Source organism: Gopherus evgoodei, chromosome 5 (assembly GCF_007399415.2).
Source record: "Gopherus evgoodei ecotype Sinaloan lineage chromosome 5, rGopEvg1_v1.p, whole genome shotgun sequence".
NCBI lineage: Eukaryota > Metazoa > Chordata > Testudines > Testudinidae > Gopherus > Gopherus evgoodei.
The window spans coordinates 133,420,854-133,490,651 of NC_044326.1; the positions used below are offsets into that span (position 1 = coordinate 133,420,854).

Sequence of the window (69,798 nt, forward strand, 5' to 3'; positions counted from 1 at the left end):
ACTGCTGCTCACTGCTTTAATAGGCACTGAACCACTCAGTCACTCTCATATTTCACCATCTCCTGGCTGTGTAACCACCTATATGCATACATTGAGGCCTCTACTTGTATAGTGGAAGAGTCTAACCATGAGCTAATCCCAGTTTTGGAATCTAGATGCTGTGCAGATAATTTTCTAGTGTCATGCAGCTCTCACCCTGGAAGGAGTTCGCTCTTTCAGGATGAGCACTCAGTTGTGGTTTCTATTTAATTTTGTGGACAGTGTCTAACCCAAGACGTGAACCTGTGTTATATGGAGATGAATGAGTCTCAAATGTTTTGAAGGTTCCTTATCTGAAAGCTATTATTAATTATTAATCATTAGGATTATTATCATTACAGTAGTACCTTGAAACCATAGTCAAGGGCCCCATTATGGTAGGTGCCATAGAAACATGGAGTGAAAAATAAAAAGACCACCTTTCTGGGACCACAGAGCCCTCATGGGTTGGAATCCAGGCCCTAGGTCAACGGGAGTTTTGCCATTTGCTTCAGTAGGGCAGGATTTCACCTCTGATATGTAACAGAAATGTACACAAATGCAGAGGTAACAAGAAGAGCCTGTCTGCGTTAAGTAGGGTGTCTTGCCATGTAGGAGCAGCACCACCCAGGGTATTTCATGAGGCTCCAGGAAGAGCTCCTCACCTTGCTCTGCTCTCAGGCAGCACAAAAAGCAGCACACAGTTAACAGGAAGGTGACGCACATGCAGAGCTCTTGTGTGATGCGGAAAGAGCACATAATTCTGGAGGGGGGGATGACAGGCCGGAGAAGAGAGCAGGTTAGTAGCACAAATGAAAAGGGTTGGCAGAACCATGGCAGAGTGGACTGGAGAAGAAAACAAGCCTGGCCTGGGAGAAGGAGACAGGGGACCCAGCTAGGGACGATTAGAGATGGGAAAATGGGAAGTAGATGGTGAGAAGCAGATATGGAGAGTGTGGAGACCAACAGGGATGGGAAAGGGACAGACAGGGCAGGGATGATGTGTGTGAGACAGAACAGCAAGCGCAAGGGAAGCAGAGGAGGAGAAAATGGAAGGATGAACAGAAAACACAGAAAAAGGAAGAGACAGACACAAACAAACTTCACAGTCAGGCAAGAGGTGAGTTCCCTCTAGAGGAACTTAAACAAGTTTCAGAGCTGGAGAAGCACCAGGGGGCTCAGCCACCTGAGCTAAGGCAAGAAAGCTGGATATGGGGTGGGAAGACAAAGGAGACACACATGAGGGAGAGGATGTGGAGAGATCTCCTTTGTCTCTGCACTTGGTTTGGCTTTCCTTCCCCACTCCCATTCCCTCACCCGTTGCATTTGGAAAAGCTGCCTCACCTCTGCCTGCCTTCAACTCCCTGGCAGGCTTCAGGTGCTCAGCCTCCTTTTGGCTGCTAGCCGTGCTGGGTAGTTGTGTAACATGATTATTGCTGGCTCTGGCTCCAGGGTAATGTGCTTACTTCATTTTCTGAGCTGTGGTTAAATAATTGGTGTTTTCTTGGTGGCTAACTGCTCTGGATTCTGTGGTTACACACCATGATCGGACTTACTTGGAGTGATCTAGTTACTATTATTAACTTATTTCTTTCCTCCTTTCCTTTTCTCATCCCTAGAATCATTTCGGTGTGTCTCCCACAAGTATGTAACATTTGCTGCTTTGGGTTGCTTCACCACCTAGCTGCAAAGCTGGGATGCCTACTCCTTGGTTCGGTATGTTTTGAGAGAGGACAAAAAGCACAGGGCCTGCTTGTGTTCTGCCCAAATGGTGGGCCACACGTCCTCCTCAAAAGGGATGTCTGTGTTAAGTAGGTTGTCTTGCCATGTAGGAGCAGCACCACCCAAGATATCTCATGAGGCTCTGGGGAAGAGCTCCTCACCTTGCTCTGTTATCAGGCAGCAAAATCACCCTATGCGCAATGCTGTTGGTATCTTGACTCCAGCCCATCTGGCTTAGTGTAGAGAACAGCTGAGGAGTCCTATCCCCAGACACTGCATCATTCCACTGTAAGATGAGTGATTTTGGGACCATGCTCTAGAATCCCGTCGTACTTTTCTATACAAGTGATGGCACAAGCCTGTCCTCACTAGCCAGGGAGAAAATATCAGGACCTTGCCAGCAATAATTCTTTTGAACGCCTCAAAAGTGCTAAGCATATTAATCTTTTGGCCAAAACTGGACAAAACGTAGTGAACAGATCTTACCAAAAAAAAAAAAAAAAGCGCCCCCAAACCTTTCCATCTTCAGTGTCAGCTCCTTCATAGCATAAGCCTCACTAAAGAACATTATGCGTAGGCCTCTGCTTCCACTAACAGCTCCTTTAAAGCCTGCAGTGTAATCTCAGGCCTTTTTCTAATACCATTTCAAAACACCAGTAGACAGTGCACGTTGGTTTTGGTTCATGGGGACAGAGAGGATGATGCTTATCATCAGACATTTCCTGTCTTGCTATTTCTAAATGGTTTCCATTGGGCCTGATTTTGACCCCATTCTGATGGGGGCCCGATGTGAAGGGCATTGAGCGCTGTTGCCCAAATCTTGACCCCAATGCCAGAGTTGAGAAGCTGGGTGGATGTGCAGCTATGAAGGAAGAATTCTTCTCCCAGGCCAGCTGTGCTACTCAAACCCAGTGCCTGGAATATTCTCCGCAGCTCCTTTGCACAGTCTTCTGCAAGGATTGAAGAAGGATCCATATAATAACGGATCCTTAGCCTCTGCCCATCACCCTGCCTGTCCACGCCTTCCCACCACCTGTGCTGCAACTCATGCTCAGGTGAGAATACTCTGGTTTGACCCCTCACACTCAGGCTCCCCCATCACATTACTTATTCTGCCTCGCAAGTCTCCACACCTGTGAAGGAATTGGGCTGGGATTCACCTTCAGAGCTTTTCTCAAAGTATTCCTGTTTCTAGTCCTGACTGCATCTTTCATGTGCCAGTGTTACCGTACGGTGAGTTTGTTATAGATCCCCACTGTGCCTGATCCACAGAGGATATGAGTCTGTTATTGCCTCCACCAGAGAACCTGACTCCGAGGTGACAACCACCATCTTGGCTGATAAAACCGGTGTTGGACCTGGGATCTTCAGAGCTAAAAGCCATGAGCTACTGAGGCTGAGCTAAAGCCCCCTAGCTAGGCCTGTAGCAGACTCCTATCCTATGTAGACGGGGCATGGCCGGGGGGGCCTGTAACACACACTCCCTAGTGGATTACACAAGTCCTACTGGTGTAAACATCCCCACATTGCAAATTCTTCTTTGCACATCAGCAAAATCTGCAATCTTATTGTCTAACAGTCATGGAAAGTGAACACAGAATGGACATAAGCCTGGATGAAGAGAATTCAGTTCAAGGAAATATTTATCCATCATTTTTGCACTCTAGGTACATCTCTAATTTCTCTGTCATTCAGTGTGTGGTAGGTATTCGTAAAAGGCCTCAAAACTAGTTCAGGGCAGATTTAACTTTCAGGCCAAGGTTCAGGTTAATTCTTGGGCAAGTTAAACACTTTGGTCACAGGGTTAAGACATTCTGACGCATCATAATTGTCCTTCTGCCTTGCATTACGACAAATGGGTTTAGTTAGTTACAACACAGGAAAGTGAACTGGAAGTGACTGAGGAAGAAGGTTCCTACTCCCTGAATAATATTGCTGAAGTTACATGTTTGCTGACAAGTCATGTTTGCTGATTAAGGAGGTCTTCCTTCTAGATGTAATTAAGCAATTCTCAAGGCTGTTTTTTAGCTCCTTCATGCAATGGGTTGCTGCTGCCTCTTTCGTGAGTTAAGATTACGTCATTCCTGGAGGATGCCTGAAACTCAACTTCACCTTTAAAAAATAAATGTATCTTAAACAGAAGCTCAGATGAACTAATGCTGTATCATATTGGAATTCACCAAAAGGCAAGTTAGTGATGCATTTTTTTCAGGGTGAACCTTCTAATAAGTAGGTGTCGGTTGACATAGTAGGAATGATTTTTCCTTTAAAAATGCACTCACATATTTTGTCCCATATGGTGTGGGAACTGTCCAGCAAGGACTGTAACACATGTCAAAAGAGGTCTTGCCAACTTTCCATTCAGCTGCATGAGACTTTACAAAGCTGTTGCTGGAAATACAGTTATTCCATTAAAAGACAAAGTCCCATACTGCAATCTGGCCTCACTAGGGAATATCCAATTGTCCAAGATTTGGAAGTAGCATGGGTATTTTCTTAAAAGTGACAGAATGTTTCATAATTCCTAGCAAAAATAGATTCCACTGCAGGTGGCTTCGTTATGGTTTTGTTTGAACTTAAAGATCATTTTTTCATATACTAGAGTTCTCAGCTACTCTTTTATCAAAAAAATATCACTTGCTAAATGCTAAAGCGGGCAACAAATAGTTTTGCTTGATGATTTCTGTGATTTCAGATTTTAACAAACTATTGCACACATTTGACAAGGTGGCAGAAAATTGATTGTACTTAAGAAAATACTGCTGAAGATTTCTGTGTGAAACCAGTGGAACTGGAGGTACCTAAAAGAGGTACTTATGCTCCCCAGGGAACTTGTTACTCCTGTGGTATGCTTTGCATGTCTATTATTTATTTCTGACATACTTTTGTCACTACACCTGCTATGGGGCATAAACTGCTGCTTACAGGACTTTACAGTTCTGTTCCCGCTACAGGGCATAAATCATTCTATATGCCAAAATTCCCTCTCTGTAAGAAACATATAAGAAAGTGGGCTACACTTTCTGCGATTACTGTTGCCAGAAAAGGCCCAACATGTATCATTCAAAAACTTTCAGAAAAGTCAAATTAAAATATAACCTGATCCATTTAAGCATCAATTGTTTACGCATTCTTTGTCCACCTAAAGCACCAACTAGAGTCAACCCTGACCCCATTGATGTCTATGAGAGTCTTGCCACTAATTTCAAGGAAGCCAGGATTTTGCCCACTGACCCATTCTGCTCCTACTGAAACCAAAGTGAGTTTTGCTGTTAATTTTAATTGGACCTGGATTGAGTCCCAGAACAGACCTGCTATTAATCTGTTATTTTGAAATGGGAGAAAAGATGTTCACACAGCCTATTTGCTGCATAAAGAAAATTAAACCGAAAATTTTACCAAAGGAACAAACTTGACACAAGTTTCCATATATAATAAACTGGGTTGGCAGAAAGACCCACACAATTCTCAGAATGCCTCTAGCTGTGGAAGATGCATCATTCCGGGGGGTTATTAGTGCACAGCTACTTGTGTGTAAAACTGTTCCCCGCAGTTTGGAATGTGTTGTCATTTTCAGGTGTTTCTGTAATTTGCCCATAAGGTGGCAGAGCAAGAAACATTTAGGGCTGCCATACCTGTCAGATTAGATAGACATCTCACTCACTGGTCAACTACATTTTAGGCATTGGTGTAATCTAAATAAATAATAAGGTTATGTCAATGATGTGGAATGAATGATTTCCCCCCTCCGACTATGTGCTTTCAGTCATTTGCAATAAACCAGATATGGAGTTTTAGTTTTGATAGAGAACAGTGAAATCTGAGCTCCTCATCAGATGAGGAGGAAGACCCCTGGATTAATCTAACAGCTAACTGTGCTTGCTGTGCCAATAAATATATGACCTCTCAAATGTCATTATACTGTTTACATTCTTAGCTTCCCCTTTCCTGTACAAATTTTGCAATTATGGAGAGCGTGAGCCTGCAGATGTAAAAAAACCCTGCAGAGTCATCTTAAAATACAGGGCCCATACTGCTTCCTATCAAATCATGCTGATGGTGCAGACTGATTGCGTGAATGCTGCCGTCGAGTGTTAGAATAAGTGAACTAGTTTCATAGAGGGAGCGTTAGAGGCCTAATAAAAAGCTATGCCTCTGAATGGAGCAGCAATAGGCACTAAGATCCCAGGAACTAGCCTGGGCAGGGAGTTGGATGGAGACAGTATATTACAGGGCCGCCAAGAGGATTCAGGGGGCCTGGGGTCTTTGGCGGCGTGAGGCCCTCGCAGCTGAATTGCCACCAAAGACCTAGCACTTTGGCGGACGGTCACGGGGCGGAAGGACCGCCCCCCCCCACCAAAGGGCAACCAAAGACCCGGAGCAGAAGAAGCTCCATGGGGCCCAGGCCCCACGAGAATTTTCCGGGACCCCAGAGTGAGTGAAGGACCCCGCTCTGGGGCCCCAAAAAACTCTTCATGGGGGCCCCTGTGGGGCCCGGGGCCTGGGGCAAATTGCCCCACTTGCCCCCCCTCTGGGCAGCTCTGATACATTAAACACAAGGGACAAATCTGCCCTCCGCTACACCTGTTCACCCAGTCCCTTCGCTGTAACCAAGGGCAGCATTTGATACATGGCGTCATCACCTTTAGCTGATGTGTACAGGCCAAACCCTATGTGCACTATGTGGATCTGCCCCTGCCTTCATTGCACAAGGGGCACAGGGGCTGCCCCTCTGCACTGCCCAGCGGCCTACTTTGTTGTCATTACATATTGATCCAGTAGTAAAGTGACTTGTGTATGAGGATACACTTCTCCAAACTGACCCCAGAGCTCTCCCCACCCTCATCAGATCACTGATACTCGGCTCAGGGTTGATACCGATTTTGGAATTGAAGGAGTTTGAAGGACACAAACGCCAGCAGGATTCTCTGGGCTCAACCATGTCGTCATTCCCCCCTCAAGCTTAGAAATCACAGGACTGTGCATATCTCAGACCCCCCAGGTTGGTGGCTGTGCCCAGTTCCCGTCCCCTTCCCCCCCTCCTCCAGGGTGATTCCCTGGCTAGGACAGGGGTGGACGAACTGTCTGAGCTTGTGACAATCTTCAGAAGTTCAAGATCCCGTCACACCTGCCGGGGCGCCAGTCACGGGTTGGGGCTTCAGCACTGGGGGTGGGGTGTCTTGGGGCCTGTCCAGCCCTGGTCAAGCCTCCAACCCCCCTCCCTGCTGGGCACAAGCCAGAGGTGATGGGGGCACATGAGGGTCACATGTCCCCCTAGACTTTTCCCAGGGTTTGCTGGCCCTGCTCGGTCACATGGTGCCACCAGGATCCCTCCCTACAGGGCAGCTGCTGGAACCAGCAAGCCGGGAGCTGTGGCCTGGGAAGAGGCAGCAGAACAGCTGGGAGCTGCAGGGAGCCGCTGCCTTTGCTGCTGCCTCTCCGCGTGGAGCTAAAGCAGCGCCCCTCCCCGCAGCTTCGCGCTGTTCGCCGCCAGGTCTCCACTGGCAGCTAACGCCTGGGAGCTGCAGGGAGGGGCCCCTGAGCCCGGGGAAGGCGGCAGCCGGCAGGGGAGCCCGGGGGGCAGGACTCCCGCTGCTGGGATGGGGACAAACCTCTCAGTTGTCCCGTCCCCCCAGCGGGCACCAGTTCTCGCTGCCAGAAGCCGCTGGTTCACCCCACGGCAGGGAACGGGGGGGGGAGATGACAGCCCTTTTGCTCCCCCCCACCCCAGGCCTACGAGACCAGGTGAAGCTGAAACCCACCAGCAGCCTCCTCCCCTGGCTGCCCCCTGCTGCTGCTCGGCCGGCCCGTGTGACCCCGGCGGGCTCCGCTCTCCTGCAGCGGGGCCCGGCCCGGCTGAGCTGCAGCGGGGAGCCGGGAGCTGCGGCCGCTCCGCTCGGGGCGCCCTGGTAGCGCTGGGCAGATCCCCGAGCCCGGCCCCTGGCGCGGGGCGGGGCAGGCGGGGCCCGGCTGAAGCGGGTTTCTCCGGCCGCTCCGCCCCTTCTGCCCCGGGAATTTCCCGGCCGGGTCCCGCGGGGATAAAAGCGGCCGCGGGGCGCTGCGGTGGCTCAGAGCTGAGCCGAGCCCAGATCCCAGCACCAGCCTCCGCCGCCAGCCCGAACTATGAGCCGCCCCCGGAGCTTCGTCCCCGGCAGCGCCCTGCTGCTGCTGCTGGCCGCCTGCGCCGCGCTGTGCCGGGGTAAGGGGCTCGCTGCGCCGGGGTGGCCCCGGGACCGGGCTGGGGGAGTCTCGCTTCCCTCTAGAGCTTGGAAGGACGGATCGGACCCAGGTGTCCGAGAGCCGGCCGGATGGGGGGAGTCCCCAGGGGGGATGGAAAGGAGCCAGATGTCCGAGAGCCGGCCGGATGCGGGGAGTCTCGAGAGGGGGTGGGGGGATGAATGGGACCCAGGAGTCCGAGAGCCGGCCGGATCCGGGGAGTCCCCAGGGGGAATGGAAGGGAGCCAGGTGTCCGAGAGCCGGCCGGATGCGGGGAGTCCCCAGGGGGGATGGAAGGGAGCCAGGTGTCAGAGAGCCGGCCGGATGGGGGGAGTCCTCAGGGGGGATGGAAGGGAGCCAGGTGTCCGAGAGCCGGCCGGATGCGGGGAGTCTCGAGAGGGGGTGGGGGGATGAATGGGACCCAGGAGTCCGAGAGCCGGCCGGATGCAGGGAATACCCGGGCCGGATGCATGGACCGGACCCAGGATGTGTCCCGGGCCGCCCCTTTGCAGAGTATCTAGCCGCCGGCAGGAGCTGAGTCTTTCTCCCCCTCCCCGGGCAGGTGCCCCCATGGCCGGCGAGCTGCGGTGCCAGTGCCTGCAGACCGAGGCCGCGGTGATCCACCCCAAGCGCATCGCCCACGTGGAGCTGATCCCCGAGGGGCCCCACTGCGGGGTGCCAGAAGTCATGTAAGTGTCGGGGCCCTGCTGCCCCCCCAGCCTGCGCCCCCCTCCCCGCCCCGCCAGCCCTGCGCTCACCCCGCTTTCCCCTCTGCCTCCCCGCAGAGCCACCACGAAGCACGGCAAGAAAGTCTGTCTGGATCCCACCGCGCCCTGGGTCAAGCTGATCGTCACCAAGATCATGAACAGGTACCTGCCCTGGGGGTGTCGCTCTCCCTCTTGTGCCAGTGGCCGGTGTCCCGCGGTTGCAGCTCCAATGCCCGTTGTGCAGTGTCAGGGGAGCGTGGGCAGCAGACTGGGTCCGAAGCAGGTGTCCGTGTTGCAGGGACAGGGGGTGAGATGGGCCACTGAGTCTTAACCAGTGGATACTGCTCATTACAAACCGCGGGCCCGAGCTGGCCGCATCAGTCTATCTCCATTGTAGGGGGGAGAAACCAAGCCCAGGTGTCATGTAGGAAAACGAGTTTAAAGAAGTGTCTATGCTCTTCGCCATCACACCAGGCTGCTACCTGGGGCTGGTGGGGTCCCTGCCACTAAACGCCATTGATTAGCTGTATCAGCACTGCCCTTAATCCGTGACACACACAACGGGGAATGCAAGCTTGGGGCCTGTAGAGGGGAAAGGCAGGGGCAGAAATGCGTCCAGGTGAGGTCTTTCCGGATGTCACTTCTAACCCCTGTTCTGTTGTCTGACTGTTGCAGTAAATCTAACAAGCTGTGAGGGGAGCAGAGGAAATGAACAAGGTGTTACAACAGAAACTACCTGTGTGTACAGGGGGAAACCAGTGTGAGAGACAATGGGAACCTGAGGCTGGACAACTAGCCATGCTGAACTCTCTTCTTTTGAGGGTCTGAGAGACCAGCCTGCTCCATTCAACTTCAACCTGTTCCACTAAGTTATTACAACCTGTGCTTATTTATGTATTTATTACTACATCTCTGTAGAGCTCTGCAACAGCTAGGTATTCTGTTAAGCCCTTTAGATCTTCCTGAGCACCTGAAGGGATAATGCTGCAGTAGTGGCTCAGGAGGTGGCTTGTTGTTAATCTAGTACACATTCCAAATAGCCCAGCCCCTCGGATCCTCTGAGCAGCTCAAGATGGACAGGACCGTGAAGCTGTGCCTTTCACGCTGTAGGTGTGCACGATGCCTGCTGGCTTGTGAATAACCAGAGCTTCAGATTCTGGAGCTGCCAAGCATTTAGCCTCTGAGCCCACAAATATGAAGGATTCCAAAGTGAAATCCAATTAGAACAAGCACAGTAACTTGCTACAGTCCTGAAATGTGGTGCCAAGGCACATGTCCCTGGGACACACAACCACTTGCTTGGTTGGGTGAAACAGCCTAGCAGCTGCTCTCCTTTCACAGAAAAGCAATCTTTATGAGAACGTGACTTCCAGTCACTAGCTGAAGTTTCTGCAAACTCTTTAGGGCTCTTTTGATGAGTGTTAAGCTATTTCTATGCAATTTAAATATTTGATATTTATGCTGAAGGTTTAAGAACAGTGACGTTCTGAACACCCTTGGACATTTTATGTCTGCATTGTATGACATACTGTCATGTTCTGTGTAGAAGAGGTATTACAAATTGTACTGCACTAAAATGCTGTAATTGTGAGACTGGCGGGAGTTACACATAAAATAAATATTTTCTGATAAAAGTGGTTGAGTCATCAACTCAGTTAAAGTGTTCATGTCCATGTGTCTGTCCCAGTGGGACCTTGGGAAAAGTGTGGTGTGGGTGGGAATTGGTCTAGGATACACACCTGCCTTCAAGCTTCATCCCTTTCCCTATTTTATTTAATGTTTGTCTGCATTTAACAGACTCTTGGGTCCAGAGTTGCAATATTTAAACTCCTTATCTGCGGACCTCATTGTGAAGGGAAATTCAGCCTCAGAAAATGGCTTGTGGCTCTGAAAACTGCAAGGACTTGCACATTGGGGGGTGAGGGATAGCTCAGTGGTTTGAGCATTGGCCTACTAAACCCAGGGTTGTGAGTTCAATCCTTGAGGGTGCCATTTAGGGATCTGGGGTAAAAAACTATCTGGAGATTAGCCCTGCTTTGAGCAGGGGGTTAGACCAGATGACCTCCTGAGGTCCCTTCCAACCCTGATATTCTCTGAACTTGCCATGCAACCACTCATGTGCTTAAAGCACTTTGCAAGATCAGGCACATAATGATTCTTTGCTGTTATAGGAAACAAGACAGCTCCAAGGAAAATGAGCATAGAAGACACTTGCTTTATATATAAAGTAATTTTCAGGACATATGCATGCTCTAGCTGTTTTTTTTTTTTTTTTTTTTTTTTAAAGGCAGGGTGCTTAACTGTAGAAGTTTGTAAAAGCGCTGTGTCCCTGTCATAAACAGATGGTTAATGCCTCTTTTACCTGTAAAGGGTTAAGAAATTCACCTAGCCTAGCTGACACCTGACCAGAGGAACCAATGGGGGCACAAGATGTTTCATAAGGAAGGAGGGAAGTTTTCCTTTGTTTAGAGTCAGTTTCAGTTTTGGTTGTTTGTTTATTTTCTTTTTGTGACTTTGTCTTTGTGCAATTAGAGGAATAATCAAATTGGGAATTCTTTTGTGTAGTAAGTTTTTTGCCCAGGGGAACATCCTCTGTGTTTTGAATCTGTTGTCTGTGAGAGTAGCTGGTATGCTAATCTCTCCCAGAGGTTTTTTTTTCCTTTTTCTTTTCTTTAATTAAAAGTCTTATTTTTAAGAACCTGATTGATTTTTCCTTGAGTTAAGATCCAAGGGGATTGGATCTGGACTCACCAGGAATTGGTGGGGGAAAGGGAAGGGTGGGATAGCTCAGTGGGTTGAGCATTAGCCTGTTAAACCCAGGATTGTCAACATTGGAGCATTGATCCAGATCGGCAGAAGCCCGGCTCCACCCCTCCCCTATCTAACTCATCTGGCCAGTGAAGTTAAAGGGAGCAACTAGTTGGTAACAACAACAAGATGGAGTGTGTTTGTGTGTGTGTATGTGAGTGCATGAGAGTAATATAGATCATATGCATATGATACAGTGTTGATTGATGCATGCATTACCAATGAATGTGGTGTTAGCCTTATTCCCCCTGAAAAGATCCTGTGCAGTACTTTAAGTACAACAACCCCACCTCCCCCTGCACCCAGACTCTCCCCCGCTCCGCCCCTACTGAGCTCCAACCACTTTCACTTGGTCCTCCCTGCAGACTCCCATTGCCCCTTCACCTGGCACCTCCCTGAGCATACAGACCCCCCACTGAGCTGCCTGCACCCAGACTGCCCCCCACAGAACCCTCTTACTCCCATCTGGATACCCCCATACTAAGTCCCTCTGCACCTGGATCCTGCTGCCAGGCTGAACCTCCCTGTCCACATCTGGTGTGCTTGGCACAAAAGGGGCAGGGCCTCAGGGTGTTTCTGGGGCAGGCCTGGCCCTTGTGCTGTATCAGGGTCAGCTTCAGCCTCACTGCCAAGTCCCTGTCCCAGGAGGGTGCGGGAGGCTGCAGGGTATTCTCTCATCTCCAGGCAGCCAGTGGCCTGTGCTCCCCACTACCATGGTGGAGCCTCCACATTTATTTATTATTAAAAAAAATCAGAATTTTAAAATATTATGCACAGAATTTGATGCAGAATTCCTTCAGGAATATGGGGCACTGTACAGCTGTGATGGTGGAACTGTGAAGGGGGTGCTGGACAGTAGGGGATCTGTGGGTGGGGGAGCTGGGCAGGGAGTATGGTGGGCAGGGTGCTGTGTTGTTGTGGTGGGATGTCAGCAGGAGAGGTCTCTAGGCAGTGGGTGCTGGGCACAGGGATCTGTGGGGGAAGTCTCTGGGTGAGGGGGCACTGGCATAAGGGCAGGGCACTGGGGAAGGGTCATGCTGGCAGGGCAGGGCTGGGCAGCCAGTGTGCGTCTAGCAGTTTGGGGTTTGTAAACAGTGCTTTTGTGCTGGGCTGAGTGGAGCCACTCCTGCTGCGCTGCGTCTCATTGCCCACAACCGGCCCCTCACTCTGCAGATCGCCCCCCATCACATGCCCTATTTCCCCAGTGGAGGCCCACAAAAAGTTAATCCAGCCCTGCATCATGGTATTTTACTGTTTTCTTAAAGCCAGAAGGAGTTAAAGCAAGCAGAATATAGCCACTCTGTCCAATAGAGATATGACCTTACATTCCTAGGCTCATCAAGGAAACCTGCACATCACCGTCAGCAGGCAAGTGTGGGAACTTAAATTCATAAGTGTTGCCGACACAGAGGGTGCCCAAGGCAAGCAACAGTGGTTCATTGCCCAGAGTGCATAGCGCCAATGAACACACACCAGGGTGGAGAAGCAAGCAAAGTTTATTTGAGATCTCAAAGCGGTGCAAGGAGACGAACGCCTCAAATCATGCACCCCTACACAAGCGGCTTTTCCCTTTTTATAAGTTATTTTTCTCTTTCTTCCCCCCCCTTCCTCCCCCTGTAGCAGTTACATAAGAGCAGGTGCATTAAGTAATCTTGGCCATGGCAGCTCGTTAGTAAGTTTTCCTTCTGCAAGTTATCTTGTCCTTCTGCTAAAGGTGCACAGGCCTTATCACTACTGCTTTAAACCAGTTTGGGCTGTGCTGCAACTGATAGCTTTCTGCTTACACCACAGTTTCGCAGCTGCTGGCATTTTAGGTCGATTAAAGTTCAACATGGAGGAACATTGGTTCATTGAGGCCTAGTGCAGGAGGGCTTCATCGACACTTGTGATCTTCCACCCACCCAAGTTACCTAGGGTTATGCCTAGTGACACCAACATAAGGGCTGGAAACTGAGGCCTGGTCTACACTACGCGTTTATACCGAATTTAGCAGCAGTAAACAGATTTAACCCTGCACTCATCCACACAACAAAGCCCTTTATATCGATATAAAGGGGTCTTAAAACCGATTTCTGTACTCTTCCCTGACGAGGGGAGTAGCGCTGAAATCGGTATTGCCATGTCAGATTAGGGTTAGTGTGGTCGCAATTTGACGGTATTGGCCTCCAGGCAGTATCGCACAGTGCACCATTGTGACTGCTCTAGAAAGCAATCTGAACTCTGATGCACTGGCCAGGTAAACAGGAAAAGCCCCATGAACTTTTGAATTTCATTTCCCGCTTGCCCAGCATGGAGCGCTGATCAGCACGGGTGGCCATTCAGTCCCAATCCAAAAAGAGCTTCAGCATGGACCGTACGGGAGATACTGGATCTGATCTCTGTATGGGGAGACAAATCTGTTCTATCAAAGCTCCATTCCAGAACAGGAAATGACAAAGCATTTGAAAAAATCTCCAGGGTATGATAGACAGAGGCCACAGCGGGGACTCAACACAGTGCTGTGTGACAACCATAACAGAAAGCCAAAGAATCAAATGGACGCTCATGGAGGGAGGGAGGGGGGACTGAGGACTTGAGCTATCCCACAGTTCCTGCAGTTTCCGAAAAGTATTTGCATTCTTGGTTGAGCTCCCAATGCCTGAAGGGTTAAAAACATTGTCGCCAGTGGTTCAGGGAATATGTCATCAATTTACCCCCCCTTACCCCCCCCCGTGAAAGAAAAGGGAAAAAATCGTTTCTTGCCTCTTTTCAATGTCACCGTATGTCTACTGGATGCTGCTGGTAGATGGGGTGCTGCAGCGCTAAACAGCAGCATCCTCTCCCCTCCCTGGTGGCAGATGGTACTGTACAAAATGACTGATAGCCCTCCTCCTCCTCCTTCTCCTCCTGCTGTGAGTGCTCCTGGCTGGCCTCGGTGAAATCGGCCGGGGGCGCCTGGGCAAAAATGGAAATGACTCCCAGTCGTTCCCTTCTTTAAGGTTTGTGTCCTGGAGATTTAGTCCTGGCAGATGGTGCAATAGGGTTGGTAACCATCCTCATCATAGCAGCTGGAGGCTGAACTCCTTTCCCGCCCTTTCATCTCTAATGGAGATACTGGACTATCATAGCAGCAGGAGGCTGTGCTCCTCTCCCCCTGCCCCTTTAATGAGTAATGGGGATGTCCTGCCTGGAATATCATAGCAGCTAGAGGCTGCCTCTCCCTCATTTTATGTCACTAAAAAGTTGGTTTCTTATTCCTGCATTCTTTATTACTTCATCACACAAACGGGGGGATAACTGCCATGGTAGCCCAGGAGGGGTGTGGGAAGAGGGAAGCAATGGGTGGGGTTGTTGCAGGGGCACCCCCTAGAATGGCATGCAGCTCATCATTTCTGCGGGATCTCTGGGGCTCTGACCCAGAGCGGCTGTGCTCTCTGGTTCTCTAGTAGACTTGCCCCATATTCTAGGCAAGACTGACTATTTTTAGACAAAATATAAAGAAGGGAATGACCTGGGAAGTCATTCCCATTTTTATCCATGCGCCTCTGGCCAACCTTAGCGAGGCCACCCAGGAGCACCCATGACAGCAGCAGATGGTACAATATGACTGGTAACCATTATCACCAATTTCCAAAGCAGCAGACGGTGCAATAGGGCTGGTAACTGTCTCTGCTACCTTGCAAAGGCAAATGAATGCTGCTGTGTAGCACTGCAGTACCGCATCTGTCAGCAGGATCCAGTACACATACGGTGACAGTGAAAAAAGGCTAAACGGGCTCCATGGTTACCGTGCTATGGCGTCTGCCAGGGCAATCCAGAAAAAAAAGGGTGCAAAATGATTGTCTACCGTTGCTTTCACGGAGGAAGGACTGAGCGATGACATTTACTCAGAATCACTCACAACATTGTTTTTGCTCCATCATGCACTGTGATCTAAACCCAGAATTCCAATGGGCAGGAGAGACTGCGGGAACTATGGGATAGCTACCCACAATGCAATACTGGAAATCTACACTAGCCTGGGTACATGGATGCACAGTGCCAAATTATTGTGCTTTGTGTGGCCACGTGCACTCGACTTTATACAATCTGTTTTACAAGACCGGTTTATGTAAAATAGGAATAATCCCATAGTGTAGACATACCCTACAAAACCATTACAATAGCTTAGAACAAACCTGCTGCCTAAAATAACTCTCCATAGTCCTAAAACAGCAGAAGTGTTAATGCCAACTTCATTTTAACTCATTTCTTACAACACGTGTTAACGCCTTACGCTTAACAATCTGCCCCACCTTGTATTTAGCTTGGACACGCTACTTTCTTCGCCAGACCCACAGAAAGAAGAGCTCGGAGATGCTCAAAAGCTTCTCCTTCCTCCAACAGAATTTGGTCCAACAAAAAGCCGTTGCCTCACCAAACTTCTCTCTTTCCTACCCTGGGACCCATACAGCTACAACAACCCTGCAACCAATGTCCCCGGGCCGCTAGCCTGTGTGTTCTCCCTTGATTTTGAACAGGGTGTGTTACCCGTTGTAAAGGGGGAAGCTGGGGCTAACTCACAAAACAAAGATTCCCATCCCTTAGGCAGCTGCAGGGAAGGCACTTTCCTACCAGTCGTTCACACGGCGCTCAGAGCCCTAGTTCAAAGTCCCCAGGCTGAGTCAGCAAAGCAAAGGTGCCCCGCAGCCTGAGCGTGATCAGGCCACCCTGGCTTCCTTTTCCACCTCAACCAGCCCGGCCGGGCGGCGCAGGGGGACGCTTCCTTGAGCCCAGGCTTGCTCGAGCTGCAAGCGGCGGTGTACCTGAAAGGGGTAGGACACCCCCCACACTGCCCCGTCCTACCCAACCCAGTGGTTCTAACTGGTGTGGTGCCTTTACATTGACGCCAGCAGACACTTATGTGGGTGGCTAGCAGCCTGCTCCCCGGGCCACCCGTCTGCTGCCAGCACACTGGCTTGCGCACCACTGGCAGGGTTACCTGGTGGAGCTGGGAATCACCTGCCCGCTCCAGGGTGCGCACACACACTCGCATAGTTCAAGCTCTTCCCCTCACAGAAGTGACAGAGCAAAGTCCTTCAGCCGGGCTCTCCTGGAGCTCATGGGAGCTACCTGCTTTCAGGGAATATATGAGCCGCAGAGCATTTCTCGTGGTGCACAGGAGCAGGGCCGTCCTTAGGCATAGGCAGCTGGTAGGGCACCTGAAAATTTGGGGCACCACTGGGTCTTAGTGTCCACCCTCTTGTTTTCCTATCCCTGTTTTGACCGTTCCTGCAGGCTCCCACAGATGGCTGCTCTAGCCTGGTGAGTCTTCCTTGGGAGGGAATCTAGTAGTTAAAAGTGAAAAAACCTCCAGCCTGCCAGACCTATTAGCACAACATTGAAACTGTTAAAGAGACATTCAAGGGGTAATAAAGCCATTTAACAGGCATTAGCCAACCCCAAGGTATATACTAACAGGTTTCAGCGTGGTAGTCCTGTTAGTCTGTATCAGCAAAAACCAGGACGAGTCCTTGTGTCACGTCAAAGACTAACAAATTATTTGGGCATAAGCTTTTGTGGACTAGAACCAATTTCATCAGATGTCCACGAAAGCTTATGCCCAAATACATTTTTATACTGTCAGTTTCTGACTTTACTGACAAAAACAGTTGTGCATTAATGTAATATTTACACAGAACATGTCAGTCTACAGGACCTTAGTTTAAAATTTGCTTTAAAAATATTTCATTAGTGAGCTGGTGAAGATTATAAAATCACATTTCTAAAAAATGCTTGCATAGAGTTTTAGATGCACAATCATCTTTAGCCTTAAATGTGTGGATCTTCACACATAGTTTTTTAAATAAATCCTTCAAAAGACCTCCCTTATCTAAAATACACATTTTAATTACTATAGTTTAAAAAAAAAAGTGCTTCCAAGTCTTCCTGTCCTTTCTCTCCATCCCTTCACCACCTCTTCCCCCACTCCTCACTGAAGAGAGCCCTTAAAGGGACAACAGTCCTTCCCTTCCAGATAGCTGGACAAAGAGTTCCCTTTCTTTACTTCTGACTATCCGACAAACTAATTTTAAAAGAACACTCCAGCAAAATCAGTACCTTAGTAAGACAGAATCCTTGTTATACCTAAAATCTTTGGAAACATATTTTTTTAAAGTTGGTGAAATTTCATAACCATGTCTCTTGTTATGGAGATCACACAAAGTAAATTACTGTTCTCTTTTTCTAAAAGCAATGAACATTGTTATGAACACACTAAATCTCTCTGATTAATTTAAAAGAATGTCTTTGTTTCAGTGGGCTAAATATGTAGTAATCTGGAATGCTGGTTTAAGATTTGAGTACATTTAAAATATAAATTCAACTTAGAAATACTGATGAAGAAAATGTAAAACAGAGAAGAGCTGCATCATGTATTCCATTATATGTAATGTTGTATTCAGCAGGACAGCTGACTCACCCTTACTATGAAATTTTTGCAAATAAATCTCTGACAAACTTCAGGGCATATCAAAAAACCTGTGACTGACATTTTTTATTCCCAAATTTTAGTGCTTTTAATTAGGTACTTTCTTCATGTCCATTCTGCATGAGGGAGAGTGCATGGAAGTCTCTGCGGGGAACTATGACTCTCCGCCACCATGAGGTAGGCTGGGCATCTCATTATCCTTTGCTGTCAAGTCTCTCCTCTCCCTCCCCCACCAGGCTGTGAGCTTGGGCTGCCATCCAGAATAGGGGCACCAGTTTAATAATACTGCTTAGGGCCCCATAAATCCTAAGGACGGCCCTGCACAGGAGCACCAGGGGAAGGGCACAGCCAGTGCACGTTATAGCTCACACCGCTGGGATGCTAAGTAACAGTTCACAGTTGGCCAAACAGATAAAGTGAGGCCATTTCGTGAAACCAGCTGTGATTTCAACAAGCAGCTTTGACACCCGGGCCGGGCTATGACCCCACCGGTATCCTCCAGAGCCTTTCATTAAGAGCGGGATATCCAGGCTATGCGGGCTACGTGCTGGGGGTACATTGTAGCAGCAGCTGTTTCCATGTTCCCAGCCGCGTAGCTAGCGGGGGGAGGGGGCAGCGGCCGCTCCCCCACTGAGCACAAGCGGCACCGTTTACATTCCTTGGTTGCTGTCCGCCCGATCCAATAAACCAGAAGTCGATTTTTGGCGCTATTAGTCAACAGTGAAATACGAGTTCATGCTCAGACCCAAGGGGGTCATTTAACAGCGAACTGCCAAGTTGCTGCCTTAGCTCCCCCGTGATTGGGGAAGTTTGTCCGTGTTTCCAAGCCTGCAGATTGCTGAGCACTAATGATAACCCCGAGAAAGCCGGGTCCCTGCTGCTTAACATCAGCCAATGCTGCTGGGGCGGGTCGCTGGTGCTCAGGCTGGGCGGGGTTGTCCGAGAAGTGAAGCAGTCTCCTAACGGGAGCGATAGCAGCGTGGGGCAGAGCTGTGCCGCTGCACCCCAGGGAGAGCCCACGTGGGAACTAGCCCGAGCTGCGAGGGAGACGGGGGCACGGGTGGGACCCATCCCGCTCCCTGCTCCAGGCCTTCCCCCCGCTTCGCTGTAAGAACTGGGGCCACGGCTCCTTCATCGTTAGCCTGAAATAGCTCCTCCAAATCCCATGTGCAATGTGTGGTCCGAGCCCGCCTTCCTCGCCCAGGGGCACACGGGCTGCCCTCCCCCGCGCTGCCACACCCGGTTCTAGGTGTAAATAAACATGAATAGCGAACCACGGGGCTTTCGGGCTTAGGAAACTGGGTTATCAAAACTCCAAAACCGCTCCCTGCAGGGCAGGGGATCCCGGGCTCGGTGTGTGCACCGCTACTCCGGGAGTGCAGGTGTCTGGATTTGGGGTTCCGGGCGGGGATCCCGGGTACGGTGTGGGGATCGCTACTCCGCCAGCCACAGGTTGCAGCCTTGTTTGATGGGTGAGAGAACAAACATTATATGTGAACTGCTATGCTGGGTGACTCCCGGGTTCTCTCACCCCATAATATAGCCTGGGCCACTGAGTCCTAACCAATGGATAGTTCTGATCAAATTTGGCCCATTGTCACTGGGACACCCACACCTGCTCTCTTGCCCCTGGGCAGCACGCGGGACTGGTTGATTGAACAGATGTTGGACACCAGGTAGAGTCAAGCACCAGGGTTTATTATGCACAGCGCTGGCGAAGTGTTACTTTGCTTACTAGGCAGTGAGACACTGCGAAACAATTGACAACAACAGATTATATATGGTGCCAGTGGGCTGAGAGATGCACCGGGGCGGGAGTTCCCAAGCCCCTGGATAGGTTCTAGCAGCAAGACAAAATTAGCACAATAGGCCAGTAGTCTAAAAGATGACATCATGGCTCGGCCCATAGCCCAGGTTAACATGCTTGCTAATACACAGGTGCTATCCCTCAAAATTCTTCTCTTGCAACTTGTAAGTTAAATCCTTATTTTCGGTTCATAGGAATGATGGGGTCAGTCGGGGCAGGTTGGTCCAGGGGTGCATTCCTTGAGAGTTTTAAAGCAAAAAGAACAGTGCACAGCAAATACAATTGTGTATGGGTTACCAATGCGACCCTGTGAACTAGGACTGGCCTCTGGGAGAGAGGATGCCACAACTCATGCTATCATGTTAGGCCTCTTCCTTAACTCTGGCCGGCCTCTGGGGACTATGCACCATATTCTCTTCCCGAACCAGGGAGTAGCCTGTAAGGTTCCTCTCAGTGAGCTCTGTGCCTATAACTCCTGATAAGTCTCCCAATTACTGTTCCTCACCTGGAGTTAGGCTGGCTCAGCTTTATGTATCATTGAAACATACAAAGTTGGTCCCTGCTCATCCCAGCTTTTCTTCAGCCATATATTGTCCACTGTTAACCAGGCCCCATGCCTCAGAGCAGGCCCTGGAATTTGGGGCTATGTGAAAGGTTCTTACCAGAGACTGTGGTCAAGATCTTATATACATGTTATTGGGATTTTGACCCTTCACCAATGGAGCCCTGGCCGCTGGCACAACAGGAAGAGCGACACCCCCAGGGCAGGTACCTGTTCATGATCTTGGTGACGATCAGCTTGACCCAGGGCGCGGTGGGATCCAGACAGACTTTCTTGCCATTTTTCATGGTGGCTCTGAGGGGGAGGCAGAGGGGAGAGATGGGTGAGGGCTCTGCGGGAAGGAGGGGGGTAGCTGTCTGGGGGGGGGCAGCAGGGCCACGACACTTACATGACTTCTTGCACCTCACAGTGGTGCCCCTTGGGGATCAGCTCCACGTGAGCGATGTGCTTGGGGTGGATCAGTGCAGCCTCGGTCTGCAGGCACTGGCACCGCAGCTCACCGGCCACGGGGGCATCTGCCGGGGAGGGGGAGGATGACTCAGCTCCTACTGGTGGCCCAGGGACACCTCATACCTGGGTCCCATCCATCCCCCCAGAATCCCCACATACGTCTGGCTCCCAGACACCTGGGTCCCATCCATCCTTCTAAGTGTAAGGGGACTGTTGTTCCCTTACTAAAACTCAGTGAGGTATTTTTTGGGGGGTTGGTTAACTCCCAGTGCCAAAAGAAAGGGGAAGGGTTGATGGGAAATAAGGACCCTGAGACTGACAGTCCCCAGGAACAATGGGGAGAGGCCAATGCTCCAGATTGACAGGGCAAGCAGGTTAATCAGGGAATCAGGAGACCAGGGTCCTGTTCTCCATATGAGCTGGAATTGCCTGGGTCAGACAGAGTGGGGCCAAGCTAAGGAGAGAGCAGGGGCCCAAGCCGAGCTGGGGAGCAGAGCTGTGCCAGATCCAGAGGGGCCAGAAAAGCAGCCCAGGAAGCAGGTGAGAGCTGGGAGCAGAGTCGCAGAAGCAGCCCACAGAACAGACCTGTCCTGGGGGAAGAGCTGCAGCAGCCAAAGGGGCCAGAGAAGCAGCCCAGGGGGCTGGAGGCAGAGCAGCCACCCTGTTGAGGCTGAGTGGAGCCGGAGCTAGAACAGTGGAGCTGGGGCTGGATCAGTCTGGAGCCGGATGTGGTGAGCAACTGGGGCCAGCCAAGGGGGGGATTCTGGGCAAAGGGCCTAGCGCAGAAAGACACCCCCAGCCAAGGGTCCTTGCAGGCCAGACTGGGAGGGGGATCTGAACCCGACAGGGGGCTGGTGCTGGGAAGAAGGGTCCCGCCACCCAATGCCCGGAGGTATGTGGCCACCACCAGAGCAAGTGTCCAACCCACAGCATCCTTGCAGCACAGCCAGGGCCTGAGGAGGAGGCCTGGGACCTACAAGGAACAGACTGTGAAGTGCCCTGATGTCCAGAGACACTGTTTGTGATGGTCCCTGCCACAGAGCAGGGTGATGTATTTTCCTTGAACTTTTCCCATTGTTCCTTATTCTTTTTTAAATTAATTGCTGATTAAATAAATTGTATTTGCTTTAAATTGTATGAAATGATCAGTGGGTCAGGGAGGTGCCCAGTGCAGAGAGAACACCTTGGAGTGGGGACACCCTAGCCCCTGTCCTGAGTGACCACAGCAGGGTTGGGGGTCAAGCCTCCCAGGAATCCTGGGCCCAGCCTTGTTGGGGTTATGAGGACTCTGCCAGACAGGAGAGTGGAAAGGGAGTCCTCCAGGGCAGGGAAGCCTCTGGGTAAAGGGAGTGGGTGCAGGACTCAGATCCTTCCACTAGCCCATTTCACCAGATCAGGGTAGTGCAGAAGCCAGGAAAGCTTCCCACAGTAGTGGACTGTTCCCTCTTACATAATCCCCAGTGGGAAGCGAGACTCCCCCAGCCCGGGTCCCGGGGCCACCCCTGCACAGCGAGCCCCTTACCCCGGCACAGCGCCGCGCAGGCGGCCAGCAGCAGCAGCAGGAGGAGGGCGGCGCTCCGGGGGCGGCTCATGGTCCCGGCTGGCGGCGGAGGCTGGTGCTGGGATCTGGGTTCGGCTCAGCTCTGAGCCACCGCAGCGCCCCGCGGCCGCTTTTATCCCCGCGGGGCCCGGCCGGGAAATTCCGGGGGCAGAGGGGGCGGAGCGGCCGGGGAAACCCGCTTCAGCTGGGCCCCGCCTGCCCCGGGCCCGCGCCAAGGGCTGGGCTGGGGATGGGCCCGGGATCCCCGCCCGGAACCCCAAATCCAGACACCTGCACTCCCGGAGTAGCGGTGCACACACCGAGCCCGGGATCCCCTGCCATGCAGGGAGCGGTTTTGGAGTTTTGATAACCCAGTTTCCTAAGCCCGAAAGCCCCGTGGTTCGCTATTCATGTTTATTTACACCTAGGATCGGGTGTGGCAACGCGGGGGAGGGGGGCAGCCCGTGTGCCCCTGGGCGAGGAAGGCGGGCTCGGACCACACATTGCACATGGGATTTGGAGGAGCTATTTCAGGCTAACGATGAAGGCGCCGTGGCCCCAGTTCGTACAGCGAAGCCGGGGTGGGGGAAGGGCTGGAGCAGGGAGCGGGATGGGTCCCGCCCATGCCCCAGTCTCCCTCGCAGCTCGGACTAGTTCCCATGGGGGGGTCTCCCTGGGGTGCCGCGGCACAGCTCTGCCCCACGCTGCTATCGCTCCCGTTAGGAGACCGGTTCACTTCTCGGACAACCCCACCCAGCCTGAGCACCAGCGACCCGCCCCAGCAGCACTGGCTGATGTTAAGCAGCAGGGACCCGGCTTTCTCGGGGTTATCATTAGTGCTCAGCAATCTGCAGGCTTGGAAACGCGGACAAACTTCCCCATCACGGGGGAGCTAAGGCAGCAACTTGGCAGTTCGCTGTTAAATGACCCCCCTTGGGTCTGAGCATGAACTCCTATTTCACTGTTGACTAATAGCGCCAAAAATCTACTTCTGGTTTATTGGATCTGGCGGACAGCAACCAAGGAATGTAAACGGTGCCGCTTGTGCTCCGTGGGGGAGCGGCCGCTGCCCCCTCCCCCCGCTAGCTACGCTGCTGTACAAGCCCAGGGACAAATCTCTCAGTGCAGCCGGGTGATCTGAAAGTCTCATGACTTTTTATTTACATACACTAACTCAGGGCTAGGCAACCTATGGCAGGGGTGCCAAAGGCAGCAGGCCAGCTGATTTTCAGTGGCACTCACCCTGCCCGGGGCCTGGTCACCGGTCTGGGGGACTCTGCATTTTAATTTAATTTTAAATGAAGCTTCTTAAACATTTTAAAAAGCTTATTTACTTTACATACAACAATAGTTTAGTTCTATATTATAGACTTATAGAAGGAGACCTTCTAAAAAAACATTAAAATGTATTACTGGCACGTGAAACCTTAAAATAGAGTGAATAATGAAGGCTCCGCACAGCACTTCTGAAAGGTTGCTGACCCCTGCACTAAGTGAGCAAGACTTTCTGTCTCTCCAGGCTGACAATGAGAGTACGTCGGAACAACTCCTGCTCTGGCAGCCAGATGGGCCAAAGAGAGAAGCCATAAAAATGACCAGACGTTCAAAACAGTAAAACCGGTGTGATCTGTGGGAACTGCAACACACACGCAAACCAAGAAGCAGCCGTGCAGAACACCCAGGGCATATGTCATATAAGGAAGCGATTGCAAGGCTGTTTTTTTTTTCTGTTCAAAGCACAGACGCCTCTGAACCAACTTAGTCCACAAAAGAAATGGAGCCCAATTCTGCAGTTTGTAGGCAAAATTTCCCTCTGCAGTTAGGGGGAGCTTCCCCTAAGAGCTGCACGATCTAGCCCCGTATCACCCAAGCTTCAGAAATCAAAATTCGCCCCACGGGGCATTCTCCGCCCAGGACTCCAAAGCTGAGGAAGGGCGCTACATGAGGGTGAGGACTGGCTTTAAAGTTTGCTGTGTCCCGGAGAAGGCGATGCTCTCATAGTGACAGTCCCGTTCCTCCTACCCAAGCAGCCAGAGCTGGAAAGCCACTGATGGGCGAGGTCTGTCACCGGCACACAGAGCCACAAGAATACTTTCCATTTCCAAAACATGGTCTTGTGTTCGGCGTTTTCCACTAGCCCCGGTGTTCCCTGGTTTGCCATTATTTGGCAGGAGGAGAAAAAGTGACAGAATTAAAGGAATGTTTTCGGCCCCCTGATTTTCAGTTTCTGTTTCCTTGTGCAGTAAGTAGGCTGTGAAAATACATTTTCTCCCTTTAAAAATGACAAACCAGTAGCAGCTTTGTTCTAAACCCCCATCCTTCTGCAGTTGTAATGAAGGGCAAAACTCCCTTTCGCTTCTGAGGGGCCAGGGTTTCTGCGGTGACTTCACTTGGTGTTTTAGGTGGACAAGGATCACGGAAACAGCTGCTGCTTCAATGTATCCCCAGCATGTAGCCCGCATAGCCTGGATATCCCGCTCTTAATGAAAGGCTCTGGAGGATACCAGTGGGGTCATAGCCCGGCCCGGGTGTCAAAGCTGCTTGTTGAAATCACAGCTGGTTTCACGAAATGGCCTCACTTTGTTATCTGTTTGGCCAGCTGTGAACTGTTACTTAGCATCCCAGCGGAGTGAGTTATAACATGCACTGGCTGTGCCCTTCCGCTGGTGCTCCTGTGCACCGCGAGAAACGCCCTGCTGCTCCTATATTCCCTGAAAGCAGGTAGCTCCCATGAGCTCCAGGAGAGCCCGGCTGAAGGACTTTGCTCCGTCACTTCTGTGAGGGGAAGAGCTTGAACTTATGCGAGTGTGTGTGCGCACCCTGGAGCGGGCAGGTGATTCCCAGCTCCACCAGGTAACCCTGCCAGTGGTGCGCAAGCCAGTGTGCTGGCAGCAGACGGGTGGCCCGGGGAGCAGGCTGCTAGCCACCCACATAAGTGTCTGCTGGCGTCAGTGTAAAGGCACCACACCAGTTAGAACCACTGGGTTGGGTAGGACGGGGCAGTGTGCGGGGTGTCCTACCCCTTTCAGGTACACCGCCGCTTGCAGCTCGAGCAAGCCTGGGCTCAAGGAAGGGTCCCCCTGTCCCGCCCAGGCCGGGCTGGTTGAAGAGGAAAAGGAAGTCAGGGTGGACTGACTGGAAGCCCTGGAGGCTGATCGCACGCTCAGGCTGTGGGAGACCTTTGCTTTGCTGACTCAGCCTGGGGACTCTGAACATCCTGTGAACGTAGGTAGGAAGGTGCCTTCCTTGCAGCTGCCTAAGGGATCTTACAATATCAGGGTTGGAAGGGACCTTAGGAAGTCATCTAATCCAACCCCCTGCTCAAAGCAGGACCAATTCCCAGACAGATTTTTATCCCAGTTCCCTAAATGGTCCCCTCAAGGATTGAGCTCACAACCGTGAGTTTACCAATGCTCAAACCACTGAACTATCCCTGGGAATCTTTGTTTTGTGAGTTAGCCCCAGCTTCCCCCTTTACAACGGGTAACACCCAGCTACCTGCAATCAGAGTAACCTGTTCAAAATCAAGGGAGAACACACAGGCTAGCGGCCTGGGGACATTGGTTACAGGGTTGTTGTAGCTGGACTGGTCCCAGGGTAGGAAAGAGAGAAGTTTGGTGAGGCAACGGCTTTTTGTTGGACCAAATTCTGTTGGAGGAAGGAGAAGCTTTTGAGCATCTCCAAGCTCTTCTTTCTGTGGGTCTGGCGAAGAAAGTAGCGTGTCCAAGCTAAATACAAGGTGGGGCCGATTGTTAAGCGTAAGGCATTAACACGTGTTGTAAGAGATGAGTTAAAATGAAGTGGGCAATAACACACCGTGTTCACTGATGTGGTTCAGGAGTAAGTCTAGCAGAATCAGTGGAATTACCCTGATGTAAAACTAGTGTAAGGGAGAAGAGAATCAGTCTCCATGATTGGTGGAATAGATGCCAGGGGAATACATGCGCAGTGTCTTGTAGCCGTGTTGGTCCCAGGATATTAGAAAGCCAAGGTGGATGAGGTAACATCTTTTATTGGACCAACTTCTGTTGGTGAGGGACAAGCTTTTGAGCTACACACAGCTCTGCTGGTTGGGGAAAGGGAACTAGAGGGATATAAGGTGGAAGGATTGTTTAGCAGAAGTAGTTTGCACATATTGTAAAGGACCATGGGGCATAAAAAAGGCAAATTATTGTACTGAAACAGTGTCTTTATCAAGACTGTGATTTTTAGTGTCTAGTGAACTGATGAATGTAGCCGCTCAGGCTCATCTTTTGAAAGTGTTGTGCAGGTTTCCTTTGAGGCTGAGGACTGAGAGGTCAGCTATGGAGTGATTGCTTTGTGAAAAGTGTTTGCCCACCAGTGATGTGGTGTTTTTGTCTCCTTTTTTCTGTGTGTGTTCAACAGCATTCCAATGGGGCTTTGCTCACATAGTTATTGTGGAATAAATAGCACATAGAATCATTACCCAAGACCCGAGCTTTCTGACAAATATAGGGCTATGTCAAAGCAGTGAAATAGAGGGTTTTAAAGCCCTTAATTTACTGTTCTCTTCTGCATCCAATTACCTATTTTGCTTTACAGTGGTGCAGTAAGAAGCAAAGCTCACCTAAATAAGACATACATAAGTTGTGGGAAATTTAAATGAAAAACTTAATTCAATGGCATGGTTCAGTCTCCAGATTACTAGATCAAGACTGTAATTCTTCAAAGCCTTAATCTTCTGCACTGGACTCAGTGGACTCAATGGAACTACCCAGTGGGTCAAGTTAAACCTGGACAAGTCTTTGTATGGTCATGACATCTTCATAGTAACAGGAGGATTAGTATTAATACTCCCTATCTCTTGTTTTGGGCTTTTCAGCAACTTTGTCAAAGGAGATACAGACTTTCTCACACTCACCTATCAGGCCAGAGCCAGGGTTAGAACCCAGAGCTTGTTCAGGTTCGAAGTACAACAAGCATTTTACCCTTCAGTACTAGGGATAGAACCCCTATGCCATTAGGAATGGGGATATCCCTCTTCTCTCAGGGGGGCAGCATTTCCTTCTAACCTTTGAAAGCTCCTACATTTTCAGAAAGCCTTTGACAAGGTCCCTCACCAAAAGCTCTTAAGCCAAGTAAGCTGCCATGGGATAAGAGGGAAGATTCTCTTATGGATCGATAACTGGTTAAAAGATAGGAAACAAAGGGTAGGAATAAATTATCCGTTTTCAGAATGGAGAGAGGTAAATAGTGGTGTCCCCCAGGGGTCTGTACTGAGACCAGTCCTATTGAAAATATTCATACATGATCTGGAAAAAGGAATAAACAGTGAGGTGACAAAATTTGCAGATGATACAAAATTACTCAAAATAGTGAAGTCCCAGGCAGACTGCGAAGAACTACAAAAGGATTTCTCAAACCTAATGATTGGGCAACAAAATGGCTGGCGAATTTCAATGTTGATAAATGCAAAGTAATATATATTGGAAAACATAAAATGATGGGGCTTAAATTAGCTGTTACCGCTCAAGACAGAGATCTTGGAGTCCTAGTGGATAGTTCTCTGAAAACATCCATTCGTGCAATGGCAGGCAAAAAAGCGAACAAAATGTTGGGAGTCATTAAGAAAGGGATAGATAATAAGACAGAAAATATCATGTTGCCTCTATATAAATCCATGGTATGCCAAGATCTTGAATATTGCTTGCAGATGTGTTCACCCCATCTCAAAAAGGGTATATTAGACTTGGAAAAGGTTCAGAAAAGGGCAACAAAAATGATTAGGAGTATGAAATAGCTTCCAATTGAGGAGAGATTAATGAGACTGGGCCTTTTCATCTTAAAAAAGAGATGACTAGGGAGGGCTATGATACAGGTCTATGAAATCATAACTGGTGTGGAGATAGTAAATAAGCAAGTGTTTACTCCTTCTCATAGCACAAGAACTAGGGGTCATCAAATGAAATTAATAGGCAGCAGGTTTAAAACAAACAAAAGGAAGTATTTTTTCACACAATGCACAGTCAACCTGTGGAACTCCTTGCCAGAGGATATTGTGAAGGCCAAGACTATAACATTGTTCAAGAAAAAACTAGATAAGTTCATGGAGGATAGGTCCATCAGTGGCTATTAACCAGGATGGGCAGGGATGGTGTCCCTAGCCTCTGTTTGCCAGAAGCTGGGAATGGGCAACAGAGGATGGATCACTTGATGATTTACCTGTTCTGTTTATTCCCTCTGGGTCACTGTTAGAAGACAGGATACTGGGCTAGATGGAACTTTGGTCTGACTCAGTATGGCCGTTCTTATCTTACAGTAGTGGATCCTAAAAATATGTCACATACAGAAAAGCTAGTGGAGGTCATTGGAATGAAGCCTTCACCAGCAATTAGAATTTTTCCTCTCTGAGTCTGAGAAGTTGGGTGATCATGCTGAGGTAGAGTCGCTCTCCAAGGTTGGGACACAGAGGATTAATGACAAAGGAGCTCTAGGAGGGTAACTGGCCTATAGGTTGTAGCCTAGATTATGTGACTGTGGAGTGTGGCTTTAAGGGTTCACTGGTGCTGATTTGCAAGGCAGGGAGACCAGCCCAAACTGTGGGCCCCACTCTTGCTGGCAGTCCCCGCACTGCGCTGGTGGGGCTCAGGAGCAGCGCCAAGGTTTTTGGCGCCCTAGGCACAGGGTCGGTTCGCCAGTCCCGCGGCTCTGGTGGAGCATCTGCAGGCACACCTGCGGCAGGTCCATCAGAGCCACAGGACCAGCGGACCGTCCGCAAGCACACCTGCAATAGGTCCACCGGAGCAGTCTGCCGCCCTCCCAAATCCTGGTGCCCTAGGCGACCGCCTAGGTCACCTAAATGGAAGCGCCAGCCCTAGTGGGGCTGCAAAGTGAGAGGCACTCACAGTTGAGTGCCCAGTGCAGCAAGGCGGTGGCAGTGCTTAATTTGTAAGGAAAAAGATACCTGGGGTCCAGCCATATTTTTTTACTTTAATAACTGACACAGCAAACCCAGAGGTGCTGGGGCTACGAACTGTCAAACCTAGAGGTGCTGGGACTTAGCACTGGCCAAAATTCAGCATTGGTAGGTGGCCAGCAGGTCCTGAGCCTGAAAATCTCAGGTTGGCATGTTCAGACCAATCCAAACCTCGGACTTGTATTCAGGTCCTGTGTGGCTCTGGTTGTAAGGCATCGCACAGGCTGTCTAATATAATGATGCAGCAAGCCTCCCGAATTCCATAGGGAAGCAGTAGTTGATCTTTCACCCACTAAATTATATGTCCATGGACGATGTCATGAGTCTGTGCCTATGGGTCTAACACTTCCCTCTGGGAATATCCTCCATGAAACACAGTTAGGATGGAACCAGATAAAGGGACACTGCACTTTTACAAATGTCTACAGTTAAAAAAGAAAAAGGCAGGGGGTGGGGGTGCTTATCAGCTAGAGCATGCACATGCCCTGAAAATTACTTATATATAAAGCAAGTGTCCTCTATGCTCATTTTGCTTGGAGCTGTCTTGTTTCCTATAACAGCAAAGAATCATTATCTACCTGATCTTGCAGAGTGCTTTAAGCACATGAGTAGTTGCATGGCAAGATAAGCAAACGTGCAAGTCCTTGCAGCTTTCAGAGCCACAAACCACTTTCTGAGGCTGAATTTCCCTTCACAATGAGGTTTGCAGATGAGGAGTTTAAATATTGCAACTCTGGACTCAAAAGTCTGTTAAATGCAGACAAACAATCAATAAAATAGGCAAAGGGATGAAGCTTGAAGGCAGGTGTGTATCCTAGACCAATTCCCACCCACACCATACTTTTCCCAAGGTCCCACTGGGACAGACACATGGACATGAATACTTAACTGAGTTGACGACTCAACCAGTTTTAATCAGAAAATATTTATTTTATGTGTAACTCCCGCCAGTCTCACAATTACAGCATTTTAGTGCAGTACAATTTGTAATACCTCTTCTACACAGAACATGACAGTATGTCATACAATGCAGACATAAAATGTCCAAGGGTGTTCAGAACGTTACTGTTCTTAAACTTTCAGCATAAATACCAAATATTTAAATTGCATAGAAATAGCTTAACACTCATCAAAAGAGCCCTAAAGAGTTTGCAGAAACTTCAGCTAGTGACTGGAAGCCACATTCTCATAAAGATTGCTTTTCTGTGAAAGGAGAGCAGCTGCTAGGCTGTTTCACCCAACCAAGCAAGTGGTTGTGTGTCCCAGGGACATGTGCCTTGGCAGCACATTTCAGGACTGTAGCAAGTTACTGTGCTTGTTCTAATTGGATTTCACTTTGGAATCCTTCATATTTGTGGGCTCAGAGGCTAAATGCTTGGCAGCTCCAGAATCTGAAGCTCTGATTATTCACAAGCCAGCAGGCATCGTGCACATCCACAGCGTGGAAGGCACAGCTTCACGGTCCTGTCCATCTTGAGCTGCTCAGAAGATCCGAGGGGCTGGGCTATTTGGAATGTGTACTAGATTAACAACAAGCCACCTCCTGAGCCACTACTGCAGCATTATCCCTTCAGGTGCTCAGGAAGATCTAAAGGGCTTAACAGAATACCTAGCTGTTGCAGAGCTCTACAGAGATGTAGTAATAAATACATAAATAAGCACAGGTTGTAATAACTTAGTGGAACGGGCTGAAGTTGAATGGAGCAGGCTGGTCTCTCAGACCCTCAAAAGAAGAGAGTTCAGCATGGCTAGTTGTCCAGCCTCAGGTTCCCATTGTCTCTCACACTGGTTTCCCCCTGTACACACAGGTAGTTTCTGTTGTAACGCCTTGTTCATTTCCTCTGCTCCCCTCACAGCTTGTTAGATTTACTGCAACAGTCAGACAACAGAACAGGGGTTAGAAGTGACATCCGGAAAGACCCCACCTGGACGCATTTCTGCTCCTGCTTTTCCCCTCTACAGGCCCCCAGCTTGCATTCCCCGTGCACTCGCCTCCGGCTGCCCTCCTTTCAGCTGTGTGTGTCACGGGGAATAGGGGCAGTGCTGATACAGCTAATCAATGGCGTTTAGTGGCAGGGACCCCACCAGCCCAGGTAGCAACCTGGTGTGATGGCGAAGAGCATAGACACTTCTTTAAACTCGTTTTCCTACATGACACCTGGTCTTGGTTTCTCCCCCTACAATGGAGCTGGACGGATGGGCCAGCTCGAGCCCGCGGTTTGTAATGAGCAGTATCCCCTGGTTAAGACTCAGTGGCCCATCTCACCCCCTGTCCCTGCAACACGGACACCTGCTTCGGACCCAGTCTGCTGCCCACGCTCCCCTGACACGGCACAACGGGCATTGGAGCTGCACCCGCGGGACAGCGGCCACTGGCACAACAGGGAGAGCGACACCCCCAGGGCAGGTACCTGTTCATGATCTTGGTGACGATCAGCTTGACCCAGGGCGCGGTGGGATCCAGACAGACTTTCTTGCCGTGCTTCGTGGTGGCTCTGCGGGGAGGCAGAGAGGAAAGCGGGGTGAGCGCAGGGCTGGCGGGGCGGGGAGGGGGGCGCAGGCTGGGGGGGCAGCAGGGCCCTGACACTTACATGACTTCTGGCACCCCGCAGTGGGGCCCCTCGGGGATCAGCTCCACGTGGGCGATGCGCTTGGGGTGGATCACCGCGGCCTCGGTCTGCAGGCACTGGCACCGCAGCTCGCCGGCCATGGGGGCACCTGCCCGAGGAGGGGGAGAAAGACTCAGCTCCTGCCGGCGGCTAGATACTCTGCAAAGGGGCGGCCCGGGACACACCCTGGGTCCGGTCCATTCCTCCGGCCCGGGTATTCCCTGCATCTGGCCGGCTCTCGGACTCCTGGGTCCCATTCATCCCCCCACCCCCTCCCGGGACTCCCCGCATCCGGCCGGCGCTCGGACACCTGGGTCCCATTCATCCCCCCACCCGCTCCCGGGACTCCCCGCATCCGGCCGGCTCTCGGACACCTGGCTCCCTTCCACCCCTCTGGGGACTCCCCCCATCCGGCCGGCTCTCGGACACCTGGCTCCCTTCCATTCCCCCTGGGGACTCCCCCCATCCGGCCGGCTCTCGGACACCTGGGTCCGATCCGTCCTTCCAAGCCCTAGAGGGAAGCGAGACTCCCCCAGCCCGGTCCCACCCCGGCGCAGCGAGCCCCTTACCCCGGCACAGCGCGGTGCAGGCGGCCAGCAGCAGCAGCAGCAGCAGGGCGCTGCCGGGGGCGAAGCTCTGGGGGCGGCTCATGGTCCCGGCTGGCGGCGGAGGCTGGTGCTGGGATCTGGGCTCGGCTCAGCTCTGAGCCACCGCAGCGCCCCGCGGCCGCTTTTATCCCCGCGGGACCCGGCCGGGAAATTCCCGGGGCAGAAGGGGCGGAGCGGCTGGAGAAACCCGCTTCAGCCGGGCCCCGCCTGCCCCGCCAGGGGCTGGGCTCGGGGATCTGCCCAGCGCTACCAGGGCGCCCCGAGCAGAGCAGCCGTAGCTCCCGGCTCCCGGCTGCAGGAGAGCGGAGCCCGCCGGGGTCACACGGGCCGGCCGAGCAGCAGCAGGGGGCAGCCAGGGGAGGAGGCTGCTGGTGGGTTTCAGCTTCACCTGGTCTCGTAGCCCGAGGGAGGGGTCAAAAGGGCTGGCATCTCCCCCCCCGTTCCCTGCTGTGGGGTGAACCAGCGGCTTCTGGCAGCGAGAACTGGTGCCCGCTGGGGGGACGGGACAACTGAAAGGTTTGTCCCCATCCCAGCAGCGGGAGTCCTGCCCCCCGGGCTCCCCTGCCGGCTGCCGCCTTACCCGGGCTCAGGGGCCCCTCCCTGCAGCTCCCAGGCGTTAGCTGCCAGTGGAGACCTGGCGGCGAACAGCGCGAAGCTGCGGGGAGGGGGCGCTGCTTTAGCTCCACGCGGAGAGGCAGCAGCAAAGGCAGCGGCTCCCTGCAGCTCCCAGCTGTTCTGCTGCCTCTTCCCAGGCCACAGCTCCCGGCTTGCTGGTTCCAGCAGCTGCCCTGTAGAGAGGGATCCTGGTGGCACCATGTGACCGAGCAGGGCCAGCAAACCCTGGGAAAACTCTAGGGGGACATGTGACCCTCATGTGTCTCCATCACCTCTGGCTTGTGCCCAGCATGAAGGCGGTTTGGGGGCTTCACCAGGGCAGAACGGGCCCCAAGACACCCCACCCCCAGGGCTGAAGTCCCAAGCCCTGACAGGCGCCTCCTGTAGGGCTGAAGTGCTGAGCCCCGGCAGGTGCGACCGGATCTTGAACTTCTGAAGATTATCACCTGCGGCTCCAAGGCTCAGACAGTTCGGCCACCCCTGTCCTAGCCAGAGAATCACCCTGGGGCGGGGGAGGGAAGGGGACGGGAACTGGGCACAGCCACCAACCTGGGGGGTCTGAGATATGCACAGTCCTGTGATTTCTAAGCTTGAGGGGGGAATGATGACATAGTTCAGCCCAGAGAATCCTGCTGGAGTTTGTGTCCTTCAAACTCCTTCAATTCCAAAATCGGTATCAACCCTGAGCCAAGTATCAGTGATCTGGTGAGGGTGGGGAGAGTTCTGGGGTCAGTTTGGAGAAGTATTTCCTCATACACAAATCATTTTCCTATTGATCAATATGTAATGACAACAAAGTAGGCTGCCTGGCAGGGGCGGCTCTAGGGTTGCGGGAGGTCCGCCGAAGCCGCGGGACCAGCGGACCCTCCGCAGGCAAGCCGCCCTTGCGGTGACCGGCAGAGCAACCCAGTGACTTGCCGTCCCAAGCACGCGCTTGGCATCCTGGTGCCTGGAGCTGCCCCTGCTACCGGGCAGTGCAGAGGGGCAGACCCTGTGCCCCTTGTGCAATGAAGGCAGGGGCAGATCCACATAGTGCACATAGGGTTTGACCGGTACACATCAGCTAAAGGTGATGACGCGATGTATCAAATTCTGCCCTTGGTTACAGCAAAAGGACTGGGTGAACAGGTGTCGCGGAGGGCAGATTTGTCCTTGGTGTTTAATGTACCGTCTCCATTCAACTCCCTGCCCAGGCTAGTTCCTGGGATCTTAGTGCCTATTGCTGCTCCATTTAGTCGCATAGTTTTTTATTAGGCCTCTAACGCTCCCTCTATGAAACTAGTTCACTTATTCTAACACTCGACGGCAGCATTCACACAATCAGTCTGCACCAGCAGCATGATTTGATAGGAAGTAGTATGGGCCCTGTATTTTAAGATGACTCTGCAGGGTCTTTTTACATCTGCAGGCTCACGCTCTCCATAATTGCAAAATTTGTACAGGAAAGGGGAAGCTAAGAATGTAAACAGTATAACGACATTTGAGAGGTCATATATTTATTGGCACAGCAAGCACAGTTAGCTGTTAGATTAATCCAGGGGTCTTCCTCCTCATCTGATGAGGAGCTCAGATTTCACTGTTCTCTATCAAAGCTAAAACTCCATATCTGGTTTATTGCAAATGACTGAAAGCACATAGTCCGAGGGGGGGAATCATTCATTCCAGGTCATTGACATAACCTTATTATTTATTTAGATTACACTAATGCCTAAAATGTAGTTGACCAGTGAATGAGATGTCTATCTAATTTGAGAGCTATGGCAGCCCTAAACGTTTCTTGCTCTGGAACCTTATGGGCAAATTACAGAAACACCTGAAAATGACAACATTTTCTAAACTGCGGGGAACAGTTTTACACACAAGTAGCTGTGTACTGAACCCCCCCTCCCCCGGAATGATGCTATTAAGCATCTTCCAGAGCTAGAGGAATTCTGAGAATTGTGTGGGTCTTTCTGCCAATCCTGTTTATAATATATGGCAACGTGTGTCAAGTTTGTTCCTTTGGTAAAATTTTCAATTTAATTTTCTCCATGCAGCAAATAGGCTGTGTGACATCTTTTCTCCCATTTCAAAATAACAAATCAATAGCAGGTCTGCTCTGGGACTCAGTCCAGGTCCAATTAAAATTAACAGCAAAACTCACTTTGGTTTCAGTAGGAGCAGAAAGGGCCAGTGGGCAGTATCCTGGCTTCATTGAAATCAGTGGCAAGCCTCTCATAGACATCAAAGGGGTCAGGGTTTCACCATTGACTTTAGTTGGTGCTTTAGGTGGACAAAGAATGCAGAAACAATTGATGTTTTAATGGATCAGGTTTTATTTTTATTTGACTTTTCTGAAAGTTTTTGAATGATACATGTTGGGCCATTTCTGGCAACTGTTATCACAGCTGGTAGAGCAGTGTAGCCCACCTTCTTATATGTTTCTTACAGGGGGGAATTTTGGCATATAGAATGATTTATGCCCTGTAGCGGGAACAGAACTGTAAAGTCCTGTAAGCAGCAGTTTATGCTCCATAGCAGGTATGACGACAAAGGTATGTCAGAAATTAATAATGGTTACTGCCTTAGCTAACTTAACTAATACATTAGATGTGCAAATCATACATAGCTGAAATCACAGAAAGCATCAAGCAAAACTATTTATTTTCCTGTTTTTGCATTTAGCAAGCGATATATTTTGTGATAAAAGAGTAGCTGAGAATTCTAGTATGTGACAAAATGCTCTTTAAGTTTAAAGAAAACCATAACCAAGCCACCTGCCGTGGAATCTATTTTTGCTAGGAATTATGAAACATTCTGTCACTTTTAAGAAAATACCCATGTTACTTCCAAATCTTGGACAATTGGATATCCCTAGTGAGGCCAGATTGCAGTACAGGACTTTGTCTTTTAATGGAATAACTGTATTTCCAGCAACAGCTTTGTAAAGTCTCATGCAGCTGAATGGAAAGTTGGCAAGACCTCTTTTGACATGTGTTACAGTCCTTGCTGGACAGTTCCCACCCCATGTGGGACAAAATATGTGAGTGCATTTTTAAAGGAAAAATCATTCCTACTATGTCAATCGACACTTACTTACTAGAAGGTTCACCATGAAAAAAAATGCGTCACTAACTTGCCTTTTGGTAAATTCCAATATGATACAGCATTAGTTCATCTGAGCTTCTGTTTAAGATACATTTATTTTTTAAAGGTGAAGTTGAGTTTCAGGCATCTTCCAGGAATGACGTAATCTTAACTCATGAAAGAGGCAGCAGCAACTCATTGCATGAAGGAGCTAAAAGACACCCAGGGGAATTGCTTAATTACATCTAGAAGGAAGACATCCTTGATCAGCAAACATGACTTGTCAGCAAACATGTAACCTCAGCAATATTATTCAGGGAGTAGGAGCCTATTTCCTCAGACACTTCCAGTTCACTTTCCTGTGTTGTAACTAACTAAACCCATTTGCCGTAATGTAAGGCAGAAGGACAAATATGATGCGTCAGAATGTCTTAACCCTGTGACCAAAGTGTTTAACTTGCCCAAGAATTGACCTGGACCTTGGCCTGAAAGTTAAATCTGCCCTGAACTAGTTTTGAGGCCTTGTATGAACACCTACCACACACTGAATTGCAGAGAAATTAGAGATGTACTTAGAGTGCAAAAATAGTGAATCAATATTTGCTTGAACTGAATTCTCTTTGTTCAGGCTAATGTCCATTCTGCATTCACTTTCCATGACTGTTGGAGCAATAAGATTGCAGATTTTATTGATGTACAAGTAAGAAGAATTTGAGATGCCGGGATGTTTACACTAATAGGACTTGTCCAATCCACTAGGGAGTGTGTCTTAGAGGTCCTCCCCGGCCATGCCCCGTCTACATAGGATAGGAGTCTGCTACAGGCCTAGCTAGGGGGCTTTAGCTCAGCTTCAGTAGCTCATGGCTTTTAGCTCTGAAGATCCCAGGTCCAACACCGGTTTTATCAGCCAAGATGGTGGTTGTCACCTCGGAGCCAGGTTCTCTGGTGGAGGCAATAACAGACTCATATCCTCTGCGGATCAGGCACAGTGGGGATCTATAACAAACTCACCGTACGGTAACACTGGCACATGAAAGATGCAGTCAGGACTAGAAACAGGAATGCTTTGAGAAAAGCTCTGAAGGTGAATCCCAGCCCGATTCCTTCACAGGTGTGGAGACTTGCCAAGCAGAATTAGTGATGTGGTTTTGCCATGTGATGGGGGAGCCTGAGTGTGAGGGGTCAAACCAGAGTATTCTCACCTGAGCATGAGTTGCAGCACAGGTGGTGGGAAGGCGTGGACAGGCAGGGTGATGGGCAGAGGCTAAGGATCCGTTATTATATGGATCCTTCTTCAATCCCTGCAGAAGACTGTGCAAAGGAGCTGAGGAGGATATTCCAGGCACTGGGTTTGAATAGCACAGCTGGCCTGGGAGAAGAATACTTCCTTCATAGCTGCACATCCACCCAGCTTCTCAACTCTGGCATTGGGGTCAAGATTTGGGCAACAGCGCTCAATGCCCTTCACATCGGGCCCCCATCAGAATGGGGTCAAAATCAGGCCCAATGGAAACCATTTAGAAATAGCAAGACAGGAAATGTCTGATGATAAGCATCATCCTCTCTGTCCCCATGAACCAAAACCAACGTGCACTGTCTACTGGTGTTTTGAAATAGTATTAGAAAAAGGCCTGAGATTACACTGCAGGCTTTAAAGGAGCTGTCAGTGGAAGCAGAGGTCTGTGCATAATGTTCTGTAGTGAGGCTTGTGCTATGAATGAGTTGATGCTGGAGATGGAAAGGTTTGGGGGCACTTTTATGTATTTTTTTTAAATTTTATTTTAAAGATCTGTTCACCACATTTTGTCCAGTTTTGGCCAAAAGATGAATATGCTTAGCACTTTTCAGGTGTTCAAAAGAATTGTTGCTGGCAAGGTCCTGATATCTTCTCCCTGGCTTGTGAGGACAGGCATATGCCATCCCTTGTATAGAAGAGTACGACGGGATTCTAGAGCACAGTTCCAATATCACCCATCTTAGAGTCTAGACAATGTAGTGAGATAGAGTCTAAACAGTGTCTGGAGATAGAGCTCCACAGCTCTGTTCTCTACACTAAGCCAGATGGGCTGGAGTCAAGATACCAACAGCATCGTGCATAAGGTGATTTTGCTGCCTGACAGCAGAGCAAGGCTCTTCCCCAGAGCCTCATGAGATACCCTGTGCGGTGCTGTTCCTACATGGCAAGACAACCTACTTAACACAGACATTCCTTTTGAGGAGGACTTGTGGCCCACAAATTGGGCAGAACACGAGCAGGCCCTGTGCTTTTTGTCCTCTCCCAAAACATACTGAACCAAGGTGAAGGCATCCCAATTTCGCAGCTAGGTGGTGAACCAACCCAAAGCAGCAAATGTTACATACTTGTGGGAGACACACTGAAATGATTCCAGTGATGAGAAAAGGAAAGGAGGGAAGGAGCAAGCTAATAACAGTAACTAGATCACTCCAAGTAAGTCCGATCATGGTGTGTAACCACAGAATCCAGAGCAGTTAGCCACCAAGAAAACACCAATTATTTAACCACAGCTCAGAAAATGAAGTAAGCACGTTACCCTGGAGCCAGAGCCAGCAATAGTCATGTTACACAACTACCCAGCATGGCTAGCAGCCAGGAGGCTGAGCACCTGAAGCCTGCCAGGGAGTTGAAGGCAGGCAAAGGTGAGGCAGGTTCTCCAAATGGAACGGGTGAGGGAATGGGGGTGGGGAAGGAAAGCCAAGCCAAGTGCAGAGACAAAGGAGTTCTCTCCATATCCTCTCCCTCATGTGTGTCTCTTTGTCTTCCCACCCCATGTCCAGCTTTCTTGCCTTAGCTCAGGTGGCTGAGCCCCCCGTGCTTCTCCAGCTCGGAAACTTGTTTAAGTTCCGCTAGAGGGAACTCACCTCTTGCCTGACTGTGAAGCTTATTTGCTTCTGTCTCCTCCTGTTTCCATGTTTTCTCTTCATTCTTCCTTTTCTCCTTCTCTGCCCTTGCCCTTTCCCTTGCCCTTGCTGTTCTGTCTCACACACATCATCCCTGCCCTGCCTGTCTCTCTCCCATCCCCGTTGGTCTCCACACTCTCCATATCTGCTTCTCACCACCTTCTTCCCATCCCCCCATCTCTGATCATCCCCAGCTGGGTCCCCCATCTCCTTCTCCCAGGCCCAGGGTTGTTCTCTTCTCCGTTCCACTCTGCCTTGGTTCTGCCAACCCTTTTCATTTGTGCTACTAACCTGCTGTCTTCTCCACCTTGTAATCCCCCCCTCCAGAATTATGTGCTCTTTCCCCATCACCCAAGAGCTCTGCACATGCATCACCTTCCTTAACTGTGTGCTGCTTTTTGTGCTGCCTGAGAGCAGAGCAAGGTGAGGAGCTCTTCCTGGAGCCTCATGAAATACCCTGGGTGGTGCTGCTCCTACATGGCAAGACACCCTACTTAACGCAGACAGGCTCTTCTTGTTACCTCTGCATTTGTGTACCTTTCCGTTACACATCAGAGGTGAAATCCTGCCCTACTGAAGCAAATGGCAAAACTCCCGTTGACCTAGGGCCTGGATTCCAACCCATGAGGGCTCTGTGGTCCCAGAAAGGAGGTCTTTTTATTTTTTACTCCATGTTTCTATGGCACCTACCATAATGGGGCCCTTGACTATGGTTTCAAGGTGCTACTGTAATGATAATAATCCTAATGATTAATAATTAATAATAGCTTTCAGATAAGGAACCTTCAAAACATTTGAGACTCATTCATCTCAATGTAACCCAGGTTCACGTCTTGGGTTAGACACTGTCCACAAAATTAAATAGAAACCACAACTGAGTGCTCATCCTGAAAGAGCGAACTCCTTCCAGGGTGAGAGCTGCATGACACTAGAAAATTATCTGCACAGCATCTAGATTCCAAAACTGGGATTAGCTCATGGCTAGACTCTTCCACTATACAAGTAGAGGCCTCAATGTATGTTTATGGGTGGTTACACAGCCAGGAGATGGTGAAATATGAGAGTGACTGAGTGGTTCAGTGCCTATTAAAGCAGTGAGCAGCAGTGAATACATTAATCTCTTGTATCGGTACAATTGGCACAGCAAAGGTCAATGGATCAGATTTCATGCTCAGACATGTTGAAGTGTCTGAAACAGGGAAGACCACAGGAACTGTAGTAACTGCACAAGTGTGCATCTTCGTAGGGGAGAGCGTGTCAACTGCTTGAAATGATGACATAGAGAGGACAAAATAAATGTTGTAATCAAAGGATAAATGTGCAAGCCACATTTTCCACTTCCCAGCAATTTGTTTCATGTTGCTGTCACACTCTGGATGGGGAATGAAGACGTTCTTCTTGGTTTTTGTTAGGGCATCAGAAAGTGGCTGTGCTAACTTTGTTCGTTTTTGACACAGGACAAGGTAGGGCCTGTCCCGGCTCCCAGTAAGTGAATGCCGTTGTAGTGGACACTTCGGGTATCCTTAGAAGAATACATCCAAAAGCAGCGTTGGGCTGGATTTTCAAAACCGCTCAGCTCCCACTTAGATGGTCAGATTTCCAAAACAGTTCTGCCCTCCATGGATCCACCAGAGTTACTGGATAACGGGCACTTTAACGCAAGGGGAGAGCCCAGACTTTCCAAATAGGAGCTGTCATGTGATGAACTCCGTTGAAAAGGTGGTCCCTAGCTCTTTGAATACAGGCCATGGATTTTTTTAGCAGTGCCTAAAATTATGATCCTAAATACATATTTAGTTGCCTGTATTAAGTAGCTTGGTTTTCAAAATGGCTGAGTGATCCCCCAGACCCAGCACTGACTTCAGTTGGCAGCAGAGTTTGCCCAAAGTGCTCTATTTTTTTCATATGTGGCGCTGAATGGCAACAGCAACAGCATAGTGGATAGGCATCTACTCCAGTCTTCTATTCCTAGAGTTCTCCTCAGCCACTGCACTTCAGCCTGGGTTGGAAGCTTTCATCCTGGCCTATCCACCCATTAACAGAACTGCCATCCCAGGCTCTGGAAACAGAGCAAAAAGCCACAATTTGTCATAACCGTCTATTCCCAAATTTACTCAAACATTTAAAAACCAATGTTCATAATGAAAAACTGGATGGATAGCCCAGTAGTCCAAACCCCTTTCTTTATCCAGTGATCACATGAGCTTCTGCACACTTCTCCTTTTGCTGATCTCAAAAGACCATCTCTAGGGATGAGAGGACAGTCTCCATGACTAGTCCAGCCTCAGTTTTATTGCAGATACAGTCAATATTGCTGGCGGTCTTTGTGATCTGGGCAGCAAGAGGCTATCAGGTGCCCCTTTTAATTTCTGCAATTTCATTGGCTAAGTGTGTGTGTGTATTGATGCCATCTGTATGTCAGACCTGCTCAAGTGGGTGTAACTATGTCTCTCGCTTGTGACTGCAACCCAGAAGGCCTAATCCGTAGTATGAAGACCACAGGTGACCAACACTCTTCTTTAGCTACCAGAGGCAGGGGCTTTGTGGTGCTGAAGTCAAGGTACTGGCTTCAGTCTGGGATATGGCATGTGCGTCATTTAGCTGATGCTGGCAAGGTCTGTTGTTTGCAGCCACACAGCTTATTGTAGCCCCCTCTATCATGTTCTCTCCTTTGCTGGTGGTTAGACCACTGCTTTCACTGAGGGGCTTAGCCCTGGTCTACACTGTGGGGTTAGGGCGAATTTAGCCATGTTAAGTCGATTTAAAAATGACTGCGTCCACACAACCAACCCCGTTCCGTCGACATAAAGGGCTCTTAAAATCAACTTCTGTACTCCTCCCCGACAAGGGGAGTAGCAATAAAATTGACCTTGTTGGGTCGAATTTGGGGTAATGTGGATGCAAATCAATGGTTTTGGCCTCCGGGAGCTTTCCCAGAGTGCTCCATTGTGACCGCTCTGGACAGCACTTTGAACTCTGAAGCACTAGTCAGGTACACAGGAAAAGCCCCGGGAACTTTTGAATTTCATTTCCTGTTTGAGCAGCATGGCAAACTCAGCAGCACAGGTGACCATTGTGGCAAACCCAGGACAAATAGCTACCAAGGAAGGGGTAGTAATTATTCCCAGAGGGGTTAAGAGGCCTCTCCCTATCTATAGAGGAGAGAGAGCCATGGAGAAATAAGGTTCAGCTGGAAAAGACGGTTACTCACCTTTGTAACTGTTGTTCTTTGAGATGTGTTGCTAATATCCATTCGAATAGGTGTGCGCGTGCCGCGTGCACGTTCGTCAGAGACTTTTACCCTAGCAACACTCAGTGGGCCGGCAGGGCGCCCCCTGGAGTGGCGCCGCCATGGCGCTGGTTATATACCCCTGCCGGCCTGCCGCTCCTCAGTTCCTTCTTGCCGGCTACTCCGACAGTGGGGAAGGAGGGCGGGTGTGGAATGGATATGAGCAACACATCTCGAAGAACAACAGTTACAAAGGTGAGTAACCGTCTTTTCTTCTTCGAGTGCTTGCTCATATCCATTCCAGTAGGCGATTCCCAAACCTTACCTAGGCGGTGGGGTCGGAGTGAGAGGTTGCAGAGTGTAAGATCGCTGAGCCAAAGGCGGCATCGTCTCTTGATTGCGCAACGAGCGCATAGTGAGAAGTGAACATATGCACTGACGACCAGGTAGCTGCGCGGCATATCTCCTGGATGGGAATGTGCGCCAGGAAGGCGGTCGAGGAGGCTTGAGCCCGGGTAGAGTGGGCGGTGAGATGGCCAATCAGGACGTGGGCCAAGTCATAGCACGTCCGGATACAGGATGTTACCCATGATGAGAGCCTCTGAGAAGATATAGGCATACCTTTCATATGCTCCGCCACCGCTATAAATAACTGGGGCGAGCGTCTGAAGGGTTTTGTCCTCTGGATGTAAAAGGCGAGGGCTCGGCGGACATCCAGGGTGTGAAGCTGTTGGTCCCTGCGTGATGTGTGCGGCTTCGGGAAGAAGACCGGTAGAAAAATATCTTGATTAATATGGAAGGCAGAGACCACCTTGGGAAGAAAAGCCGAGTGCGGGCATAGCTGTACCTTATCTTTGTGGAAGATCGTATATGGGGTGTCTGCCATTAAAGCACGGAGCTCCGAAACCCGTCTGGCCGATGTGATAGCTACCAGACAGGCCATCTTCCAGGGCAGGTACAGCAGCGAGCAAGTGGCTAACGGCTCAAAGGGTGGGGCCGTGAGCCGAGTCAGGACAAGGTTGAGATCCCAGGTAGGGGAAGAAGGCTTAACCAGCAGGTAGAGGTGCTCCAAGCCCTTAAGGAACCTCAAAACTATTGGGTGAGAAAAGGTGGAGCTGTTTGACTCCCCCGGATGGAAGGTGGAGATTGCGGCTAAATGCACCCTTATTGAAGAGAGTGCCAAGCCTTGTTCCTTGAGGTACCACAAGTAGTCCAGGACAATAGGGACCGAAACGGCCTCAGGAACTAGGGAATGCTGTGTACACCAAAGAGAAAACCACTTCCACTTGGCGAGGTATGTCGCCCTCGTAGAGGGTTTTCTGCTTCCCAAAAGGACCCGTTGAACCTGGGCAGAGCAGCGGAGATCAGATTGGTTCAACCAGACAGCAGCCATGCTGTCAGGTGCAGGGACTGCAGGTCTGGGTGGTGAAGCCTGCTGAAGTCCTGCATTATAAGATCCGGCAGAGTGGCAGTGGTATCGGAGTCGTTAGGGATAGGTCGAGCAGCATGGAATACCAGTGCTGCCTCAGCCATGCCGGAGCGATTAGGATCAGTGTGGCCCTGTCCCTGTGGAGCTTGAGCAGGACTCTGTGGACTAGGGGAAAGGGTGGAAAGGCATAGAGAAGATGTCCTTTCCAGGAAATCAGGAACACGTCTGACAGAGAGCCTTGGGAGCGGCCCTGAAGGGAGCAGAACACTTGGCATTTCCTGTTCTCCCTGGAGGCAAATAGGTCTATCTGGGGAAAGCCCCACTTCCGGAATACAGAAAGAAGGATGTCCGGACGGATGGACCATTCGTGGGACAGGACGGACCTGCTCAGGTGATCCACAAGAGAGTTCTGGACTCCCGGAAGGAAGGAGGCTACGAGGTCTGTCGAATGGGCTATATAGAAGTCCCACAGTCGCATCGCCTCTTGGCAAAGGGGGGAAGACCGTGTGCCTCCTTGTTTGTTTATGTAATACATGGCCATTGTGTTGTTCATGAAAATCGCAACACAACGGCCCCATAGATGGTGTTGGAAGGTCTGGCACGCCAATCGGACCGCTCTCAGTTCACGGACATTGATATGCAGACTCAGTTCTTGCAAGGACCAAAGGCCCTGGGTGTGAAGGTGCCCTAGGTGTGCACCCCAGCCCAGGGATGAAGCATCCGTCATTAGAGACACCGAAGGCTGCGGTGGGTGGAACGGTCAACCGGCACACACCAGGGAGGGTGTCAGCCACCAGTTGAGGGAGTCCAGCACTTTTTGTGGGATCGCGACTATCATGTCCAGGGCATCCCTGCGCAGACGATAAACTGAGGCAAACCAAGTCTGGAGAGGCTGCATGCGGAGTCTTGCATGCTTCGTCATGAAAGTGCACGCAGCCATGTGGCCGAGTAGAGCGAGGGTGGTATGGACAGAGGTTGTTGGAAAGGCTTGTAGCCCCTGGATGAGGGAGACTATAGCCTGGAACCTCCGTGGAGGTAGACTGGCCATTGCAAGATTCAAGTCCAGCATGGCCCAGATGAATTCTATTCTCTGCATAGGAAGCAGAATGGATTTGTCTAGGTTGAGGATCAGACCTAGATGGGAGAATAGGTCCTTGATGACGTTTACGTGTGCGGTAACCTGAGCCTTGGAGGTCCCTCGAATAAGCCAGTCGTCGAGATATGGGAAAACATGGATTCAACGGCGACGGAGGTAGGCGGCGACTACCGCCATACACTTTGTGAACGCTCCAGGGGCCGAGGAGAGGCCGAAGGGAAGGACTGCAAATTGGTAGTGTTGACGATTTATCACGAAGCGAAGGAACCTTCTGTGTGGGGGGTAAATCGCGACATGAAAATATGCGTCCCTCATGTCAAGAGCAGCGTACCAATCTCCGGGATCCAAGGAGGGTATAATGTTTCCCAGGGATACCATGCAGAACTTGAACTTCGTGATGAACTTGTTCAGAGCTCGCAGGTCCAGGATGGGCCGGAGGCCCCCTTTCGTCTTGGGAATTAGGAAGTATCTGGAATAGAACCCTCTTCCCCTTAGGTCCTCTGGAACCTCCTCTATAGCTCCCAATGCAAGGAGCCTCGAAACTTCCTGCAGAAGGAGTTGCTCGTGAGAGGGGTCCCTGAAGAGGGATTGGGAGGGAGGGTGGGAAGGAGGGGACGAAATAAACTGAAGACTGTAGCCACACTCCACCATGCCGAGAACCCAGCTGTTCGATGTTAGCTGGGACCATGCAGGGAAGAATGCGGCAAGGCGGTTGGCGAACTGAAAAGGATCCTGGGAGGTAATTGGTACAGTGCTCTCGGGCGCACCCTCAAAAGTTTGGCTTCGGTCCCGCCGGTGGTTTGGTGGGGCCGGAGTTATTACCCCCTTGTGGGCCAGACTGGCATCTCCGAGAAGTATGGCCTCTCCTTCTGGAGAAGTCCTGTCTTGGCCGAGATGGGAGATAGGGGCGCTGGGATTGTGAGCAGAAAGATTGCCTCTGAGTCTGCGGCGTATGCATTCCCAGCGAACGCATGATCACGCAGTTGTCCTTCAAACTCTGAAGGCGAGGATCCGTCTTTTGGGAAAAAAGGCCCTGACCGTCAAAGGGTAGGTCCTGTATGGTATACTGCAGCTCGGGTGGCAGAACCGACGCTTGCAGCCACGATATGCGCCGCATAGCAATCCCAGAGGCGACAGTTCGAGCTGCCGAATCAGCGGCATCTAACGAGGCCTGGAGGGAAGTCCTTGCAACTTTTTTCCCTTCCTCCAGGAGAGCTGAGAACTCCTGGCGGAATCCTGTGGGACTAGCTCTACAAATTTCCCTATTGCCTCCCAGGTGTTATAATTGTATCTACTCAAGAGGGCTTGCTGATTCGCCACCCTGAGCTGGAGGCCTCCCGCGGAGTAGATCTTCCTTCCCAACAAGTCCATGCACCTGGCCTCCCTCGATTTAGGCGCAGGGGCTTGTTGGCCATGGCGCTCTCGTTCGTTGACGGATTGGACTACTAACGAACAAGGAGGAGGGTGTACGTATAGGTATTCGTACCCCTTGGATGGAACCATATATTTGCGTTCGACCCCCTTGGCTGTAGGTGGTACGGATGCCAGGGTTTGCCAGATTGTATCTGCCCGAGCCTGTATGGTGCGAATAAAGGGGAGGGCCACCCTTGTTGGAGCCTCTGCCGATAGTATGGTGACCACTGGGTCTTCCACTCCACGGGTAGGTTTATGTTAAGAGCGACACGGCGGAAGAGGTCCTGGTGCGACCGAAGGTTGATTGGGGGCGGTCCAGATGTGGCCGTCCCCGCTACTGGCTCATCTGGTGAAGAAGAGGAAGAGCCCCCGGGGACCAATGGATCTTGAAGTGACTCCTGGTCCTGTGGAACGTCCTGGGGTGGTTCTTGCAAGTCCGAGACCTGCGCTGGGAGATGTTCTGTACCCGCTGGAGGAGGCCTGCTTACCGTGGCCTCTGGTGCCCTATGTTTGGAAGGGCCAGAGCGCGGTGGTGGATGTGAGGCACCTTGGCTCTGATGGTAGGCCCAAGGTGTCCAAAAGGACCACTGGTGAGGGTCCTGCTGATTGTCCAATTCCCCATAGGATGCCGACCCGGCATGGGAGGAGATTGATGGCTGACGAGATGGCCATGGCAGGGCGGAGACCGTGAGGTGATGGTCCCTGCGTCCACTGGAACCGTCCCTATGCGGTGTCAGGGAGCGGTGCCGAGAGCCTCGATGGTGCCGAGATTGCAACTGGGACCTTTGACCAGCGCGGTGCCGGGAGGTGGACCGGTGCCGGGAATCGTTGTGCCAGGATTGGCTGCAGGAAGCACGGTGCCGCGAGTGATGGTGAGATCTGGAATGGTGCCGGTAGTACCTGGAAGGCGACCGGGACCTCGAGCGGTACCGCGAGTATGACCGGTACTGCGACGGTGAACGGTACTGGGACTGTGAGCGGCCGCAGGACTGAGATCAATGGCGGGACTGTGAGCGTCTGTGGGACCTGGACCGGGACCAAGAGCAACAAAGTCCCATGGTACTGGGCGAAGAAGGTCTTACAAGTGCCGGCTTGCCTGTGGATTGAGGGACCCACACCGGCGGTGCCGGGGGTCGAGGCAGCTCAGGCTCCATTAAGGCGATCAGGTCCCGTGCCGCAGAGAACGTCTCCAGAGTGGAGGGCACGACAAGCTCAACCACGGCCTGCGCCAGGGAGTTGGTAGGCATCAGACTCGATGGCTCTTCCGAGGCCGGAATCAACGGTGCGGTGGAAGTCGGTGCCACGGCAGACGGCAGTGCCGGGTGGTCCGGCCTGGCTAAACGCTCTGACTGCGGTGCAGATATAGCAGCCGCAGGAGGCTTGCGCTTCTTGCTCAAAGGTGAGAGTGAGCGGTGCCGGGCAGAAGCTGGTGCCGGAGAAGGTCGGTGACTCAGAGTCTTCACTGAAGAGGTATGCTCCGGTGCCGACGAAGCAGTTGTTCTCGGTGCCGGTGCCGAGGACTGGGGAGTCAGCACCGCCTCCATCAATAACTGCTTGAGGCGAACATCCTGCTCTTTTTTAGTTCGGGGCTTAAAAGCCTTACAGATACGACACTTATCGGGCAAATGAGCCTCGCCCAAGCACTTAAGGCAGGTGTCGTGCGGGTCACCAGTGGGCATCGGCCTACGACAGACCGCGCACGGTTTGAAGCCCGGTGAGCCAGGCATGAGCCCAGTACTGGGGTCGGGGAAGGGGCTAACCCCCAATCCCGTTAAACTATCTACAATACACCAAACAAAACTACTAAATAACAATAACTAACTATAGTTGAAAGATCGAACTATATACAATATAAGAGAAGATGAGTGAATGGAGAACAGCAAGCTGCGCTCCACAGTTCCAACGACTGACACGGGCGGTAAGAAGGAACTGAGGAGCGGTGGGCTGGCAGGGGTATATAACCGGCGCCATGGCGGTGCCACTCCAGGGGGGGCCCTGCCGGCCCACCGAGTGTTGCTAGGGTAAAAGTCTCTGACGAACATGCACGCGGCACGCACACACCTACTGGAATGGATATGAGCAAGCACTCGAAGAAGAACAGGGATTACCAGGGAACTAATTAGGTTCGGCTGGCCCCATTTGTTGGAGACCTTTTTAAACCCTCCCTGGCAGGGAAGCAGGGGGGAAGTGAGAGAAGCAGAGAAGCTGCCAGCGAGTAGGTGCAGCAAGACTCTGAACTCTTTCAGCAAGGAAGACTGCACTCTGTCCCCAGGAGGGGAGAAAACCAGAGCCAGGGACTGACTGAGGTGAGGATCAGCCAGACCCTGCGAGACCTGGAAGGACTTTGCTTTGCCCAAGCCTGTGTCTCCGAGGCAAAAAGGGACTGGGCCAGCTGAGGAGAAGCAGGTACTTTGCCACACCATGCAGTCCCCGCAGAATAGTAGAGCATAGAATGTTTCTATACTCCCCCTATCATCTCCGTCCCTGAGGTTATCGCAGATTAGAAGGTGAAAAAAACACACCCGTGATGACATGTTTTCTGAGCTCATGCAGTCCTCTCACACTGATAGGGCACAGCTTAATGCATGGAGGCCTTCAGTGGCAGAGGCCAGGAAAGAATTAAGTAAGTGCGAAGAGCGGAGGCAGGATGTGATGCTGAGGCTAATGGGGGAGCAAATGGTCATGATGAAGCATCTATTAGGGGAGCAAACAGACATGATGAAGCATCTGTTGGAGCTGCAGGAAAGGCAACAAGAGCACAGGCCCCCACTGCATCCACTGTCTAACCACCTACCCTCCTCCCCATGTTCCATAGCCTCCTCACCCACACGCCCAAGAGGGAGGTGGCTCTGGGCTCCCAGCCACTCCACTCCAGAGAGTGGCCCAAGCAACAGAAGGCTGTCATTCAATCGATTTGATTTTTAGTGTGGCTACAATAAGCAATGTGGCCTTGTCCTTCCCTCCTCCCCCACCCCACCTGGGCTACCTTGTCCGTTATCTCATTTTTTTTTTAATTAATAAAGAAAGAATGCATGGTTTCAAAACAATAGTTACTTTATTTCAACAGGGGAAAAGTGGTTGGCTTACAGGGAATTGAAGGGGGTGGGTTTGCATCACCGAGAAACACACACAACTGTCACACTGAAGCCTGGCCAATCATGAAACTAGTTTTCAAAGCCTCTCTGATGCGCAGAGCACCTTGCTGTGCTCTTCTAATCACCCTAGTGTCTGGCTGCTCAAAATTGGATGCCAGGTGATTTGCCTCAGCCTCTCTCCACAGGTATTATGGAGCACACATGAAGCAGCAATAACAGTGGGAATGTTGGTTGCGCTGAGATCTGACCAACATTGCCAGCAAGCTTTTAAATGTCCAAAGGCACATTCTATCACCATTCTGCACTTGGTCAGCCTATAGTTGAACTGCTGCTTACTACTGTCCAGGCTTCATGAATGGATCCCCGAGCTCGTCGCTGAGGAGCAGGAGAGCAGATTTGCAGAGGAAGTGGTGGATGAAGACAGTTAGCAGTCCTACTCCACTGTCTGCTGCCAGCAGCACCCAGAAGGACCTGAACGGATCCCTCGAGCTTGGCACTGGGGAGCAGGAGAGCAGAGCTGCAGTGGAAGCAGTGGAGCCGTACACCATGCCCTGGAGGCTGCTAGGAGCCAGCTAGGGAAGACGTTCCCAGAACCCTGGGCCAAGCTACATGTCCAACGAGGACAGTTAGCAGTCCTACTGCACCGTCTACTGTGAAGGCAAGGAGCTGCTGCTGTGTAGCAATGCCAGCTGCTGCAGGTGCTTCTGTGTCAAATGCTTGGAGGCCCATATAGGGCCAAGGTACCTCGGCCAAGACAAACGAGCAACAGCCCTGTAACTGATACATGTGTCACCCACAGAAGTGCTATGGGGTGTTACAGGACCGACTGGATTGGAATGTTCGGCTGCGAGACTTCTTCACTAGCAACAAAGGACAGAAGTATGATGTACCTAAAATCTAAAAAGGCCTGCACGTTTCCCAGAGTCACTACCCTTGATAACAGAACGTCAGTGATTGCATTGGCTACTTGGATCACAGCAGCCCCCACACTAGACTTGCCCACAACAGCAGAGGTGACGGTGAGCTGAGTGGGCTCCATGCTTGCCGTGGTATAGTGTCTGCACAGATAACCCAGGAAAAAAGGCACAAAATGATTGTCTGCTGTTGTCTTTCATGGAGGGAGGGGCGACTGATGACATTGTACCCAAAAGCATCCGCGACAATGTTTTTGCCCCATCAGGTATTTAGAGCTTAACCCAGAATTCCAATGGGCAGCGGAGACTGCAGGAACTGTGGGATAGCTACCCACAGTGCACCACTCCATAAGTTGATGTTAGCCATGGTAGTGAGGACGCACTCCGCCGAATTAATGCGCTTAGTGTGGACATATGCAATCGACTGTATAAAATTGATTTCTAAAAATCGACTTCTATAAAATCAACCTAATTTCGTGGTGTAGACATATCCTTAGTCTTGTTTCACAAGCTGATACGTAAAATGGTTTCCATGTTCTCCTGTTGCATCCATTTTCTCTTGCTGATGGGCAGAATTGCCTGCAAAGTGTCTGTCCTCTACGGTTCAGTTCGTCTTCCCTTGGCCAATGTATTCAAGAATAGAGAGATACAGTGTATGCGCCTCTCCTCCTCCAGTGTAGGGACTTTCTGGGGCAGATGGCTCTTACAGTCTGACTATTAATTATTTGTATTGAGGTGATGCCTAGGAAACCCAATCATGGACCAGCACCCCATTGTGCCAGGTTGTGTACAAACCCACAACAAGAAGACAATCGCTGCTCCAAAGATTTTACGTAATCTGTTCCCCTAATTTATTAGTGTGAAACACCTATGTACAGTACAGCGGAACAGTGAACACCGTAGCACTGCCAACCAGTGATGTAATGAACGCAGACTGCTAGAATAGTTTGTCTATAGGCCACAGTTCCTGTTGGGACAGTCAAATGTCTGGCTTCTCTGAGTGTATGAACAAAGGATTCAGGAGACAATCCCATGGGCACTGCTAATTGGGTTCTAAAACGATTGAACTTTGCATAATGCAAAACAACCCCCTCAAGTCAGAAGCCCTGGGAGGCTGCTTGACCCACTTTATGAAACCACCCTGTAATTTGGCACAACTGGTGGTTTGCTCAGGAGAGAGTCAGCCTGAAGAGCATGTATGTTGCATGCCAGGACTGAGATGTGTAAGCAGAGTTTGCCCCTCCTTTATTCAAATTGGATCTGCCCAAAGGCAGTTCTGTTAACAACCTCGCTTATATCGAGGAGTCAGAGTCATTTAAAGAAAAATATTTGTGGCTCAGGAAGGGAAAGTATTGCTCTGCTGATCTGGGTACAGCATTAGAAGTGTTTGTGTCAGAGAGAACGGAAGCAGGGGTGTAGGCGGGAGAGTTGGAATTGCAGGGGAGTTTCCAGGCCTTCTGAGGCAGCGGGGATCTGATTCTGATCTCACTTCTGAACTCCATTCCCTTTGATGTACCCCACTGGTAAAACTGAGAGCACACTTAGACCACCTGTGGTTTCACTCACCTTAAATTCCCTTGGATTAGGCTTTCCCAGGCCTTTATCTCCCTCTCTCCACTGAATAAGACCAGACCCAGGCTTCCTCTGTGTCTTTCAAATTTAGGTGATACGTTCAGTTTAAGAACAGTGAGGTGCTACCTTGTAATGTGCCTTCCCCTACTTCTCTAAAGAAAAGGCTCATCCAATCAGGATTTGACCTGGAAATTATTTTGATTTATGCAAGAATCCTCTTTTTTCCCCATTCCATATAAGATAAATCCTCATGCTAACTCATAATTTAATCTGGGGACATGTTTTGAGATGGAGCGGTTACAAACGATACTTTTAATATTTATTTCAGAGACAGGAGGTTATTTCTTTTTGATGCTTGTAATCAAATTTGTCTTCCCGAGGTGGTGAATATTCCTAAGAATTTAGCTGCTGATAAGTATCAACTGCCCAAGTCATTTTGTTTCACTTGAAATGGAACTTAAGCAACATAGGCCCAACTGAGCCACCACTGAGAGCAGAATTCCCAGTGAGCTGATACGAGATTCAGTCTAAACGCTCTGGCCCACAACTCCATCCTTGTGCAAATTTAGACAGTATAGCTGAGCCTTTGGGCAAATTCACAGGATTTAATTGCATGCATAATTTAAGACCAAGCTATGTAATATATGCCAATGAATGGAAATAAAGGCCAGGTACATTTTAGCAAACATTTATTTATTTAAAAAAAACGGAATAAACCTATTAGGTGCATACAATGGAAATTCCAGAATCAAAAGGTCCATTTAATCTCCAGAATGTGCCTGGAACAATCTTTTGTTATATTTATGCTCTGGTGCAATTTTTAAAAGGGAACAAATTATCTGATTTGGTGAATTCTTCTTAGAAGGTGAATAGATTTCTTCCATAGTTAAGCATCGCTGTTTTAGTCTAGTGCTTTAAAATGCAAGACACGATACAAAGTATGTGCAATATAAGGACCTTGCCCTACAGAGTTTACAGATGGAAATCAGATGGCATAACTAGGACAAGAATTCAAGGGCAGGAAGAAGAGGAGATTCAGAAATGGCATTATGTCCATTCAAATTCTGTTTTGGTTTTTTTATTGTACCATCTGAAGTCCTTGTCATGCTGTCTGGGGTGACTCATAGCCGTGAATGCCTGCCTCAGGGCAGACTGTCAAAAGCCGGGCAGACACCCCAACCTGGTGGTATGTTCTATAATTAGATTCCCTCAACTAGTAACAAGTGTGAACTCCCAAAGTACCACAACAGTCTTAGAATGGAGTCACAGACAGTCTCCTTACTGAAGTGTCTGTCTTGCTACCCAGGCAAGTTGTGCTATGTGATAAATGGTCACTTACACCAAAAATCACAAAATATTTCAGATAACACCAGTCCCAAGAGATCAGTCACTCATCCAGGTCAATTTGCATCCTAGTCTCACACCAAAGCCAATGCAGGTAGCTAATTCTATAGTAAGCTAACTAAAGGGTGATGAGAGTTATTGAGAGGTAAAAGCAGGTACAAATATATGTACAGGTGCATCACAGTCTATAATTTCAAATGGGAGCAGAGATGTAGCAATCTGCCATTTTCTCAGAAGTCTTTTGGGCTACCCAGGATAACTCTGGGGATCTCCATCTTCTCATTCAACTATTCTGCCCTGTTAGAATACAAACAGTCCAGAGAGGAAGAACTTTTCCTTGTGTCCATACTTAGAGCGTCTTCTCACAGAAAAACAAACAGACAGTTTGGCTATCCACATGGGCTCTTTCTTTGATGGCAGAGAGAGAGGAGTGCATTTAGTCTTTGATCTCTGATCACGCACAATGACCACGAGCTTTGAAACGCGCAAGAATTAGCACTTCCCTATTAAAGTTCTTCATTTGCATTACACAAAGTTTTTTTCTCATGCGATGGGTTTTTTAAGTAGAAAGGGGAGATATACAATGTACATGTTTGCTATTCCATTATAACAGGATACACCGAAGTGAAAATAATGCAAGTAGCATCCCATTAGTTTTCATGAAGTTTAAATACCAAATACAGTCATGTACATTTAACAATGCATTTATACAATGCTTATACATTTACCTTATTGGCCTGTGTAGCAGGGCAGTTACCCCACTTCTAGAAGAAAGGCCGGGCTGATTGGGGAAACTGCCACAGCTGGGGCCACACCCCAATCAGGCCACGCCTGGCCCTGTTAGAAGGGCTCAGGGAGGCGCTGGGTCAGTCTCTCTCTAGCTGTGGAGGGAGATGGACCTGGCTGCCTAGGAGAAAAGGGGACTGGAAGTGAAGCAGGGCTGTGGAGTGGCCAGAGGAGCTGGGGAGCTCCAGCCTGGCATCTCCCCAGGCTGAGGCCTTGGTAAAGCCCTGTGCAGGTACTGCGGCTGGGAGGCGCAGCCCAGAGACAGGCAGAGGCAGCTGTTCCAATCTCCTTGCCAATGATAAGTGGCCATGACACACTACTGTCTGCCCCAGTAAGTGGGGGCTAGATGGTGACTGGCAGTAGCCACTGAGGCAAAGGGAGGATAGAGGGTTAGGGGTTCCCCTGGGAGGGGAGACTCAGATTGTGGGGTACTTCAGGGGCAGAACCCTGAGGAAAGGGGGCACTGGGGTCTGGGAGGGACACAGAGGCCAGTGGCAGGTGTGACACCAGCCAGGAGGAGGCGCTCTGTATGCTGGAAAGCTAATTCCCAAGACAACCAGCAGGAGGTGCTGCGCCGGCAAGTCTCACTTTGCTACAGCCTGGCTTCCAGCTGCATTTGTTAGTTCTCAGGTGACTCGGCCTTGGCCGGAGCCGGCACTTGGTTTTCCAGCGTCACAGTCCTAATGACTATGTCCCCACGTAGAAAGGGATCTGATTCGTCATTTTGGGCCAAATCCTAAAGTCCTTACTCATCTACATGTCAGTTTTGACTAGTAAGGATTGCAACAATTGGCCTTGATAATATTACTTTAGATTCCACTTCATTTCGGTGTAGATTTTCTGCCAGGCAGAAACATGAACAAGGACAGGGGAAATTGTGCACATGGAATCCAAAGACAGAATTCCGTCCATAATAAATGAACCATTCATCAACAGCATAGCATTTTTCACATTGTTCAAATGGACATTGTGCCATACCTAAATGGCGTAACATGTCTAAGGTTGCAGGGAGCAATATACCCCAGGTCCCTTAAGATTTGAGCATTGGAGATTAGACAAAAGCAATATACACTTGTATGAACAAGTTCAGTACACGAGCTTTTCTTTTGGGGAGGGTGAATTTGAAGCTGATGGAAAGAACAACTGCTGGGTTCACTTTAGGCTCTGTCCAACACTCACCAGAGTCCGGATGAAGCTTCCCCTCTCTTACAGTTTTCCTATATTACAGGGGTTCTCAAACTTTTCTTTTTGCTGGGCCCCTTTTGGAAAATATTTCGGGCTGTGACGACCTCCCAGAAAAAGCGATAGCAAATTGCACGCATGGGTATGTACAGTAGACTCATGCTATTGCCACCCTTCCGGTTGCTCTGATGCTGCTAGCGGTGCTGCCTTCCGAGCAGGGTGGCTGGCAGCTGCTGGCTGGGTGCCCAGCTCTGGAGGCAGTGCCACCGTATGGCACTGCCACCCTTACTTCTGTGCTGCTGCTGCCGACAGCGCTGCCGTCAGAGCTGGGCAGCCAGAGAGCAATGGGTGTTGTTCCAGTCCCCCCCCCCCCCGCCGCTCCTCTTTCCCCCAATGACATTGTTATGCTCTCACAACCCCCCTACAATAGGCTTGTGACCCCCCTCTTTTGGGTCAGGCCTCCCAGTTTGAGAAACACTGCCACATTAGCTAGGAAAGCGTTTTCCTTTCACAGCCAGGAGTGTGTGCAGAACAGAACTGATCAGATGTTTTGGGGATTAGCTATGCAAATTGTCTTCCCTTGGCTGCTCTATGAAACATGAAAATCTAAATGAATTTAGAACAACTGGAGGGCAGCCCGAGTGAGGCGTGTGTAGAGAAGTGCAGTATGTCTGCAGGCGGAGGTTTCAAGGGGCTGGAGACTGACTACCCTACTGTACTTAAACCTCATCCTCCTGCTCCCGGCGGTGCTGGCACACAGCAGCCTTCCATGCCCTGCTCTCCCTCCTCCCCTCACAAGCACAGGGCCATAATCCAGAGGCTTGTATAGAAGGAGAGTTAAATAAGGACACAGACTTATATTTGTATGGATCAGCTCATGTTCTCTGATACAAGACACAAAGCTCATAATCATCCGTGCAGGATCCCAGTCAGGAAGGGCCATGCAGTACCCACTCTTAGCAGAGCCTGCAAGAGTGGGATGGAGGAGCCAGGAAGTCCCATAAGATTTCCCTTTTTGTGTGGCATGACCAACAGCTGCTCCCCTCAGGAGAGAGGAGTTGGGTGAGTGGAACACCGATGAGGAAAGGAAAGCAAATTCTTACCGTACCGTGTACTAGTTCTTCCATGGTGCTGCCCAGCCCCCTGTTCCCCTTCAGATTCCTTAGGGACAATACTGCCATAGGCTCCTCTGTCCATGCCTGACCAATAGCTCCCTGTTTGCAGCGTTGCTGTAGCTGTGTTGGTCCCATGATATTAGAGAGACAAGGTGGTGAGGTTTTTACTGGACCAACTTCCGCTAACAAACAGACAAGCTTTCAAGCTGCATCGAGCTCTTCTTCTACCTCCCTGACTGAAAGCAGCACAGGAGCAAGGCCAAAACGGTTGCTGCTAGAAGCCTAGTTAGTTTTTGGTGCGAACACCCACTCGACTAGCCAGCAGCACACAGCAGCTGCTCCAGTGCTCTACACTTGATCCATCCCCATGGAATTCCCATGTCAGCCAAGGGTCTTCCGGAGCCTTAACAGAAGAGATGGGGACCACTCTGTGTTAGTTCTGCTCCTCTCTCCACATACCCCAGTTATCCATCAGCCTGCGCAATGCCCCAGATTTGACTGTGGTTACTCCTTTATTACATCAGTGAACCAGGAGTGAGCTGAGATCTGGCCTCTGAAATTCAGCAGCTGGTGAACAAGGCAGCACAAAGCTCAATCTCTTTCATCATCTCATGTTACTGTTTTCTTAGTGCCAGAAAGGAATTAAAACAAGCAGAATAAATCCAATTTATTTGTGGGTTGTTAGTCTGTAAAAACTCTGTAATCTCAGCTAAGATCCTCCTTCACATGCCACACAGGATAAAAGCGTCAGTGCTCCCACATGGGTCTGCAGTTGCCACCGAGTTGATTTTAAGTAGCTGTTCACCACCAACAAGCCAAGAGACAAACCAGCAAAGCAGCCATGGACAACAAGATCACGTTCTCCCTCCTGCTGCTTACTCTCACAGGCATCTGTCATGGTAAGCCAGTCAAAGTACTTGTAGTCTTTTCCCTTGTTAAAGCCTTTTGCAGTATTTGCAGGAAAAAAAATAGGGTTTTAATGTAAAGGTGTATGGAATTACTGAACAGTTTTAAACTCACCACACGCTGTTTAAGATAACAAATCACACAGAATGCATGCAGAGTTTAAGACAATTCCAGCCATGGCTTCACTTCTAATCTCAGACCAGTTTTAAACTGATGTAACACCACTGATTTTGGTGAGATGATGCCTGATTTACACAGATGAAAGTGAGATCCAAATCGGACCCTGAATACAGGAACAGTGTGCTGCATTTCTGATGCTTCAGGTCTTTCCCCTGCTTGAGGTGTCTTTCATAGAATATCAGAGTTGGAAGGGACCTCAGAAGGTCATCTAGTCCAACCCCCTGCTCAAGACAGGACCAATCCCCAATCTTTGATATCAGCCACTCCAGGAGAGAGACAGAACCTCAAACTCAGCTGTTGGCTGGTTATTAAAGGGGGGAACTGGTTTGCAAGTCTGTTTCCAGACAGTTATTTCAGCTGATTCACTCCAGTGTTTAGGGTCCTACATTCCGTTCCTTTGTGACGTGTAGTGGTGAGCAAATCAAAGAGGACAGGAAAGCCTCACCGGTGGGGGAAGAGAGAGGAGCAGAACTAATGCAGAGTGGTCCCCATCTCTTCTGTTAAGGCTCAGGAAGACCCTTAGCTGATGTGGGAATTCCATGGGGATGGGTCAAATGTAAAGCACTGGAGCAGCTGCTGTGTGCTGCTGGCTAGTCAAGTGGGTGTTCGCACCAAAAACTAACTAGGCTTCTAGCAGCAACCGTTTTGGCCTCGCTCCTGTGCTGCCCTCAGTCAGGGAGGTAGAAGAAGAGCTCGGTGCAGCTTGAAAGCTTGTCTCTTTCATTAGCGGAAGTTGGTCCAGTAAGAACCTCACTGCCTTGTCTCTCTAATATCATGGGACCAACACAGCTACAGCAACGCTGCAAACAGGGAGCTATTGGCCAGGGGTGGACAGAGGAGCCTATGGCAGTATTGTTCCCAAGGGATCTGAAGGGGAACAGGGGGCTGGGCAGCACCATGGAGGAACTAGTACACGGTATGGTAAGAGTTTCCTTTCCTTGCCTCATCGGTGTCCCACTCACCCAGCTCCTCTCTCCTGAGAGGAGCAGCTATTGGTCATGCCACACGACACGGGAAATCTTATGGGACTTCCTGGTTCCTCCATCCCACTCTTGGCCACGTCTACAGTGGAGGGGGTGTTGATGTAAGATACGCCACTTCAGCTACGGGAATACCGTAGTTGAAGTCGAAATATCTTATTGGACTTACCTCCCATCCTCACAGCGTGGGATCAACGTCCGCGGCTCCCCCGTTGACTCCACTAGCGCCTCTCGCTCTGGTGGAGTTTCGGAGTCGACGGGGAGCACGTCTGGGGATCAATATATTGCATCTAGATGAGATGCGATATATCAATCCCCGATAAATGAATCGTTACCTGCCGATACAGCGGGTAGTCTGGACGTGCAGGCTCTGCTAAGAGCGGGTACCGCATGGCCCTTACTGACTGGGATCCTACACGGATGATTATGAGCTTTGTGTCTTGTATCAGAGAACATGAGCTGATTCATACAAATATAAGTCTGAGTGTCCTTATTTAACTCTCCTTCTATACAAGCCTCTGGATTATGGCCCTGTGCTTGTGAGGGGAGGAGGGAGAGCAGGGCATGGAAGGCTGCTGTGTGCCAGCACTGCCAGGAGCACGAGGATGAGGTTTAACTACAGCAGAGAAGTCAGTCTCCAGCCCCTTGAAACCTCCGCCTGCAGACATGCTGCACTTCCCTACACACGCCTCACTTGGGCTGCCCTCCAATTGCCAGCCACGAGTAACTGGGCAGCTGTGTAACAGCATGCTTGTTCCTACGGGCTGTCGGTCACGCTGATCCTTTTGCTTATAGCTTGTACTCCCAAGCCTCTGTCGCTGCACTGTGCAGCATCAATCCCTCTCAGCCTTCCCTTCCCTTTGTGTCAAAGACATTTCATTTGTTCAAATGAAGGGTGGTTAAAGGTGGCAGAAGTAGCATATCTTTGTTCATAGGCACAACCTAGAAACAGCTGTGGCTCAGACCTGTGCTTTGTTGAACCCAGTTCTGGTCTTGGAACTGAAAGACCTGGGGTCAAGTCCCTGCTAGGCCAGAGACTTCTGGTGTAATGTCTGTTACCGGCTTAATTTCAGGCACCCTACCAGAGGCTCAAGGTGTGACATGGCCAATTTAGGATGCCCTGCCTACACCCTACCGGAGGCTCCATGTGTGACATGGCCAATATAGGACATCCTGCCTATACCCTACTGAGGACTCAAGCTGTGACCCAATCAATTTAAGCACCTCCCCCCTTTCCCTTCTGAGGGCTCAGTGCCTAAGGCACCTATCCTTACCCATGGGGCTCAGGAAGAATCCTGGTCAATTTAGGTACCTGCCCTTTTCCCTCAGGGGTCTCCAGAACCTTCTCCCAGTGAAAGAGCCTTACACTTGTGCTCTAAACATCTATTTATTAGCAATACACACAGAATACATAGATCAAGCAAATCGCTTATGCTCACCACTCCCAATATATAGACAAATTTCACCCAATGGCCAGTCAGGGTTCATCCATCTAGGGGTTCCCAGTGATGCAGAGAGGCCAGAGTTCCAGCAATTGGATGTTGAACTGCAGTCTGAAAATGATTCCCAAAGAGCATTGGTTTTTCATTTACATTATATAGATAAAACTAGCTCCCTCCTTCAAATTTACTAAACCTATCCCATGTTCCCACACTCCTAAATAATAAAAATTGTAACCAATTACGCACTGTCACCTATGTGTCCTCCTTCCTTCCCAAGTTCTTTGCATTTTATCTTTCATGTCCAAATTGTAACTTAGTTGTGACCTTCTCTATTTGTGCAGATGATCATCAGAGCTTATCTTACCATTTGTTGAGTCTTGCTGTATCTTCCCTGTTTCCCAGCGTCTTTACAACCTTGGTGGTTATAACTCTCCTTAGGGACATTCCTGAGGAGGGGGTGCTTTATCAGCAGCAGAACATTTCTTTTTTCAATTTTAGTGGTGAACTAGCTCCCTGAGTTTCACCCAAGGTTGGTTTAATGTGGGGGGTGGGAGGGTTTGATGAGGTCTCAGGCCTACACTTCAGGCTAGTTTTTCTGTGCCTCAGGTCCCATCTGTACAATGGGGATAATGGGACTGCTCTACTTCACGGGGTGTTGTGTGGAAAAAGCCATCACAGATAGGGCCAAATAAGTACCTAAGATAGATCGTATCCTGTCTCTGACAGTGTCAGATGCATAAACCCTACAGTTGGCAGATGTAGTAGAATGTGCATCCTAAGAAGGTCTTGTCCTAATCCCCATTAGTGGGAGTGGCTTAAACCCTGCAGCAGGTTTTTCTCCCTTCAACACACTTTTTTGGAGCATTAACTTAGTTAAGTTCCTCACTCAGTGATGCCCCTCACTTTCCTTCCCTCACAGAGTCACTTCTGGGTGGAGAGTTGCGGTGTCAGTGTCTCCAGACTGTCTCGGGCTTGGTGTCACCGAAGCTCTTGGTTCATGTGGAAATCATCCCCAAAGGCCCACAGTGCAGCACCGTGGAAGTCATGTAAGTTGAAACCACAGGATTTCACAACCCAGTAGCCATCCAAATGGAGTGCTCGTGAAAGCTGCAAGATTGACAGCATTGGGGAATGGAAACCCTCGAATTTATCCCCAGAAGACCGTTCCCATACCATTTCTGAGCTATTTGGTTTGCTCATCCATCATTTTAGAAGCTCCACCACAGACTGGAGTAGTGGGGCACCTGCAGGACAAATACACTGTTGTGGAGGAGGAGTAGGCACCTGACATGCAGAGCTCCTAAATCCCACAAGAGCAGAGCCCTGCTCCTATATAGCTGAGCAGGGCACCTGCCATGTGGCATTTCCCTCTCAGAGGTGCAAGCAGAAATAATTTCTCGCTGGTATGCTGCACTCATGGGAGGGACACAAAGTGGGGGTGGGGGGGAACCTCCCCATGTGACACCTTCCTGCCCCTAGCCTGGGGTCTCCATGCTCTCCCTGTCTCCTCCCCATGATCCACATCCATCCCACATTACCTTGTGGAAGATGGAGGGAGCTCTGTCCTCCTCCCACTGCACCAAAGACTTCTGCTGTACAGACCCCAGGCAGGAGGACTCAGGAGATGCAGATGCATGGAAGGGCTGGGGTGAGGGTGGGGGGCGGGCTCCTCCTGTGTCTTTCTAGTATGCTGTATCAGCTATAAATATCTTACTGGTGCAGCATACCAGACCATACCACCGTACTTGCACCGCTGTTCCCTCTGCATAGTTAGAAGTCCTGTATGGCAACCATTTGCTCTGGCAAGCCTTCGATTGATCACCCTCCAGATTTGGTAGCCCTGGTTGAATCCTCCACAGGCCAGGATCAGCACAGAGGCCCAGTCCCTTCGTTGCGGTTCTGAGTCTCCCTCCAGCTCCTTGATAGCACAGCTCCTATGGAGTCACCCTGCCAGAACCTTCCCTGCTCGCTAGCATTGCCAGGACTCCTCAGCCTACATCCCTACCACGGACAAGCCTTCTCTAGCACAGATGCTCTCAGCTGACAGGCTGACGTAGCTACTGGCTACCACATCCTTTCAACAGAACCCTCACTGATTGAGGTGGTGAGGGAAACTGTTGATCCAGACCTCACAGCTGGTCACCGGCCCCAGCACATCAAAATCCACATATGTGTGGGCCACAGATAGTGCTACCCAAAGCATTGACACCCGCACTGGCAAGGTACATGTAGACACATGTAGCCTGAGGTTTCCTTCTGATGCATGAAACCAAACCCAAGCAGTTCGCCAGTGATTTTAACACAGGGCTATTCTAATTACAGGGTAGCCATATGTTACAGAGCGGAAAGAATCCAACCCAGAGGGAAGCTAAAACAAGCTAACAAAACACACATCTTCCCTTTAAGTCAGCCTCAGAGAAGGAGCAGTGTGAACAGAAGATCATAAGGTCCTTACCTCAGAGCCCTGGTTCAGGGCTCCCAAAGTGAATCAGCAAAACAAAGGTCTGTGGCCTCGGCCAGGCTAGTCCCTGAGAGAAACCACAGCCCATAACAGCCTGCACAGCGTCTAGTCCAAGCTCGCTTCCTTTTCCTTGTTAAGTTGCCCAGCCACAGGGTATCCTTGATTGCTCGCAGGCTTGCTTCAGCTGTAAGTGCCTGACTTGTTCCTGGCTACACTGGCACTTTACAGCGCTGCAACTTTCGCGCTCAGGGGTTGAAAAAGCACCCCCCTGAGCGCTGCACGATACAGCACTGTAAAGCTTCAATGTAATCAGTGCTGCAGCACTGGGAGCGCGGCTCCCAGCGCTGCAAGCTACACCCGTAAGGGATGTGGTTTACGTGCAGCTCTCCCAGCGCTGGCGCTCCGACCACACTCACACTTCAAAGCGCTGCCGCGGCAGCACTTTGAAATTTCAAGTGTAGCCATACAAGGGATAGTCCCCTGTGCCCTACCCAGCAAGAGATACTTAAGATTTCAAAATCACTTCCTTCATAGCAGTGATCAAGCAAAACGTCAAGAGTCACAGGTTACCCCTTGAGCTCTAGCAGAGCTCTCCTTGTAGTCAGTGGGAACTGCCTGAATTTATTTTGGGAAGTATCTGACCCTTAGGGAGGTCTGAATGGAAACACCAAAGGAAAGGCCATAGCTAAGTAGACATTGATTATATATAATTTACAGAGCTGGAATGCAAAATGATTTTTTTAAAAATTGTACAGACTTAGGGCCAGATTTTCTAAGTCAGGCGTGCACCAATATTGGCACCATTTGTTAGCACATAATGAGCATCCATTCCCGTGAGGGATTTTTTTATATATTGAAGTATAAGGGCCTCCTTGTGCTCTCACCCCAGTGCAAAGCAGGAGTAACAGCACTAAAGTTGATGGAGTTACACTGGTGAATAATCGGAGCCAATGAGATCAGAATCAGTCTCTATGTGTCATTCAGTCCAAGTTTCACCTGAACAAAGTGTACATTTCCAAAAGGAGCCTATTGACAATTAACTACTAGGGCCAGATTTGGCACTCAGCTCCGGCTGTGCCACTCCGGTCACATCACTGACAGGTGGAAGAGTCAGGGCCAGTGCAACCATTTACGTGACCTTGGTGATCACCTAGAGTGCTAAGATTTGGGGGGGCGCCATTTTCTTCAGCAGTGACCTTGGCGGCCAGATCATCGGCCGCCCCGGTCGCCGCCAGCATTTAGGCGGAGGGAGCTGGGGCAGGGGAGCGCGGGGAGGGCCGTCTGCAGCAAGTAAGGGGGGGAGCGTGCTCGGCGGGGGGCGTGCTCAGGGTCCTCGTGCACAGAGCAGGGGTGAGCTGGGGCGGGGGGGTGCCTCAGGGCGGAGGGGGGGAGCTGCCGCAAGGGGGGCACCTCAGGGTGGAGAGGGGGAGCTGCCAAGGGCGGGGAGGGCTCAGGGCAGGGGTGCGGGGGGGGCGCAAGGTGTAAGTTTCACGTAGGGCACGAAACATCCTTGCATCAACCCTGGGAAGAGTATGAGTGAGAGCAGAAGTTAGCCTAGAGGCTGCTATTTTTTCTAGACTCTCTAAATGTGTTAAGATTATTTTAAAGAAATTGTTCAATCCCTTCCAGTGCGAAACTGAAGACGAGCCAGCAAATCTGTTTAGATCCCCAGGCCAAATGGGTGAAGATGATCATTAACAGGATTTTACGCAGGTAGCTGTCAAAATGATCTTGTTACTGGAATTATTCTGCCAAAGGGCAGGTTGTCACAGATCTTCTGAAGAGAAATAATCCCCATATTCCTTCCAGTGTAAATGCTTCTGTGATCTTCAGTGCTCATTGTCTGAAGGCCCATTTGAGCAATACAATGCCAGGAATCTAGAAAGCTGGGGATTAGCAGAAGTCTTTGAATACAGCAGAAACAGGGCACATCCATAAATCTTAAAATTATCCCAGCGATATGCAGCATGTTAGCAATGTACATGGGTAAGCCAGTGCCCTTCTGGTTAGTGTTCTGCTGTGCCATGGGAGAGACCTAGTCTGAAGGCTTGGGCGCTGGTCTCTCCTAAATTAATAGGAGCTGATGCACCACAAAGGGAGAGCCTCGCATTCCTCTGCTGTTTATTGTCTGGACTGCCTCAGAGACTTGGCCAAAAAAGGGTCACTAGGACAAGGCTTTACTTGTGTGTGGGTGTGAATAACAGGCATGAGAGCTAATTAATACATCTGGTTGTGCAAGCTGTATTTAGAATTGTTTCTGACAACTTCTCATTCGCACAAACAAAAATGTACGCAAGTTCTGCCAAGCAGTCAGTAGGAACCAGAAGACAATATTTCCTCCACATAATCAAAATCTGTTTGCTAGCCATGGCATTTTGGCGGTATTAAAGTACTGCAGAAAGGGATCTGGGGGTCATATTGAACCCCAAGCTAGATATGAATCAGCAGTGTAACACTGTTGCAAAAAAAAAAATGAACATAATTCTGGGATGTATTAGCAGGAGTGTTGTAAGCAAGACACGAGAAGTAATTCTTCCGCTCTACTCTGTGCTGATTAGGCCTCAGCTGGAGTATTGTGTCCAGTTCTGGGTGCCACATTTCAGGAAGGATGTGAATAAATTGGAGAAAATCCAGAGAAGAGCAACAAAAATAATTAAAGGTCTAGAAAACCTGACCTATGAGGGAAGATTGAAAGAATAGGGCTTGTTTAGTCTGGAGAAGAGAAGACTGAGAAGGAACATAACAGTTTTCAAGTACATAAAAGGTTGTTACAAGGAGGAGGGAGAAAAAATGTTGTTCTTAACCTCTGAGGATAGAACAAGCAATGGGCTCAAACTGCAGCAAGTTTAGTTTGGACTTTAGGAAAAACTTCCTAACTGTCAGGGTAGTTAAGCACTGGAATAAATTGCCTAGGGAGGTTGTGGAATCTCCATCATTGGAGGTTTTTAAGAGCAGGGTTAGACAAACACCTGGCAGGGATCGTCTGGACTCTAGATCAGGGGTAGACAACCTATGGCACGTGTACTGAAGGTGGCACACGAGCTGATTTTCAGGGGCACTCACGCTGTCTGGGTCCTGGTCACCGATCCAGGGGACTCTGCATTTTAATTTAATTTTAAATGAAGCTTCTTAAACATTTTAAAAACCTTATTTACTTTACATACAACAATAGTTTAGTTCCATATTATAGACTTCTAGAAAGAAATCTTCTAAAAATGTTAAAATGTATTACTGGCCCAGGAAACCTTAAATTAGAACGAATAAATGAAGACTCGGCGCAGAACTTCTGGAAGGTTGCCAACCCCTGGTCTAGATAATACTTAGTCCTGCCATGAGTGCAGGGGAGTGGGACTGGACTAGATGACCTCTCGAGGTCCCTTCCAGTCCTATGATTCTATGCTCTCTCTGTATTGTATATGTTGTGATTTGTTGTAATGTTTGCATTACAGCTCATCTGGCAGGCCGCACAAATAGGAAAAGCAGAGATAACACCTATAACCCCTTGCGGAATTCTCAGCCATGATGTATCTCCAAGGGCCAGGCTGTTCATCGTTTGTTTTACTCTTTCATTCTCTGTCCACACTGACGCATCCCATATACAGACTGTTAGTTTGAGAAAGGAAGCTACCGGAGTAAATATACCGTCACACTACCAGGAGACCTGTGAGTTTTATGGCATGATCATGCTGCACTCTTTTCTGTGGAGGCATTTGGAGCTGAATCCTGGGCTCAGCACAGTCAACAGAAAACACTTTCCTTGATTTCAAAGGGTCAAGGATTTGGCTCTTATTGAATTGGCCTTTAGAGCAACGCCATCTGTGAGTCTCTCGTTGAAAAGCTGGGCAGTGTCACATTTATTCGTGCAAGAAGGCTGTGATAATCACAGAAAAAAGAATGAAGCAAAAGTATATGTTGGAGTGCCCCAGAATGCAAAAAAAGAGTTTGCGTATATTGATACAATCCTGTTAATAGCAAGAAGTAATGTCACTGATGATTGTTAAACAATTGCACTATTTAGAATGTCTTCAGTATTTTAAATGCTGAACTCTTGATTTTATACACGTTATCTTTATCACTAGCCATAAAACTGCATGCCAAAAAAAAGAAGAGTAATTCTATTTTTATCATGACATGTCTCTGTCATTTTCGTGTGGTGTGCTGTCACACTTTAACATGTCAACCAGGGGGAAGATGGTTTTTATACTTCCCCCACCCCCCTTTTATTTCTGAAAGTTAGTATTAGTGGTTGTTACAATCATTCTATAAAATATTATATCTTTGTTAAAATGATAAAACATGCTCATAATTTGGCAAGTTGCATCCATGGTGTTCTGAGCACTTATTCATGGGCTAACTGGAGCTGAAAACTGAAGATGAGTGTCTGGTTGTCTGGCCTGCATCAGAGACTTGGCCAAAAAAGGGTCACTAGGACAACGCTTCACTTGTGTGTGTGTGTGTGTGTGTGTGTGTGTGTGTGTGTGTGTGTGTGTGTGTGTGTGTGTGTGTGTGTGTGTGTGTGTGTGACTTTGTATGCAATACTCAGAATTGCTCTGCCTGTTTTTCAAGGGAAGTAAACTTGGCTACGATTTTTTTAGCAATAAAAAATATTTTGCTAAAATCAATTTCAATTGCATCTGGAATCAATAGAGATTTGGTATGATTTCCTTCTTTTTCAAAAGGGCATCAAAGTCACCAGATTCCTTTTCTGATGCCATCCACGTTTCTGGTTTGAATTCAGTCCAATCCCCGGCTATCTCCGTCAAAGATAACCACAACATTGTGAGAATTATGGATAGAAAACCAACATCACACGCATACAAACAACAATCATATAGGAGAGACTACTTCACAGCGGCTGGAATAAGATATATATCCATTTTGAATGTGCCACAGGTGTCATTACCTGGGTTCTTATGTCGCATATGGGGAAATGTAAACCCTGCTACATGATTACCTGACAAGTTTTAAAAAAAAAGTGAATTTTCTATAAAATCTTTGTTAGATAATCATGTGATGATGGACTTTATTTTGGGATTGCTTGAAGTGTTTTTCTTATTAAACTAGTCCCAGGCAGCCACTAGAAAGACTGTGTGAAATTCTTAAGGGGCCCTGAAGAGCGGAAAGAGAGGCAGAGAGTTGCAGAGCCATTCCTGGCCATGAGGGGCGCTCAGGAGGTAGCTGCCCTGTTACGCGCCTTGACAATGCACAGTTCACTAACAGATTGTCCTTAAAACTCCCCATTAGGAAACAGCTTTCTGTGATCCACTCTAAATTTAAAAATCCAAATGTAATTGAGAACATTATGGAAAAAATCATGTAGCATAACCAAAGTCTCATCATCTCATCCCTTTCCACCTCTTCCCCAAGAAGGTGAGAACTTTCTCTGGTATTTGCTCAATATACTCTAGGATTGATTTATTTTGAAGTGAATAGCTTTAAACTAAGGGCTTGATTTGCCCTCTGGTGGGCAAATGGATATCACCATAGATTAGATTAGGGATTATTCTGGGTTTGAAAAGCAAGCCGTAACTTCCATCCCAAATTGTTGCTTTGCCAGAATACTGCCATCCTCCAAAAGTGGTGCATTAGATAAAATACAGGAGAAAACACCTGTGCTCAAACATAATTAGTATGACCCAAGGCTTTTAGCAAAAGGGGAAGATTTTAGTCCACTGCATAAACCTGCTTAAAATTACTTCAACAAATCTGTAGTCACCTAGGAACTTTGTCGCTGTCACTATGCAGCCACTCTGGTCACTCAGAACTTCTTGGGAAGAGACAGAGAATCCAGGTCTTTTTGCTCTAAAAGTCCACACTTCTATCATTGTAGAGAAAGGACAGCAACTGTTAGTAGTGTAGGATCTATGACACACAGTTGAGCAGTTATGACTCCATCCAGTTGAGGGATGGATTGTATATGTAGTTATTTTATATATGCCAGATATTATTTAAAAAACTCATATCCTAAGAAGCACATTAGACTTAAATTGTGCCAGAAGGACCTGATCCATGCAGCACTGTTATCCTAAACCTTCCCCTTCTCACTGCATGCCCAATCCAATCCATGAAGCTCTGTGTCATATTTTTTCATATGAAATTCAATTATTTTTATATTGTCTCCAAATGTTGAATGTATTGCATATTTTGGCATTGAAAGTGCATTAACCACACCACAGAAGTTGCTGGGAAAAAGCTGGAGGTTTTGATATCTGGAGCTTTTGGGACCCAGGAAGGTGGAGGTTGCAGCTTTGCTAATTGGTATCCAGGTGGCAGTTTAGGCTTTTGGAATTGGGAGCAGAGGAACTGAAATTGGGACGGAGGAAGTGGAAATTTCACATTTATGGGCAGGAGAGCTAGAATTCCCCACCCCAGCAATCTTTGATAGTACTAGCAAGAATGGAAGGCCACTGGCTTGGCGTTTCTGCTGAAATGATAGGACTGATGTAATTAAAGAAGACATTTAGATTGTCATCATTAGGCCTCAGTGTTAACACCCCCATTGAAGTGAACAGGAGTGTTCACACCTCCTTGAGAGCTATTTTGTGATTGACTGAGGATTCAGACACACTTTGAGGGTTATTTTCATAACCAAATGAGTTAGAGACTTTTTTAAAAATAAAAGCTTAGATTCTGGAACAAAGTTACGCAGCATGTTTTTTGAAAATCTACAACTATGGGATTGTTTGCATGGCTACATAATTGCATTGCACATGGGCTGGGATATAAGAGAGAACAGCTGTTCTTCAGACAATAAGTAATCTAAGCCTGACACAGCTTACTGATATAAGTGAAAAAGTTGTTCACTTTATTTTTATGGTACACACTTTTCCATTCTGTTGCAAGGGTTGCAACATTCTTGTGTGATGTGGTTGACCTCTTGGTGCACTGAAACAAATATCAGGCTCTGGCTGCAACAAGTCAGCTAATCTGGATAAGGCTTCAGCAGAAAAACTGTAACATGACAAGCCTCTCATTATCATATGTGCTGGAACCAGGGGTGCTGCCATACCCTCTGGTTTGAAGTAGTAATAACAGCCCAAAAATACATGACTTCCACCTTCAGCACCCCCCATTACAAAAATTGTTCCAGCACTACTGCTCATTTTACTCATGTGTATTCCACAAAAAGGACACAGCTCTAGATGCCTTTTTAGCTTGCAAGAGGATATGAGAAATGTAGGACAAATTTATTATTCCTTGGGCATGCATACCAGGATAGTGTCCAAAAAGTCCTCAGCCAATGAAATTTCAGAGATTTATTCCTCATAGATATCCCAATCCAGCAAAACGCTTATCTAGTTAACTTTAAGTAAGTCCCACCGAAGTCAAAAGTTAAACAGTGGTTTAGTGCTTTCTTACATCGGGGTATTAACACCAATCACAGTTGCTCTGCTACTCTATGTTCTACCCATAATGAAAGAGTAGGAAAGGAAACTTCTTTCTGGATAGAGAGCCAGAATTAAGTACCTGAAAGGCCAATAATGCAGAGACTTATGTAAAAAACCACAGGTACTTGTGACACTTATTTGCCAAAAGTAGAAATACGGTGAGCCGATCTACAGCCAGATCTGCGGAATCAAAAGGTGCAGAATAACATGCCTCCTGCCTCTAGAGTGCCTACT

At 49.5% G+C, this 69,798-nt stretch overlaps 4 protein-coding genes across 4 annotated transcripts; 2 read left to right on the plus strand and 2 right to left on the minus strand.

Moving 5' to 3' along the window:
• Window positions 1-7,742: 7,742 nt before the first annotated feature.
• Window positions 7,743-10,283, plus strand: LOC115652097 (interleukin-8-like). Its single transcript, XM_030563705.1, has 4 exons — window positions 7,743-7,939; window positions 8,519-8,645; window positions 8,742-8,825; window positions 9,339-10,283. Exons 1-4 carry the CDS (start codon window positions 7,864-7,866, stop codon window positions 9,355-9,357), a joined length of 306 nt encoding a protein of 101 aa, XP_030419565.1. The 5' UTR covers window positions 7,743-7,863; the 3' UTR covers window positions 9,358-10,283.
• A 9,313-nt stretch (window positions 10,284-19,596) lies between these two features.
• Window positions 19,597-22,403, minus strand: LOC115652783 (interleukin-8-like). Its single transcript, XM_030565228.1, has 4 exons — window positions 22,261-22,403; window positions 20,677-20,803; window positions 20,499-20,582; window positions 19,597-19,964 (listed from the first exon to the last, which is right to left on the minus strand). The coding sequence occupies exons 1-4, from the start codon at window positions 22,328-22,330 to the stop codon at window positions 19,904-19,906; spliced, it is 342 nt and encodes a 113-aa protein (XP_030421088.1). The 5' UTR covers window positions 22,331-22,403; the 3' UTR covers window positions 19,597-19,903.
• Window positions 22,404-30,121: 7,718 nt separating this feature from the next.
• Window positions 30,122-32,581, minus strand: LOC115652784 (growth-regulated alpha protein-like). Its single transcript, XM_030565229.1, has 4 exons — window positions 32,394-32,581; window positions 31,807-31,933; window positions 31,627-31,710; window positions 30,122-31,084 (listed from the first exon to the last, which is right to left on the minus strand). The coding sequence occupies exons 1-4, from the start codon at window positions 32,473-32,475 to the stop codon at window positions 31,066-31,068; spliced, it is 312 nt and encodes a 103-aa protein (XP_030421089.1). The 5' UTR covers window positions 32,476-32,581; the 3' UTR covers window positions 30,122-31,065.
• A 24,365-nt stretch (window positions 32,582-56,946) lies between these two features.
• LOC115652786 (alveolar macrophage chemotactic factor-like) lies at window positions 56,947-66,629 on the plus strand. Its single transcript, XM_030565231.1, has 4 exons — window positions 56,947-57,106; window positions 60,635-60,761; window positions 63,806-63,889; window positions 65,626-66,629. Exons 1-4 carry the CDS (start codon window positions 57,049-57,051, stop codon window positions 65,648-65,650), a joined length of 294 nt encoding a protein of 97 aa, XP_030421091.1. The 5' UTR covers window positions 56,947-57,048; the 3' UTR covers window positions 65,651-66,629.
• Window positions 66,630-69,798: the final 3,169 nt, after the last annotated feature.

Coding starts and splice junctions, on each gene's coding strand:
- LOC115652097 (XM_030563705.1), top strand. CDS start 7,864: ATGAGCCGCCCCCGGAGCTTCGTCCCCGGCAGCGCCCTGCTGCTGCTG. Junction 7,940..8,518: donor CTGCGCCGCGCTGTGCCGGG/GTAAGGGGCTCG, acceptor CTCCCCGGGCAG/GTGCCCCCATGGCCGGCGAG. Junction 8,646..8,741: donor TGCGGGGTGCCAGAAGTCAT/GTAAGTGTCGGG, acceptor GCCTCCCCGCAG/AGCCACCACGAAGCACGGCA.
- LOC115652783 (XM_030565228.1), bottom strand. CDS start 22,330: ATGAGCCGCCCCCGGAGCGCCGCCCTCCTCCTGCTGCTGCTGCTGGCC. Junction 20,804..22,260: donor CTGCGCGGCGCTGTGCCGGG/GTAAGGGGCTCG, acceptor CCTCCCCGGCAG/ATGCCCCCGTGGCCGGTGAG. Junction 20,583..20,676: donor TGTGAGGTGCAAGAAGTCAT/GTAAGTGTCGTG, acceptor CCTCCCCCTCAG/AGCCACCATGAAAAATGGCA.
- LOC115652784 (XM_030565229.1), bottom strand. CDS start 32,475: ATGAGCCGCCCCCAGAGCTTCGCCCCCGGCAGCGCCCTGCTGCTGCTG. Junction 31,934..32,393: donor CTGCACCGCGCTGTGCCGGG/GTAAGGGGCTCG, acceptor CTCCTCGGGCAG/GTGCCCCCATGGCCGGCGAG. Junction 31,711..31,806: donor TGCGGGGTGCCAGAAGTCAT/GTAAGTGTCAGG, acceptor GCCTCCCCGCAG/AGCCACCACGAAGCACGGCA.
- LOC115652786 (XM_030565231.1), top strand. CDS start 57,049: ATGGACAACAAGATCACGTTCTCCCTCCTGCTGCTTACTCTCACAGGC. Junction 57,107..60,634: donor TCTCACAGGCATCTGTCATG/GTAAGCCAGTCA, acceptor CTTCCCTCACAG/AGTCACTTCTGGGTGGAGAG. Junction 63,890..65,625: donor ATTAACAGGATTTTACGCAG/GTAGCTGTCAAA, acceptor TTTGCATTACAG/CTCATCTGGCAGGCCGCACA.